Raw genomic sequence first — 72,089 nt, 5'->3', positions numbered from 1 at the left:
TACAACATGAAAAATTAAATGGTGTCAACATACTTTATATACAACCAGAGATGAAAAATTGTGCTGTATACATATGATAAGAACTGTAATACATTCCACTATTATTTATTTTTTTAAAAAATCAATAAATAAAATATTGAATGCTCACAAAGCCAATAAAAAAGTTCAAGCACATCATCTATAAATGGACAATAAATATAAAAAGCTGTTTATGCTATGGTATATAAAGATGCCAAATTAAAATAGTTACTATGCTACAGCAAGTGTCAGGAACCAGAGCCTATTTTCTGCTCTTTGGAGTTTAATTGTTGCATCTTTTTCTTCAGACAAATCCCTACTTGAAGAATGTTCTCATCTATATTGTAAAATATCAAGTGCCAAGGATAATATATATTATTTGTTTTCCTTCAGAAAATTGTCACAAGTGGTTACATCTAAAGAGAGGAATGGAGGATCTAAATAAAGAGGGAGATTTCTTTCTTACCACACATCTTAAGTATTTCCTTTTCTTACCATGAATGTGTAGCACTGTTTAAAATTTGTTCAAAAACTTACATGTTAAACCCAATTTTTAAACATTTCAATGTGAAGGATTTATCTGAGATGTGCCCAGAAGTTTCAGTTCATAAACCTTCCCTGCAGGGTTATTTCTAATAACACAAAATTGAAAACAAATATGCAACAATTTGGAACAAATGAGGAAAAAATAGGGTTGATATTAAAGATCATATTGTAGAATAGTTTATAACAAGAAAATATATTCAAAGGCAGTAAGTGAAGAAATTATTATGAAACTTATGTTTACATATCCAATTGTGTACAAATAATATATTTGTACTCATAAATATCTACAAACCACCCCATGTATATGAAGTAAAAACTCAGCATATTTTTATGCCTTAGTGTTGGACTTATGATGCTCTTCAATTTATCTTTGTGCTATTTTTATGTTTTCCCAACTTCTTACTATATCACTATGTTTTGAATTAGAATAAATATCAAGTTCAAGTACTAAATGACTGACTAGATCCCAGTTCAGGATACTATTGCCTCTACAGCCATTCCAAACCCGCCCTCTGCTTAACTGGTTAGCTCCTTCTGATCCTCGAGATCTCAATCTGAAAGTTAAGCCGTGAAGAATCTAAATTAAGTTGGATCTGCGAGGCATGTATTCACTTTTCTTACATCAAATATCTTACATTATAATTACAAATATAGGCTTTTCTCGGTTTCACATTTCTAGGTGTACAGTTACTGTGCACTTGGAATGCCATGTGAAAGCTGAAGCTGCACTTCCCATCTGGCTCCTATGTCCAGCCCTGACCCTCAGATGAGAGTTGTGCCCACTCCATCACCAGCAGCTCAGTGACCAGCAGCAGCCTCACCATCTGCAGCTGGCTTACCTGCTGCAGTTTTAAATAACTGTTTTAAATAACTTTTAACACAGTATATTGTTTTAATTGTTGTTTTGTTATCAGTTATTACTGCTGACAGTGTAGTTAATTTCTTACTATACCTAATTTGCAATCTAAGCTTTAGGCCAATCCCCTATAAGGAGGCTGCCCTCTCTTCCCCAAGTCTATGGTCCTGCCTTCAAATTACTGACTTTTCCCAGTTTCCTCAGAATTATGCACCTGGCTGCACCCTGGTAGCCAGGTCTGATGGCCCAGATGGTAATGACTGCAGTTTATGGGGCTGTGAACTTTGCTGTCAGGCACAAACTGAGTCATGCCATCTCAGGGGACTTTCGTAGAGGCAGTAATGCTGAGCACTCAAAGTCTGACATCACTTGCCAGGAACCTCAGCAACCCCAGCCAACATAGCAGAAGCAGTTTGGTGGCCCTTGCTTTTAGAAGATAAAACATGCCTAAACCAAGATCTCATTAAGCTCTATGAGGGTTTCAATGAGATGCTGAAACAGCATGGACTTGCAAATAGACTAATCTAATCAAGAAGTTCAAATTAAAGAAATGAAAAATCACTCTGATGACCAAGTTAGTTTAGCACAAAAACGTAATGGATAGTGAAAATATAAAGTAAAACCATCAGTTAAACCTCTCTTATTATTTAAAGCTTCATTGCTTTCGAATGGCAAAGGAAGTGTGTTCTGACTGTATACAGTTTCATTTGAGAAGGTATACAAGTTGGGTTTGGGCAAATATTCATGCATCCTCCTTACATAAGCTGTTGTAATATTACTGTTTGTGAGCTAATTAGAATAAAGTTATTGTTCCCAAAAGTTAGAAATATATCTGCCTTTTCGGTAAACAAATATTTATTGAGGCATACTCTGTACTGAGCAATGTGGTTGGCACTAAGGATTAGATGGAAAATTACTGTTCATGTGTAACTTGCATTCAAACAACTGTAAATGGCTACAGAAAGAGACATACAATGATGATCTGAAAACCCCAAGTTTGCCACAAAAGAGGTGGAATAATTGTCCACCTAGGATAGGAAGATTTAGGAAGAGGAATTAACTAGGCCAGAAAGAGAATCTTTACTAAAGGAACCACATGTTTGAGAAGAACAGTAGACCCCCACCCCAAATCCAGTTTAATTTTCTGTTGTTTCACTTTCCCGAGGTCAATAATGGTCTGAAAATATTACATGGAAAGTTCCAGAAATAAACAATTCATAAGTTTTAAATAACTTTTATCACAGTGTATTGTTGAAATTGTTGTTTTGTTATCAGTTATTACTGCTAACAGTGTAGTTAATTTCTTACAATACCTAATTTGCAATCTAAGCTTTATTTTAGGTATGTATAGAAAAAAATATAGTATATATAGGATTTGCTACAAATCCTATGGTCCAGGCATCTGCCGGAGGTCTTGGAACAGTATCAGCAAGGGTAAGGAGGATACTATTCTACAAAGCAAGGAGGCTGTAGCAGATCCAAGGACAGTGTGCACACTGGTACTTGTGAACGTTAAAAACATTGGTCTTCACTCCTGAAACCTACTCAGGTGGTTGAGGCAGGTGGGTCCCAAGTTGGAGACCAGCCTCATACCAAACCAAACAAAAAAGGCTGTTCCCCCAAAACAATAAGATTGTTAAGCATAAGGGCAGAGATAGGGTCAATCTTGATTGATACTGACTTTCCCATAGACTTGAAAGTTTATGCAACTTCTCATCCTGTTGCATTCCAGAAACCCAGAACACTGCACTTAGTAGGTGCTTGGCAGAATAACAGACTGAATGAACCCAGGGAAGTCTATGGCTATGCCATCTGAACACACCTAATCCTTTCTAAAGGAATATGGGGCTTCCATAGCCAGCTGGTCACACAGGGTCACATCTTCCACTGGCAGCCCATACTCACAGTCCCATTTCCCACCTCCTGGAGGTTCTGGGAAACATAAAAGTAGCTTTTTACTTGCATGCATGATGCCACCTTCCTGGGATGCATAACAGAAGCCTCCTCACCTGGCACTCACCTCTGGCAGCTGGAGGCACATCACCCCTTCCAGCACAGTGCTGGGCCTTCACTTCCTTTCCTTTAGGATGCCAGAGCTTCTTGGTTATCCTCTCCTTTTCCCTGGGTCAATCCCCTATAAGGAGGCTGCCTTCTCTCTCCCAAGTCTATGGTCCTGCCTTCAACCTTTGGATGGGGTGGAGGAAGCTCAGGTCAACCTGGATGAGCTCTAACGTTTGGGGATTCTCCTATTTGACTGCACTCAAACTGGCTCTGCCCATTGGATTGGATCACATTTCACTGAGGATCAAACATGGTAACTGTACCATGAAGTTGGACACAAGAGTAATGAGGAATCTATATTAAAAGTCCAATCACAATAATGAAGAGCTGAATCAAGACAATACTTTTTATAACTCCTTGCTGTCAATGTCTCTCACAAGCTATTCTCAAACAGGAAACAGCTATAAATATATAAATATAAATATAAATATGTATACACACACACACAAGCACATAACACATGAATCACACACATTTACTCTGCCTTCTAGATGGTACCTCTCTGGAAATTAATTTTTAAGTATCCTTAATTTTCTATTATACATAGTTAGCATCAAGACTGCTCCAAGCTTGCCAATGTTTATTCTGCCACAGTACCCTTGGCTTGACAAAGATGTTCTGAGATACAAAAAAGGTATTCTGAGAACACTATAAGGTATTCTGAGATGCACCTTCCTACCAAGAACACTGCCACTTCAATAAGAAAATGAAGTTCTAGAAAGATAACACATATCTGAGTTCTCACAGGGATGTAGAATGCTTTCCACCCACCTTTGTGCTATGACATTGGCATCTATCTCTGTCCCCACTACAATAATTTCATCACCGAGAGCCTTAACATCTCTTAGGACTCTGCAAATCCTTCCAGTTCAATTTCTATATAGACCAATAGTAATAGACTTTGATGAAGCTGGACTTTAAATTCTATAATTCAGTTCAAATTCAATGAGGCAATAAAAATACAAAAGGGGGCTATAGGCAGAACTTGACCTCACTCATTGTTCTGGATACAACCCAGATCTCTTCTGGGGGAATTCTTCTGAACAGAGCTTCAGTGCAGGGGTTGTTGCCTTCTGGCTTCCAAGGGAGAGCAAGGAATGTTCTTGGAGGCTCAGGAGCCAAACGATGTTCTCAGTTGTAGTGGAGCCTAGCCATTAGTTAGGGTCTTTAGGATATCTAAAGAAAGTTGTTAGAGGATAATTAAGCCATGCTAGTCTATAGGACAACTTAAAGTTTATACCTGTAATAGCTACATCTTAATGGTTTTCTATTTTTATCTCCTTGTGTGGATTCTCTGGTGATATATTTATTATACCTGAAACTTTTCCACATTACTTCCATGAAGTTGTTTCCCAGATAAGTGACAGTAAATCAAGGGTGTTAAACAATAAATTTAGGCATATTAAAATAGTAGGGCTGGGATGTAGCTCACTGGCAAAGCTTCTACCTTGCATTTGCAAAGCCCTGAGTTCGACCCCAGTTCCCCCCCCCCAAAAAAAAAGACAAAATTGTAAAGAGTATTTGAGCAGTCAGTGATTCACAAATTAGATAGCATCAAGCCACAACAAATTCATTATACCACCAAAGTGGCAAGAAAAGACAACTTTTACAAGATGTTCAAGGAAGTACGACAAAATATCTGATTGCTTAAAATGGAAAGTCCCTAGTTAAAGGTTAGTCAGAGGTTTCTGATTGTTTAAATGTCAGTTCCATTTCACTTTTCACATTCAGTTGGGATTGGCTTGCTTAACAGAAACCCAAGGTGCTGAAGTCATCTCAGCCCAATGGCCTTTTAAGTTATTTTATCTTGCGGGCCAAAGATGTATTTTGTTATAAGGAGACCACTCAGAAAACATTCAAAGACCAAATTTGAAACAAATTAGAGAGCTTTATTACATGGCCAGGGACTGTTTCCCCTAGAGCCTGAAGCTCTGTGGAAGAACAGCAATTTCCTGGCTTGTGTCTTGGGAATTTAAGGACAAAAACTACAGCTCAGGGACTTTTCTTAGTGTCATATAAGCAAGCCAATCATAGAAGCTGAAATAGCAGTTAGCAGAGCAACTTAGACAACCGCATCTTGGGTTTAAGCAGGTGTTAGACAACCATATACTGGGTTCAAGCGGGAGTAAGTATCTAGTTCAAAGTCTTGGGTCACCAAGACCACCATATCCTGGGTTGAGTACATTTTGTGGGGAACAAAGTACTGAGAACAATATATTTTTTTGAATTTAGCAGAAAATAGCTTTAATTTTATTTTCTCAGAAATGGGTCCTGAAGCTGTCTCCATGGCTTAAATCCAGTCTTACAGTTTTTTATTTCTGTTATCATCTTACTTATCAAAATCTTTATTCCTACAGTCTATAATCTATAATTTATTGATTGTATTGATTTGTTCACACCACAACAACTTAACTACAAAGAGGCAGCAGGAAGGAGTTTTATTGAGATGACAGAACTGTTTTGAATCTTGATTGTGAGGGTGGTGATGGTTACATGAGTATGCAATTGTTCGGACTCATATCTATACAACCAAGAAGAGTGAATTTTATTGTATGTAAATTTAAAATGAATCAAAAGAGTTTACATTCCTATAAAAAGAATATGTCAGCCCAGTGTTGCAGTGACAGTCAGCTTTCTCTTGCTGTAATAAGAAAAGCAACTTAAAGAAAAAAAAAGATTTATTTCAGCTCATGGTTTTCTAAGTTATGGGCCATGGTCAGTTGGCTCCACTGTTATGCTTCTGTGGTGAAGCAGTGCATCATGGCTGATGAGCAAAGCTGCTCACCTCATGGGAAGGGATCTGGGGTTACAAAACATATCCTTCAAACTGAAAGCCACCCCAGTGACCTTCTTCCTCCAAATAGGTCCCAACTCCTAAAGGTTTCACCATCTCCTAATGCTTTGGGCTGGCACAAAGCCTTTATTTACCATGTGGCCTTTATGGAACATTCCCGTTACAAATGATAACTCATAGGAAATGTCAAAATTACTAGAAACCCCACAACACTCAAATGTTTGTAAATACTTTCTCAAACAGCATACTCGTATGCTGTCTAGTAATTTGCTCTTTCAGCCAACCCGATATGGACACTGTTATCATGTCGATAGTGATTCTTTGAATAGTTTTCAATGGCTCTACAGTATCCCACGGAATTTTTTAAAACTCTGTGCAATCATCCATTGATGAACAGTTTATTTCCTATTTATTCTTATATAAACCGTATATAAAACTGCAACAAGGAGCCTCATAACGACAGTTATGAACACAATTTCATCACCTGGGAATGAATTCGTCACTGGGAAGGAAGTCCCTGGAACTCCTCAGGGAGAACGTGTCTAGAGTTTCATTAATACACTACAACCACGGTGTCACCCAGAAAAGCCCACCGCTACTTCAACCACAACAGAGCACAGACCGTTCAAAACTGGGTTTGCCAACACCTCAACCTACGCAAGTTCCACGGAAAGACAACACTGATTCTGTGGGACCGTCACCGACTCTAAACCTCGGTCCAGCGCCGGCCACCTACAGACACACCGGAGTTCACAGCTCAGGCGGCAGAGGACACCCGGGGAAAGCAAACTCCATAAAGATAACCCACAAACGTTTTCTTAAAACAAACTAAACCGAGATGAAGCAGACGAGGCGAACACCACGGTGCTCGAGCCTGCCTCTCTCCGGAACTGGGCCCCACGGCGCCCCCTCCGGGCGGACTCCACTGAGGTGCACGCGAGGCGGAAGTGTGTCGTGCGCGAGCGCAGCTACGTGAGAATTACGTTTGCGTGCGGCGCTAGGTGGACGGAAGTGCGTCACACACACCCCGCCCCGGTCACCTAGGCGTCAGTGATTTTGAACTTACTGCCCAGGAGGCATCCTGTTCGCTTCCTCGTGCTGCACACGCTTTTCTCTCTCTCTCCCTGGGAGCTTCACGACCAAGATGGTTCTCCGGTTGGATGGGGAAGGAAATGGGCCGCCACCACCCAGGACGTACAGTGCTGGAATTCATTATAATATAGCCTTCACCAGGCCCAGGGGGTCGCGGTCATTTGCTGAATGACTCCTTACCGGTGTCTCTAAATTCCGTCCACTCTGCGGTTTCTTGCTGCCAACGCTTGACTCAATGTCCTTTGAAGATGACCCTTGTCACCGTGAGCCATGATTTTTCTTCTGCAAGAGGAGCCACATCCTACCATTCTCGTTTGACTCCCTGCACTGTCACCTCAAGATTTGCCACTAGCCTTGGAATCCATATTGACTTTCAGGGATCCTTAGAACCTTACAGTCGCTCCCCTTTGATTGCTTTTATAAAGAAAATGCCGGAAGCCCAGGGCCTGTGCTATCCCATGCTTAGTCTAAGACAAAGCTCTAAAGTGTTGGTCCCTGTGTCTTTCTGGGTTCTCAAGAGAGCCTTTCGGGGAACAGGTTTCTTGGAGTGTCAAATCCAAAAGACCAGATCAAGTCATACATAGCCCATAGAGTTCAAGGTCCTGTCTCCTTTAAATAGAAAAGGGCCTACAGCTATGCATTTTCCCCATGTCCTTTGGGTGATTATGACACCCATCAGTGTTTGAGAACAGTGAAGAAAGTGGATTAAGGAACTGAAATCCCCCAAACCCAGACAATTTTCCTTGGTTACCTCAAAAAATGTATTTTATGGATATTTTATTTCTAATTCTGTACCAAGTAAGATCCTCATACTGTATTTGGTTGATAGGCCTCTTAAGTCTATTAGCAATGAAAAAAAATTTCTCTTTTTAATGCTTTTTGTCTTTTTAAGACACTATCCTATTTGTTTTTTAAACATTTTTGTTTGTTCTTTTTAGTTACACATGACAATATGTATTTTGACATACATACATACATGGAGAACAATTTCCCATTCTTCTGATTGTACATGAGGTGGAATTACATTGGTCATGTATTCATAGATGAATATGGGAAAGTAATGTCTGATTCATTCTATCTTTCCTATTCCCATTCCCACTCCCTTCCCTTCATTCCTCTTTCTCTAATCCAAAGTACTCTATTCATCCCTACCCCTATTGTAGTTAGCATCCATACATCAGAATATTCAGCCTTTGGTTTGGGGGGATTGGCTTATTTCACTTGCATAACAGTCTCCAGTTCCATCCATTTACTGGCAAATGCCATAATTTCATTTCTCTTTATGGCTGAGTAATATTCCATTGTGTATATATACCACATTTTCCTTATCCATTCATTTGTTGAAGGCCACCTGGGGTGGTCTCACATTTTAGCTATTGTGAATTGAGCTGCTATAAACATTGATGTGGCAGCATCACTATAGCATGCTAATTTTAAGTCCTTTGGGTATATACTTAGGAGTGGGATAGCTGGGTCAAATTATGATTCCATCTCGATACTGATTTCTAGAGTTCCACCAATTTGCAGTCTTACCAGCAATGAATACCTTTTCCCCCACATCCTCACCAACATTTATTATTACTTGTATTCTTGCTAATTGCCATTCTGACTGGACTGAGATGAAATTTCGGTGCGGCATTCATTTGCATTCCTGTACATCAGTGATGAACCAATTGAAAGAGAAATTAGGAAAACTACCCCATTCAAAATCGCTATAAAAAGAATATTTGGGAGTCAATCTAACAAAAGAGGTGGAAGACCTCTACAATGAAAAAACTACAGAACACTAATGAAAGAAATTGAAGAAGACATTAAAAGATGGAAAGATATCCCATGTTCTTGGATAGGCAGAAGTAATATTGTCAAAATATTGTCCAAAAGATAGCCTCTTCAACAAATGCAACAAATGGTGCCATGCCGCCTTTCCATATTACCAAAAATGCTATACAGATTTAATTAAATTCCTATTAAAATTTTAATGATGTTCTTCATAGAAATAGAAAAACAGTCATGAAATTCATTCAGAAAAATAAGAGACCCAGAATAGCCAAAGAAATTCTTAGCAAGAAAAGTGAAGTAGGAGGTGTCACAATACCAGTCCTTAAATTATACTACAGAGCAGGGTGGGGATATAGCTTAGTTGGTAGAGTGCTTGCCTTGCAGAAACAAGGTCTTGGGTTCAAACCCCAGCACCACAAAAAGAAAAAAAATATACTACAGAGCTATAGTAACAAAAACAGCATTGTATTGGCACCAAAACAGACACGTAGATCAATGGTACAGAACAGAAGACACAGAGACAAACCCACACAAACCCACAGTTATCTCATATTAGACAAAGGCACCAAAAACACACATTGGAGAAAAGATAGCCTCTTCAACAAATGGTGCTGGGAAAACTGAAAATCCATATGCAGCAAAATGAAATTAAACCCATATCTCTCACCCTGTACAAAACTCAAAGTGATCAAGGACTTAGGCATTAGACCAGAGACCCTGAACCTAATAGAAGAAAAAGTAGACCCAAATCCCCACCAGATTGACTTAAGAACTGACCATCTTAATAAGACTCCTGAAGCACAAGAAGTAAAATCAACAATCAACAAATGGGATGATATCAAATTAAAAAGCTTCTTCACAGCAAAGATATAATCAAGAATGTGAAGAAAAAGCCTACAGAATGGGAGAAAATCTTTGCCACCTGCACCTCAGATACAGCATTATTTCCAGAATATATAAAGAACTCAAAAAATTATCACCAAAGAAACAATCAAATCAATAAATAGGCAAAGGAACTGAACAGGCACTTCACAGAAGGAATACAATTGGTCAACAATTATATGAAAAAATGTTCAACATCTCTCACAGTTAGAAAATGTCCTATTTTTCCATCAGGATCTCCCCATTCTGCATTTGACTGTGGTGCCTTCTGACATATGCCTATGCCAACACCCCATGTTTGATCTGAAGACTTGATTTCGTTCATGTCCAATTCTGGGGACTCTTCTCAAAGGCTCTTTGCATACTCTTCCTTAACATTTTCATTCTCCTTTTCCTATTTTTTTGAGATTCAGTAAGTTCAATCTTCCTCTTCACTAAACATTTTGGGGAAAAAACATCTTGATAATGGGTAATCACAGGCAAAAAACTTGAATGTGGGATGGAAAGCCATATATTTTGTTTTTAATGATAAAAGTATATAACATCCAATGTTAAAGCCCTCAAACATTTGCAGAGGGCTCTGTCCATTAAAAATCTTTAATATTTTTTTATTATCCAATGTATATTTATTTAACAAAATTTTATTGAGGGCTTACTATGTGCTAGCTGCTATTATGGGAAAATAGCAGTGAATATAATAGACAAATATTTTCTTTTATGGGAATAGTGTTATATGATAATTCATTTTTCTTCCATTAACCCTGCTGTCAATAAAGAGAATGAAATGGAAAAAAACATTTTCACTGGCATTTACTAGTTTTGTAATTATTTTGTTTACTGGTTTTTGCATATATAAAGTAAAATTATTTCATTGTGAAAGAAACAGGTTTTTATCTACCACGTGATAACTCAGCCACCATCTAAGATGTTATTCCAATGGGAAGTAGCACTCTGAATCGCAAAAATTAATTTCCAAATTAACTTTGAATGATAATTGTAAATTTTATAAAATTATGGAAATTTCTTTAAAATTAAGGGGTTTTTACAGCCAAATAAATTATAAAGTTAAAGTCTTAAGTGTAGAAAATGAAATCAAACAATAGAATTCTTTTCACTTTCTGTTATTTATACTCTAAAAACCTCTACTAAAAAGAGTTAAAAACCTTAGACCAGGCTCTTCAGCACTGGAAAAAGCCAAAACATACTAGAATAGAAATTAACCAAATTATTTTCTTCTGACCCCAGATTGATTATTTGAGGTAATTTATCATCAGGGTTTTGCTTATCCACAGAAAACATCCTTTCCATATATTATCCTGAATACAATGAAAATGTGCTAAAGGATTTTAATAATACCTATGAACATCTCTCATATTCAATATTCCAAGCCAGTTTTAAAGCAGCATCCAGCTTTCAACACAGGAAAATGTCTGATTTCTCAACCTGTTCAGTAGGGTCGAATGATAATTTTACAGAAAGAACTTGTGGCTATTTAGAATATATCTTCCTGCAAAAAGTTGAAGCCTCATTATGATAAATTCCACCAATGGGTTGTTTTTAAATAGGGAGGAGAAACAATTTAACACAGTTCCTGGTTTTTAAAGGAACGTGAAATTATGACTTTCTATTTAGTTCCATATCATAGTGATCAGATCGTCATCTGTCTGCTTATTTCCAAAATCTAGAATCTAGTCAATATCAAATGCAAAGAAGAGCCTTTGGTCAATTCACCCACAGAGATTTTATTGCATACCTTTGTCCTCAAGTTTCAGACCAAAGAAAGGGCCACTCTGAGTTTTAGTTCTGTGTTCTCATCTTCAGATGTTAGTTTTTTCTTTCAGATTTTCAAGATTTTTATTTTGTTCATCCATATTTCATTTTCATTCTCCCGTCTTGTAGAAATTCTCATCACCTACAGATTTGGGTACAGGAAATAAACCACAAACTGCAAGTTTGGCTCCACATCCATTCTGGAAGTACATGTGCAGCTGGCACAGACAGAGGTGGGTTTGGGTTCTGGTGACATGTTATCTAAAGATGGTGTTTCTACCACTGTTCTCATCCCTTTTTTTCTCCCTGCATAAAGCTCTTCAACTCCATGAGCATATTATGTCTTTGTTCATGTTCTCCAGAAAATTGATTTAGATTTTTCAACATGGTATTTCAATCCCTGTTTTCCCCCAAGCCCGTTATACTGAAGTAGTAAGTAATTGCCATGTTTTATTTTAACTTTATTTCATTTTCTTTGATGAGATTCTGAAACAGTTTTCTTCTATTTGAGGCTCTTTGTTCATTCCTGAGGTCCCCCCACCTGCATCTTCTCAGTGAGTAGATCCAAAGTTTGTGACTTGCAATCTGATGTCCAACTCCATCTTAAACATTTGATTTGGGTCTTTTCCAATGTAACCTGAATTTCTTTTTGCATACACAGATTCTTTAATAATGCCAGTTGATATGGCCTCATATTAGAATTATCAGTTGTCCCTAAGGAAAGCTTCTGGGATAACTGTTGTCATTGTTGGATCAGATCATATCTGGCATCAAGGGTGGAGGTATATGTGAGTGGAAGGGACTGATAATCTTCAACCACTTGATGAGCTTGATCTTGTTCTGATTAAATAGCACCCCTGAATCAAAACTATGTTTACATAGCAAAACAGTGACATCTAGTGTCTGCTGGATAAATCTGATACTCTGCAGTTTATCTAAAAATGAAGAACAGGGTCTTAGTACCTCTTCCTCTCAGGATCCTCACTTCAACTTCCTGCAGAGCCAAGAAATTTTTTTCCAATTTTTAATCTGCCTTTTAATTTTCATAATAATTGCTCTTTTGTGTTTACATTATTACGATAAAAATTAACATGCAATAAATGGGTCCCCCCTTTTTTTTAGAATGTACAATCTGATGAGTTTTGAAGATGAGAGAACAAAATAGACCAAAACCCTTTCCTCATAGAGCTTTCGTCCTTAATAGTCAAATTATGTCTCACCGCTACTCTCAACAGCAGGGGAATTTGAAGGGCAGGTTTTTCACTTTCCAGCTTTCAAAGGAGGAAGATGATGGAAAAGGGCGATGTGTGAACCAACAACATACTGGGAGTTCCTGCCACAAGGGCATGAGGAGCAGACTCACAATGCATAAATGTTCATGTACAACAGTTAGTTTTAAAACATGTTACAGAAGAATTAACATGCTTGTTCTTCAAACCAACCCTAATTTTTTATTTATTAAAGCACTATAGTTATACATAATAGTGGGATTCATTTTGACAAATTCATAAATGCATATAATATAGTTTTCTCTGTTTCTATCCTCAGTACTTCCCCTTTCCCTCTACTACGCCTTCCCTCAGATCCCCTTCCTCTGTTTGTCTTCCTATTTTAAAAATTATCGTTATTGCTATTATTATTCATTTAGATGTCTTCTTATTTAATGGCATGTAAGTAGATCCCCAAGTGCAAGACCTTGAAGCACAGAACACCTCCATCCAATAGTAGATTTTATCTTGGTCCCAGTAATGTACACTTTGTGGTCTTTTATCTTGGCTTAGATCTTTCGTTAGCTTGAGTTCCTTGTTCACACTAAAAGTGCTCTATAAACTACAGGCTTACAGGTTTTACTAACCTCTCAAATTCTTCACAGTATGTTTGACAAAGTCTCCTGGATAGAAAGGAACAGTTGCTTATGAGATAGGATGAGTGGAACTGTTTATCTGGCTCAGAATATTTCCATGCTCATGAACTAATAATATTAAATTACAGTTTGTAAAACCCTACTCCAAAATTCCTGGGACTTTCATACCAGAATATGCTTCCCAAAGGAAAGACCAACTGAGCACTGGTTCACAAACCTGGCTGTAACCAGGAAACTTTTCAAAACTGATGACTGGATCTCATCCAGATCATAGTGACTTTCAACTGGGTGATTTGCCCCTCACCTGAGGGAAGCCCTTGGCAATATTTTCTGGTTAGTACAACTGTGGGAAGATGTTACCGGCATCTAGAGGCCAAGGATGCTGCAGAACATGTTATAGCACACAGGACATCACTCAGAGAGCAAAGAATTATCTAGTCCCAAATATCAATAGTGCCAAGCTAAAGATCCCTGTCCAAAGCTTCAACTCTCTAGATGTGAGTGCAGCCCAGGCACAGGATTTTTAAAACTTCCCCAGGTGATTCCAAAATGCAGCAACATTTAAGAACCACTGTTAGAGATCTAATGCTAGAAAATACTCAAATATGTGGCTAACTTCCTTCTTACCGTGTGCTGTTCCGTTTTAAGCCAGAAATTTTCCTCTGTGTCTCTGGGGGTTGAGGATGGTTGGAGTGAAGAAGAATCGGTTGTTTAGTGAGAAAAAGCCTAGGTTTCCATGATGTGCTAGAATGGATATTCCCACAAATATAAATTTTACTGCTTAGTATTCACCCTGAGTTAGCTTCCCTGGTAAAGCTCTCTGCTGAGCTGAGACTTCATCTGCCCAGATACTTGTGGTCCTCTCACCTTCTTCCAGGGTGACACCAAAATGTCTTGCCCAGACCACTGGTGCTGAAGCCTACCTGTGAGAATCAGAGCCCAATGTCCCTCCTGGTTATCCTGCCTAACCAAAACATCGGTAAGGAAAGGCAACTATGTCCAAGGGGCTCCCAATAAGCACTCAAATTTCATCATAGAGGTTTGAATTCTTAGTGTTTATAAAAGAAAACAGAGGAGGCCTAATTTAGCAGGTAGGAGAGAATAATGGTTCTGTTGAAGCTTCAGTATGTACAGACTCTCAAGCCATTCCCCCCACTCGAGGGAAATTTTGATTTTTTTTTTTAATTTGAGTTTTGTGTTTCTAGAATGGAGAACTGTCCCCTCAGTCAAATATACCTGAAGTCCCAGGGACATAGAAAGGTACTGGAGGACACAGGGCAATTTGGGCAAGATCTTCACAGCGTCTGAAGCTCAGGGTCATGGTATGCAAACTTTTTGTTGTTATTATTCTTACTTTTAGGTAACCTAAAATAGTTTTGTAAAGACCAGGTATTTATGACCAGCAAGCACCTGAAAAAATGTTGAGTGTCAGTAGTCAATAAGGAAATGCAAGTCATAATTACAATGAGATATACTGTTAGTCATAATTTTTTAATGGTAAATAAGAATTGCAGAAAATGTGGAGGAAATTAGAACTCTTACACATTGCTGGTGAAAATATAAAATAGTATGGTTACTGTGGAAAACCTTAGCATTTCCTCAAAAAAGTAAACAGAATTATCAGCAATTCTACTGCTAGAAATATTCCTCAAAGAATTGAAAACAGCTATTCAAACACATATTTATATATGAATGTTGACAATACCACTAGACACAATATAGTTTAGTATGAACAACCCAACTGTCCATCAACTGATGATGAATGAATAAATACAACATGGTATATTCATAATCATATAATTGAATATTATTCAGCCACAAAAGGGATGAAGTACTGATACATGCTACAACATGGATGAACTCTGAAGACACTCTGAGAGAAGCCATACACACAAGCCTTGCATTTTGTATTTCACATGATTTAAACTGTACAAAGCATTTAGAATAAGTAAATCTACAGAGACCTCTACCCCAGGTGCCTCTGTTTCACACAGTATTTTATCATCAGAGGCACCTGGGTAGAGGAGAATGCAGAGTGAGGACTTAATGGGTATAGAGTTTCCTTTTGAGGTAATGAAAATATCTTGGAAATAAAGAGGCAATAGTTGCACAACATTGTGCATGTACTAGATGCCACCAAATTGTACGCCTTGAAATTATTAATGGTTAATTTTATGTTGTGTGAATTTTACTCAATAAAAAATTCATAAAAGAAAAACATCTAGACAGCTTTTAATATGTTTTTATCATTTAACATTTTTAATATTTAACATTTTGGACATATAATAATATGTCATTATTATATTATTAATAATTTTAAAGGATTTAATTTAAGAAAAAAAACATTTAAATTAAACTGTTATGTCATTCTTTTAAATACATCCATATAATCTTAATGCCCTAATCATTGGATGTTCAATCACTTTTTTTTTTTTTTTGATACTGAGGATTTAACCCAGGGGTGCATTTGTAACCACTGAGCAACATCCCCAGAACTTTTTATTTTTTATTTTGAGACAGGGTCTCACTAAGGTGCAGAGGGCCTCACTAAATTGTTGAAGCTGGTCTGGAACTTGCCATCCTCCTGCCTCAGCCTCCTGAGTCACTGGGATAACAGGTATGTGCCACTGGGCCCAGCTCACTTATTTAAAAGAAAAAAAAAAAATCATGAGTAACCTCTTCTTTAACTTTCAGATATTTTATACCATTCCTTTATCTCTTTGAAATTTTATTTCCATTATACTTCCTCACACATTTTTATCCTTTGGGAATGTTTTAGGTTTGAAAGTCTTCTCCCAATTATCTTATCACATACAAAATATGTAATGCATATAATTTGAACTTTAAAAAGTTGTCCTGATACCAAAGGCTCCAAATATTTAAAACTTCTGAATCTGGTTATTATAACTGGTATCAGTATACACCTGATTAAAACAACATAAATTTTGATAAAATAACACAAGCAATTATTAAACACAAAAAGAAAAAAGTGTTAAAAATACATATCTATTAGGAGATGGGCTTTTCTTTTTCATGTTTCTTTATGTATTCCTACATAAATATCACCTCTTGATAGAATGAAAAAAGTTCAACATATCTTTTTTTTTAAAGACAGAGAGAGAATTTTAATATTTATTTTTTAGTTTTCGGCGGACACAACATCTTTGTTTGTATGTGGTGCTGAGGATCGAACCCGGGCCGCACACATGCCAGTCGTGCGTGCCACCGCTTGAGCCACATCCCCAGCCCAGTTCAACATATCTTGATTTTCTTTCTAGAATAATAAACATTGTTTATATAAGCAAATCAATGGGAATCAATGTCAGGTGCTCCATCCTCTCAACTTCATAGTCAAAATCACACAGTATTTTATCATTAAAAAATGCTATATTTAGTGATCTACCAGCTGGTGGCTAGATAAGGTACTTCTTTAATGCATCGATTTATTTTTTAGATTTTTTCTATATTTATATTGGAAATGTCAAGTCTATACAAACATAGATGAATGAAATGAATCTAGCTGTGCCCACCACCAGCTTTAACAACATGGTCAATCTTGTTTCATCTCAACCCTTCTCCACAGTCTATTATCCACATTTTATCACCAATGGATTATTTTGAAGCAAATTGCAGGTATCAGACCACTTCATCTGTAAAGATCTTTGTATATGTCTCTAAAAAGTGAAGATGCTTTTTTTTAAGCATAACTATAAACCAGCATATACCTTTAAAATGCAAGTCATGCGATATCCAGCTGGTGTGAAAATTCTCTCTGATTGTCTCATACATATTTTTGTTAGGGTTTGATTTGGATTTCAGTGGGGTTTCTTTTCCACTGAAAATCTTAACAATGTCCACAAGTTCTATTTGCCTGATATTTCTTCTACATCTCTTTTATCCTTTCAATTCTTCCCCTGTTTTTCTTTACCCTCACAATTGATCGGATGAAAACTGGGTCATTTGTCCTATAGAGTTTTCCAAATTCTGAATTCTGCTAATGGCAGCTGCTTGGACCACGTTAACATGTTCCTCTGATCCCTGTATTTCCTAAAGATTGATGGTTTGAGCTTAAGGCTTGGTCGAATTCATATTTGATATTGGGGCAAGAATCCTTTGTAGTGGAATAGGTAATTCCTACTTCACTGGAAGTACATAGAGTCTGAGCATCTCTGTTTTTGTGACGGGATTGATCATTAGCAGGTTCAGTGTTATCTGCTAAAATCACTCATTATCTAGTTCCCCATCAGCTTTTCATCTAATGGAGCTAGCAGGTATTTTTGACACTGTCTAAATCCATCATTTTATTACAAGTTTCTCCTTTAATTTTGATGAAAACCAATAATTAGAAAGATTCAAAAGAATGTGTTGTCTACTTATTGGAGCAATTCACTTACTTAATTCCTGGAATCTAGTACACTCAAAAAAACTTCAAGAATTATCATACTAAATAATTATTCACTTAAATAACAATGTTATTATTTTATATAATGGATACCTTGTTTAATCTGATATACTCAAAATACTAGGAAGGCAAAATATTAATTCCAAACACAATCACCAATTCAATACTTTTTCAATAATTTTTATCTCATCTCATCTCATGTTTTAAATGCACTTTTACTAAAAGTCTTGGTGACTGAATGTACAGACTACAATGGTCTATCTCAAATATGTAGGGGAAAAGACATTTTGAGGGGCTGGGGTTGTGGCTCAGTGGTAGTATGCTCAACTAGCATGCATGAGGCACTGGGTTCGATCCTCAGCACCACATAAAAATAAAAGAAAATAAAGTCCATCAACAATTTAAATAAATTTTTTAAAAAAAGAGATTTTGAGATTTTATGTCTATGAAAGCAAATCACAAGATTCTAGCTAGGAGCAAAGAGCTGGAAGAGGTGAAATCACTTCTGCTCCTCTATCCTGTTCAACAATCCCCAATTCAGAATATCCATTCACAGGCCAATTCCTCCCAAAAGGAAAATGTGCAAGACAATGAAAGACAAATGGTAGACAATGTTTTTTTTTCTTCCCCTTTTGATTATTCATTTTTTAACCTATTGAGGCAATTCAGAGCAGGTTACGAGTATATACTCTTTTTGCAAAACAAGAGGGGGCAGATGTCAAAAGGGGGTTGGGGCAAGAATAACTGGCATGAGCAATCAGGCCCACTCCCAGAAGACCACACGTGAAGCTGACAATCTGGAACTGGATTCCCTCAGAACGGTCCATCCCAGCATGGAAGATACTGAACTCCAGCTTTGAGAATACTTCCTCAGGCTGTGAAAAGGCAGATGTGGCCAACCCAATCACTGACATACTTGACATACTTTGCAACCCCCAAAACATTCTTTTTTCTTTTTTTGTACCAGGGATTGAATCCAGAGGCACTTAATCACTGAGCCACAGCCCCAGTCCTTTTTTTATTTTATTTTATTTTTTTATTTTGAGACAGGATCTAACTAGTTGCTTATGGACTTGCTAAGTGGCTGAGACTGGCTTTGAACTTGCAATCCTCCTGCCTCAGCCTCCGAGCCACTGGGATTACAGGCATGTGCCACCACACCTGTGTGGCCCCCAAGAACATTCCTCAGTCTTGTTCTGATGTGGCAAGTAGAACCAGTACCTAGTTTCCTGTTTCTTTCTCATGGTATTTTGAGAATCAAGTATGAGGAATAGTTGATATTATTTAGGTTTTGAATAATACCTTTAACTTTCTGAAAACTTTGTTGTCTGCATTTTGTTTCCCTCCCAACTGTCCCTGTGTGGCAGATATAAGTCACAGAGACCCAGGCCAAGAAAGACTTGCCAAAGATCACACAACAAACAAGTGACCTGGTTGGGAATAGCCCCTACATTTATCAGCTTCCTCAAAAATGTGTCATCATGGAAGATTATCAATGAAACTGCAAAAGCAGAACCCCAAAGAAATCACCAATTAAATCAGGCACCGGCAAATAAACAGAAATAAATTTACCAGTATGTGTCAGGTATATAGTATATAGTATATCTGAGTTTATAGTATATACAGATTTTTAAAAAATAATTTTTCATAAAGTAACAGAGGCCAATTAAAATTCTTAGTCCATTCCATCAAGCTATGACTCAGGTATATGAAGGGGAAGAAAACAAAGGCAGTCTGCATCCTAAACTGCACATTCATGCTTCACTGTCACGTGATATGTGACGTGCTTCCTACTTCTGTATTCACTCTGCAAGATGGGCCTCCCCTAAAGGAGATCCTCCAGCCAAACAAGGAAGTTCTTAGAAATAACTACACCAGGAACAATTTGGGGGTTGGTTGGTTTGGTTGGTTTTGCTTCACTTGTGACAAAGTTTTAATTTAACTTTTTACTAGTTATACAGAACCTGTTGCAAAAGAGTTGAGTTTCCCTCCTTTGCCTTTTCTCCTGCTACCTACCCTGGAGGTACTCAACCAGAAAGAATTTAAACATGAAATGAGTTGTAATCCTGTACCTGCCACAGTGTGAAACACACCACGGGGCTAATCCCTAGACCAGGAAGTGCCTGGCTATTGAAGGGGATTTGCTCTGTGAGATTTAGTACAGAAAGTTGGGGGAGAGGTCTACTCAAAGAAGAAAGTAAAAGCTGACACGTCACTTAAGCATAAAAGAGGACGGGGGTCAGGAATGAAATAATGAGACTAGAAGTACAAAGTCATAACTGGGAATCATGTGCGCTTGAGACAGGGGTACAAGTTTTCTGACGTTCATTGAGAATGTTTTCTTTGATATGAGGATGCTGATATGACGACGAGCCTTGGCCTTTCACCCTTCACCTCCCTCTCCTTTGCCCTATCTAAAGTTCCTTCATTCCTCCCATACCCCCCCCCCCAACACACACACGGATAGCAGTGACAAAGATGAAGAGCTTTATTGCAAACTGCTGGTAGCTTATATAGAAAGTGAAAGTCAGTTATCTTAGACCAGGGAGCTCCCGGGGCCAATCATAGTAAAGGTCAGGTCATTATCTTATGCACGCACCTCCGCCCTGCATAAGATTTATGGAGATCACGAACTGTTCAAGTGCACGGAAGATGGGAGGACCAAATCGTGAATTTTCAAAACAACTTGTTATCCGCCCACTGGCAACTTGCCCGCTGCCATATTGCATTAGGGGCTTCTTATCTGAAAGGCCCGGGGAGTTCTCAGGGAGACTCCCAACAAAGGGAGAGGTCACAGGGTAGCAGGGGTAGGAAAGATGGGGAAATGAGTTAGACATCATTACCCTAAGTGCATGTATGAAGACACGAATGGTGTGAATATGCTTTATATACAGCCAGAGATATGAAAAATCGTGCTCTATATGTGTAATATGAATTGTAATGCATTCTGCTGTCATATATAACAAAGTAGAATAAAAAATAAATTAAAAAAAAGATCAGAATAAATTCAAGTAGCCCAAAACAGTCAAGAACAAGCATGGAGACAGGCCCCAGGGCTGCCTCTTTTTCTGAGTTGAGTCTGGAAACTGATTAGTGATCTTGAGCCCTAATGTTCACCCTCCAAAACTTGTACCTTGCCTAAACTGCTTTAAGAGTTGAGAATATCCAAAATTATACAGCTGGGGGGGAAAACTATATATTATCTAATATATCTATTCTCAAGCATTTTTGATCTCAGGGCTCCTCAATACTCTGAAAGAATTAAAACCCCTGAGGAGTTTTTGTATATATGGGCTTCTATGTATCAATATTTACCATATTAGAAATTAAAACTGATAATTTAAAATTTGTATTTATTTTATTTAAAGATAACAATAATAAACACATTACACATTAACATAATTAACATGCTTTTTATAAAAAATAACTATATTTTCCAAAACCAAAAAATTAAAATATTGGTATTATTATTTTTGAAAATCTCTTTTAACATTGGCTTAATAGAAGACAGCTGGGTTCTTTTTCTGCTTCTACATTCAAGGTGTTTGATATCATATTTCATGAATTGCTCAAGAATAAGGGACACAGTGAATCTCACTATTGTGTACATCCACTGTTGGGAAAAGTATAAACGGCAGCCATACCCCAGAGAAAAAACCCCAACATGGCGCCTAAGCACCTCTTCTTCCTACCTTCTTCTTTTCTGCAGTGGCGCGAAAAGTTCCCGCCTGTGTGAACTCTCCCGAGGGCGCCAATTTCAAATCTCGCTGGCGGGGAACCTTAGCCCCAATGAGAACTAATTCCTGGGCTCCGGAGCTGATATCTGAAAGAACTTGCCAATAAACGGGTTGCCTGCCGTTTATCTAAACCCTACCCCTTAGTTCTATATAAGCACACTGCTTTTTGCAATAAAATTGGAATTCTCCCGGCGAAGTGTCTTTGCGTGGGGAATTCTTTCATCCACAAGACTGGGGCACTAATTAGAATAAGATGTATTCCATGCGTGTGTAATTTTATCAAAATAGAATCTACTGTCATGTATAAGTAAAAACAACCAATTTTTTTTTTTTTAAAAAAAGAGTAGGGAAGATAAAACAAATACAGAGAGCTGAAGACAAAACAGAATTGTCAAGAATGATAGAAATGGGGGCGTCACATTCATGCATTTATTCAACAAACTTTCCAGTTGGCTCCTACTGCCAGGAGCAACCTGGCAGTTGAAGGGGGCCCCAGGCTCTGCTTCCCCAGGACACACCCGCAGGACTCAACCCCAAGCCAGGGGGCCTTGGCTTTGTCTGCAGAAGCAGCTGCAGGAGCTGGCCTGCTGAGGCCCACTTCCTCCTCGCCTGCTAACTAAACCGTGCTCAAGTTCATCAATCCTCACGGAGGGCGGATTACACTGCACGCCTGTCTGATTACAAATATGAGAAGGAAGTTCACCGAGTAAAAAGAAAACACCCCCGGGGCTCAGAGCTAGACTCCCCCTCCTGCCCCACCACCCGCAGCTCTGCCTGGCTCGGGGAGGCGGTGGGTGGAGGAGGATGTGGCAAGGAAGGCTGATCTCTGAGGAAGAAAACAACGTTCCTGCGTGGTGGAAACGTGAGAAAACAGGACAAAAAGGTGTACAGGAGCGAGCTTCCAGTTGGAACAGACGGGAGGCCGTGCTCTGCGGTCGTAAAGGAAGCTGCCCGCATCTCCGCAGTAGAGATGCCTCAAAGAGCCTTTTAAATGAATACCATAAAGGGGCCACACGGCATTGCCTTGATTGCCACTGGAGGGCTGTGAAACCAAATACTTTAAGAAGGAGTAATCTAATTTAATTGTTTTTAGGTATTGCACCTTATATTTTGCTCTGATTTCTTAAAGAATTTAGAATTTCAGTCTTTGCCCTTAGATCTTCTCCCCTTGGCTTGGACACTAACTGAGAGCCTACTAGATGCTAGACCTTATGTTGGATGCTGGGGATACAAAAGGAACTACAGGACAGACATGAAATGCATGTGCATAACTAACTTTGTATAACAAGAGAATGGCTATTTACATGGTGGGGTTAGGTGTGGAGTAGGGAGGAGACCACTAATCATCAGGATAAGGGAAGGCTGCACAGAAAAAAGGTTTAGAAGGCTGAATGGAGTTTGTCAGGTGGAATGGGAGCGTGGCAGGATGAATGTTCTAGAGGAAACAGCAGGTAGAGAGGCATGGATTGTGAAAGGATGGGCTTCTGTTATTAACATGACATATAGAATTATCCTTCTTGACGCTAAGCTTCTGTTGAATAAAAGGAAACACTGACACCAACATAGCAATTAGTATCCAGTTATAGGGCTGTGAAATACTTCAAGGGCAGATGACACCCTCACACCCAAAAGGTAAATGTTCCCAGAACTCAGGGAGCTCTGTTCTTGGGAAGGGAACTCAGAGCAGGTGATTCGCATGTTGATTCTAGTTTTGGCTTCAAGGAGCCTCATTTTTGTCACTTCCAAGCTGTGCCCCTGGCTACAATTAGGTTTCCACACAACTGGATCAACAGGAGCCAGGGGAGAGTTTTAAAAGCACAACAAAGGAAAATGAGATCAACCCAATGTAGTCCAGATAAAAAGAAGAAAAAAGTCTGATAGCTAGGAACAGTGGCTCAAGCCTATAATCCCAGTGGCTCAGGAAGCTGAGGCCAGAGTTCAAAGTTCAGAGTTCAGAGTTCAAAGCCAGCCTCAGCAACATGGCAAGACCTTGATCAACTCAGTGAAACCCTTGTCTCTAAATAAAATATAAAAAAACGGGCTGGGACATGGTTTGGTGGCTAAGCACCCAGGGTTCAATTCCTTGACAGCAAAACAAAAACAAACACCTGATAGAATTGTGGCAAAATACTCAGTTTTAATTTGCTTTGGATATTTCTGGTTATATTTGGTACTCATGATATCATTTATGTATTTTATGAGAATTACTGAATAGTAAAATAATTTTTTAAATTGAAAAAAATAATAATAATAATTCATGGACTCCCAGTGGGCAACAGGCTAAATGGTTATAAGGAAGAGAACAACAAACATTTGACCTCAAAATAATTCCTTGGTCTTTTGTATTCTGACATAAATCTAGACTTTAATGAAATATTATTTTTAAATAAATGGCCCATTGCCTGCATAATAGTATTTTGATATTAAATGATTTGATGTGATTATTAAACATGTTTCTACAAAAATCATCTCACAGCATACTGCTGGAACCTAGCAGCTAGAGTGACCTGTGCTTCATACATTTAGGTCATTGCCTTCCTTAAAAGTTGCATTCTCTGCTCAGCAAGAGCTAATGTTAAAATGCCCTCATATCATACTCCAGGATTTCCATAGCTGGGCTCCACTCTACCTTCCACCCATAGACTTTTTTTAATGTTTGATCTGCAGGAAACTCTCATCCTGGTCAAAACTAGTTTGCTCAGTGTCCCCAAAACAGTCCATGTCGTGTGATCTTTGACAAGGATGATAGCCTCATCTTCCCACCTGCACACTGACTAAGCTAGTAGATACACCTTTGCTCCCAGTAGGCAGACCCCCCAGTACAAATTTTCTTTTTTATATTAATGCAAATAATTTCTTTCAGAAATACAAGTTTCTTCACATTATTTAGGAAATATCAGTAGTTAAAATGGTCTAGTAGTGTTTACTGAAGATAATAGTAAGGATATTTAGACTGAGTCATATCCACTTATTTACACTGTACCCTACAAAAGGTATTATGGGATTTAGATTATCTTTAAACTGATCTATACAATATAATAAAATGTAAAAGCAAGTGCCCAGTGTTTAAGAAGTGACTGTTGTACTGGAGGTATAAAAGTGCTTTAATCTGTGATGAGAGTTTATTTTATGTGGGAGCTTCATGTAGTTTATTGAACTGGATTTTCCGTGGGTAGATCATTTTGATTTCATTGTTTAAATATAGGAAATTTGCACCTGTTGTGCACAAAGCAGTGAGTTCCTTAAACAAAGGCTCATTCACTCATTCCTTTCACAGGCTTTCACTGAACAATCCCTATGTGGCAGGCACTAGGTTGGGTGCTGGATATATGCAGATAAAAGGTGGCTCTTTCCCAAATTAGTTGGGGAGACAAGGCTAAGATTTGTCTACCTTGCCCTTTAGTGTTCCATGTTTAGAGTCATGGCCGAGGGATTATGTCAGTCATCTGATGCTACAATAATCCTGAATAACAACCAGCCACATAATTTCAGTGATACACAACAATAGCTGTCAATTTCTCATGCATTGGGGTGGTCACCCATAGGGTTCTGCTGATTTGGGTGGGTTCGTTCAAGTATTCAGGGCTAAACTGCTCTTGGCAGAGTTTGGATGGCCTTGGCTAGGACAAACATGGCGATCTGGGTCTGTTTCATGTGCATCTCATCAAGCAGGCACTTTATCATTGTTGTTACTTTACACTCAAGAGCAAGAGCACACCCAACTGCACAGTGATTTTTAAGCCTCTGTTTAAAAATATCCCAACGATTAAAATAAGTTGCACTGCCAAGACTACAGACAGAGTTACACAGCACAGGAAATAGAGAACAGAAGAATCAGAGTCATCCCTGCAACTTAAAACACACAAACCAGGGGCACCTAACTCAGCCTAGGGAGATAATGAATGGTCTCCCAGAAAAGGTGATACTAACTTGGGTTGAATCTTGAAAGAAAAGACAGAAGTTAGGTTGGCCATAAAGAAGGGAAGCTGTTTTAAACAGAGCAAACACACAAGAGCTAAGAACTTTGGAGGCTTAAGTGCATGCACCTCTTTGCTTATACCATGCATATCCTCTCCACCTATTAACTGTTCCCCTACTTCCTCTCTGAAACATGGATGTTAGTCCTAGATGTTCTGCAGCATTTTTATGGCCGTGACACAATAAATGAGGTTGAAAAGTCTACCGAAAGATCACACCCAAGGGCATCATTGAGCTGCCATATCAGCCCAAATTGTGACTGTACAACGTCGTGTCAGATAGGTCAGCACTCAGGAACTCCTGTGAAGTCTCCCGGAGTCTACCTTGCCCTTTAGTGTTCCACGCTGCTCCGTCACTTCCCTTCCTGCCTTCGACCAGACTCCCATTCCCCCAGGCAAGCTGACTCAAAACACTCTGCACCATTACAGTGGTGACACTGTTCATATTCAGTGTGCGGGGTCTCCATTTCTAGAGTTTCAACAACACTCCTTCCCTGGCCTTCGCATCACCAGTGATGAGAACAAAGAGTAAAGAGCCAGCTCTCTGGATGCTCTCCCCAACACTCAGCTGGGCCACTTCTGCCTGAGGTGAGACCATTATTTCTCTTATCATTATTCTCTTTCTCCTGATTTATGCTGGAAATTCAAAAAGACCAGGATCCCATGTTGCTCCATGTCCCATCCCAAATGGCTCTGTATAGCCCATCTTTTGACCTCATTTTCCACTCTCTCCATCTCCTAAAATCTTCATGAGTTCATTGCTGGGAACAACAAAATCCCTCTTAGAGTCTGTACTTTTCCTTCTCCTTGTTTCTCTAACAGAAATTGGGTCTTATTTGAGGTCACTCCTTCCCCGGAAGCCCTCTCTAGGGACAGCTATTCTCTGTTCCCGCAGTGGAACAGAGTCCACTTGCTCTCCTCATTGAGGCTTCCAGATCATTCTGCCTCTTCCTTTCCTACAGTTTCCCACATTTGACACAACTTTATATCACTGTGACCAAAATATCCAACAAGACCAACTTAGATGAAGAAAAGTTGATTTTGGTCTCATGGTTTTAGAGGTTTAGTCCAGGGTTGGCCATCCCCATTGCTCTGGGCCCAAGGTAAGGCCGACCATCATGGCAGAAGGGTGTGATGGAAGAGCACTGCTTTTCTCATGGCAGCCAGGAAGCAGAGAGGGAGGGAAGGGGCCACGAGAAGACGAACCCTTCCAGGGCAAGCCCCCAGGACTGTAATCCTTTCAAATTATTGATCCATCAACTAGATTAACCCCCTGATTAGGTTCTGATTCTCATAATTTAATCATTGCAACTCTGAACATTCCTACATTAACATGAGCTTTTAGGGGACATCTCATAGCCAAATCACAACAGAAGTTAGCCAGGCTAAACGACCCTCATAGCAGTCATATGGTTATGTGCCAACACTGCTCCTAGGATGCTGCTACATAATCTCAATGCTCTTATATATGATCCTTCCAAAACTGTCATGCCTGAAATCCTGATCCCTTGGCTTCCAAAAAGCTTGTCCTCCACATTAGCTCAGCTATGCCATTTGTGCCCTTGTTTCTCCTCTAATCCAGCTTAGATTCCATGGTTATTATAATCACACCTTTTAATGTTCCCCTGGTTTCACCTGCTCTATTATCAGTTCCAGGATCCTGATTCCACATAAGGCAACCATTATCCAGCAATGTTCAGCAATGTCAAGCTCCTGATCCACCAAAGACATAAAGGATGCCTGATCTCTACCAGGAACTCCCTATTTTCCTATCCTCTATGCCCTATTAAGAGGCCTCAAAAAACAACAACCAACAAGAAACTTAAAAAACTACATTTTTCCTTTTCCCTGATTCTGACCTCCCCTAATCTAGCTTGTTCTACCATTATTGAAACAAATATTTCTAACACAGCGATAAAGACCATCCTATTGCCATGGGGCACCTACACAGGTGTCCACCCCCAGGATGCAACTCAAAGAAGCAAGTTCTATTTAAAACAACTGTCAATTTGATAAAAAGATTTATAGCACCCAAGATTTTCTTCCTGGTTTGCAGACATTTCTTCAGAAGGTGCTGGATCACTATGATGCTAAGGTCAAACATGTAGAAGTTTAGCCAAAACACAAAGGTCTAGTCCCCCTAAATCCATTCTCTAAATCCAGCCACTTAGCCAATACACAGTCCCTGCCAGACACCAGACTTTGGTAAGTAATGTAGGGTTGGTGACAAAGATAGAGAGTTTCATATCACTCAAAAGTTTCAAGTCTTCACATCCACATTGTAGGCTGATGTACACAGTAAAATGAGGAATGTTGGAGCCCCCACATGAAAAGAAACTCAAGAAAAACCTCATTGACCTTTCAGTGCCATTGTGAGCAGGAAAGACCTGTACCCAAGTCGAGCCATAAAGGAACTCCAGTCTCAGTACACGAGGAACAATGGCCTAGATAAAAGCAGTAGCACTAGATGATACAACCAGCAGAAACTGACACAAAGTAATCAGAGACTAGATGAGTGTCTGACCCAGGGTCTCGTCACCATTCAGGTGGAGCCCACACTGTAAAGGTGGTGAAGATCCAAGGGCAGGGATAGAGAATCCAGTTCTCTGGAATGGTGCTTCCAGGAAGACAACAGTCTTCACACCATGTTTTGAGAGTGCATGAAGTATACAGAGCCTATTGTAGGGATCTCTGAGATTCCCTGAAATAAAACACAATTTGTGTATCTGATATATGAGAGCGCTTGCTGAGCATGTGTGAGGCACTGGGTTCGATCCTGATATCACATTAAAAAAAAATAAACAAAATAAAGGTACTGTGTCCATCTACAACCAAAATATATAAAAGGTCACCTATTCATCACAGTGTTGCATGTAATAGGAAAAAATCAGAAACAATATGAACTAATTTTGTCTTGAGAGTGGAGCACTGGAATATTATAAATCCTGTCAAAATAACATCTGCCAAATATATTAGTTGACATGGGTAAATAGCATGAAGTAAAAAACTCAAAGCCCAACATGGACTGTGTCCCAGCATCCCCAAGAGACACTGCAGTAGACATGTGTGCCAGGGTACATGTCAAGAACGTTCAGTCACGCCAGGTGCAGTGGTGCACTGTAATCCCAGCGACTCAGCAGACTGAGGCAGGAAGATCACAAGTTTGAGTCTGGCTTGGGCAACATAGCAAGTCCCTATCTCAAAAAAAAAATTAACAAGGTAGCTCATTGGTAGAGCACCCCAGGGTTCAGTTCTCAGTACCAAAAAAAAAAAAAAAGTCAATCACAACTATAAACAATCCCAATGCCCATTAACAAGATACATCATAAGAGGTGGTATAAGGAACATTACATAGAAATTTTTTTAAAAGATAACTATATGAAATGGTGTGATGATTCTTAAAGGATAAGGTTGAAAGGAAAGCTCAAAAGAATGTCTGCCGGTATGATTCCACTGATATTGCCTGCATGGTAAGCCATACACAGAAGCAAGGATCTGCTTACTGTGAAAGCAGCACCCTGAGTGCTGAGCTGGGAAGGTCTGTGAGGGAAGGGAGGTGGCTTTGGCACTGTTCTGATTTTGGTTTATTTTTGTTATTTAAGTGGTAGTTCCTTTGTTAAATTTACCCCCTTTTTAATATGTATTTTTTAGTTGTAGTTGGACACAATACCTTTATTTTATTTATTTATTTTTATGTGGTGCTGAGGATCGAACCCAGGGTCTCACATGTGTGAGGCAAGTGCTCTACTGCTGAGCCACAACCCTAGCCCTGTTAAATTTACCTTTATGACCTATTTGCATTTCATAATTTAAACTATCTTTAAATAGAGCAAAAAATAAAAGAAAAGCATGTATAAAATTGTCTTTTCTACATGAACAGGAAAATTATCAATGGCAATTTTCTCTGGGCAGCAATTTACAAAGGTATTTCTATTTCCTTCCTTATAAATAGTGTATTTTCAAACTTTTTATACTTAACAAGTATTAGTTTTAAAAGAAGAATAAAAACGGAACTACTGCTACCTACTCTGGCTCTTCAACTTACATCTCTGCACAGAACAGGGAGGAAGAGAAATTTCTCTTCTCTCTGCCAGAAAGAAACAGGAAGAGAAGAAGAGATACACAGCTGAAATCAATACATGGCAACCTCACAGGTTCTTGTCCTTTGTGCAGTGATAAGGCCTTAGGGGACTCAGCTGATGGAAATCATCCAAACCCTAGAGTCCCAGAACTCACACAATGCTTGCCTACTCTCTCAGAGCCTGGAAATTGAGCCAGCAGCCCAGGAATAAACAAGAGGTATATTATTATTATTCAATAATAGCTACTGCTTTAAAACTTTTATTATTGTCATAATACTGTGTAGGGACTTTGTGTGTATTAATCCCAACGTTCACAACAATACTATCAGGTGGATGTTATCACCCTTATTTTACACTGATATTCTAGGACTCAAAAGAGATGCAGTAACTTGCCCAGATCTCTGAAAATCTGTGGTTTCTATGCTGCATCACAGTTTCCATTTCTGCACATGCATCTTCTGTTTTAGACTCTTAACAACCATGTAAAGTAGCTCAGAGTGGGTATGTGTTTTGCTCAAGGCACACAGCTAGTAAGACATTATTATCCTTAATAATGACTCTTTTCTCTTTTTTTTAAAGGGAAATTTTTTGTCCCCTTTACTCCAACCAAATGCCAGTACATCTGTGTCCTTCCAGAACATATTTATTATCTCTTACGAGAAGGGTAAAGATGTTGGATGTGACACAAAGGATAAGACATTTTACCTCTGTAGGGTGGAGGGAGCAAAGAAGTTCAAGGCATAAACAATCTTCACATTTTCTCCTTAGAAATTAAAAAAAAAAAAAAAAGATATGAGTAAGGTATAAGACCTTCTGAGCAATTCTGCCTATAATGAGCAATGTCCCTGGGAACTCATCTGCTAAGTCTCCAGGAGTCTCTTTTCTGCTTCTACCTTGCGATGAGAGCTGACCTTTGAGCAGTCAACATTCCAGGCAACATCCCAGGCGGGGGAGAGAATGCTTCCTCCTTTGCTTTGTCCACATGCTCCAGAGTCTCCCCACCCCTTGAGTCTCACTGGTGTTAAAGTTATAAATGTCACAGCTTCCTGGGAGCCAGTGGTTTGTCAAGCCTCTTGCAAGGTGGATCTTTTTTATGAGGAGGAGAAGGAGGAGGAAGAGGAGGAGGAGGAGGAGGAGGAAGCCAGAAGGGATCTGGTGAGTCAGTGAACAGTGATCAGCTCCGCTAGCAGTGAGCCTCTCAAAAGCAGTGAGAAGCCTAAGCCATTAATAAGGTAAGAAGAGAATTATCCCAGGGCTGTGGGATCAGAGTATCAGATAACTTCTGGCAGCAAAGCTTGGGATCCGGATGGCTGGCTAGAGGGGCTGGTGGGAGGGAGGGTGAATCTGTATCCGAATCACCAGGGGCATCTTCTGAGTAGAAAGCAACCTCGGACTATTAGCTCTTCCACCAAGCCTGACCCCATCCCTAAAGTGCCTAGAATTGGGCAGGGCTGTTTTGATGTACATTTGTAAACTGCCCCTGGTACATCTGATCTGTTCAGATCCTGCTTTGGAGCTCAAGGTTCTGTGATTCCCACAGTTTCTCTCCTGCTCTCTGCTGGGGATGGGAGGGGCATAGAGAGCTGAAGGGTTTTTGGAGCTTAGGTGCAGTGTAGTGTGATCACTGAAAACTCTCAGACCTGAGACCCAAAACATGGGCATTGTGAGCCAGGCAGAGCTATTCTAGCTGGTGAGTCAATCAATCAAAAGTTCAGTTTACAAATAAACTGAATAAATTCTGAAAAATAAGAAAGTGGCTCATCACTCCAAAATTTCTAATTGGGTTATTTTCATGACTAACCCTCAAAGGGCTTTGAAAATCATGAAACACCATGCAGACATAAAATATGATTAAGTTAGAGAGCCAGCATGTCAGCTAAGGTAGAAGGACCTCTATCTTGAATGGTCTTGAGCAAGTCTGGAACTTTTAATTGGAATTTGAATGCTTTATATGTGTAAAATAAAAACAATACCTTGGGCTGGCTGGGGATATAGCTCTGTTGGTAGAGCCTCACATGCACAAGGCCCTGGGTTCAATCCCCAGCATCACAAAAAAAAAAAAAAAAAAAAGAATAAAGAGTTGACCTTTTTAAAAAGTAATAATAATAATAATACCTTGTCCAACCTTCCTTGTTGGGTCAGTGAGGGCACCTCAAACAGTAAAACAACCTCTACAAATGTTTTTTCACTCAGTCATTCCTTGATAGATGTTTCTTAAGCATGTACTACATGCCAGGCATTGCCTTTGGCACTATGGACACAGCACTGGCAAAGACAAAAGTTCAGTCCCCTGGCACTCTCAATCTAGTGAAAAAATTGATGTATGGATACCCTTTGCCCTGGAACTTAGTTCTACAGATTTCCCAGTCTACAGGCTCTTTTTAAAGGTGGGTGTCCCCAGCACAACTCCATTCCCTCAGCTGTACAGGCATCTTCTGTCATCCCTGATATCTGGGCGCAGGGATAGAATATCACTGGAGAATCTAAATTAGCAACATGCTAAGTGGTTGGAATCCAGGCTGCTACTGCTTCTTCTTCTTCTTCTTCTTCTTTTTTTTTTTTTTTTTAGTTGTAGATGGTCACAATACCTTTATTTTATTTATTTATTTTTATGTGGTGCTGGGGATCAAACCCAGTGCCTCACACATGCCAGGCAAGTGTTCTACTACTGAGCTACAACTCAGCCCCTGGGATTCAGGCTTCTTAAACTGCTATCTATTTTTTTTTTCACAGAATTTCTCATTTTGTTCCTGAAAGTCTTTACAGTATGATTATGGGGATATTCAAACTTCAGCCCTCTTTAATCAGACTGTTCAGTGAGGCTCATTGTTCTGGTGTTTTCATGGTCACTGTACCTTATCGCCACCCCTTTGGTGATATTTTTCAAAATCCTAACAAAATCCTTACTACTCTTCAACTAGAGGCTGTCCACTGTGTTTCAGTTTGATGCCAATCACCCATCACTGGAGCAATACGGGTTCAAATTATTTCTGAGGTGATGGGATGTGCTGAGTTTGGGGGTTTTGTTGTTTGTTTTGCCTTGTCTACCTAGTAACTGAACTGATTAGAACAAGGCAGCCTGTCACCTGAATGGGGCTTTTATTTCGTTTTAATAAAAATTTCTAAAAATAATTTAATGTTGTTTTTCCTCTTAGTTTTAACTACTACAGGATCAGTGTAGGAAAATATTTTTAGTGTGCCATCTCATATCAAAACTATGCACCTGATTTTATTAATACCACACCTGAGAAAGTACTGGTTATGTGCTTTAGTACTCAATGTAGTCATTGATACTAAAGATTTCTGTATGCATTCTATAAAATGATAAGTTTCAGTTTCGAGAAGGAGCTTGTTGGGTTATTTGCTTCTAACACTGATGATATCTCCTCCCACACTCAACTACTTACTGATTTCTTACTACTTACTTCTTCATTCATTTGAAAAGTGTTTAAGGAATCCTCATCACTCGCCAAATTGTTATGGACCTGTAAGAAAAACCAGACAGACGTTCCCTTAAAGTATTGCAGTTCAGTGGGAAGAGACATTCACATACAGCTAATTCCTCTAGAGTGGGATGGATGCTAGAGGGACATTTGGAAAGAGGAGGAAAAACTTTCTTAAAGGAAGAAGGTCGGCTGACTCTGGAAGAGTTGTAGTTGAAGGTCTCGGGACTCCTAAATAATAGGGAAGTTTTGGAAGAATTTAAAGTTGAGTCTGGATTCTAAGGTACCAAAAAGAAGGGGAGTGGCAGGAAATCAAAGATCAGGCCATGAAGGACCCAGAGTGAGAGATTTGGGGATTTTGATTTAGCCCTATATATGTTGAAAAGTTATTGAGGATTTTTCAGCAGGGAGTGATACACTTGTGTTTTAGAAATATAATTTAGCTCAGCAGTGGATGATGGGAGAGAGCTGAGAGATAGAAGAGGAAGGGTACTGTCCAAGGCCCTGCTTGAGATGAGCAAGCTGGGAATTCTGGCAATGAGAGTGCAATTCAAGGATCAACTGAAGAGTCTCCTTTTCTCCACTGAGCCCCCCTAAGCACACTGGTGACCCACAGCCCCTCACCTCTGCCAGGGCTCCAAAGCATCCACCTCCACTGCTGATTACAGTCTCTGCAGATGAGCTTTGCCAGAATACCCTAGAGTGTTTCCTGGTGGCCTGGGCAGCCCCACCATGTGTTGTCCAAAGTGGGACTCACTTCACAAAAGCATGTTCTTTCTGGCCAGGGAAAGTGCTCATGGAGAGTAAAATCAAAGAAAGAAGTTAGAGGATTTCTGTAGGAATTCTTGAGAACTATGGACAACTTCTAACAGAGTTAGAAGGTCAAGCTCCAGCTTGCAGAGGGAATGGGCTTGGGGCCAGGAGCAGAGCTGGCAGGCAAAGAAGGCACAAGGCCATTTCCATTGAGCCCCACAGGACAAAATTAGCCTACAGCTGGGATGGAGGGAGGGAGGACTTACTTTGAAAGGTGTCTGCTCTCCTAATTGCCAAGAAATATCAGCTTTTTTCCTAAAGTCATTATAGGCCCTGTGTATAAAATTCTACCAACAGTCTCCTTATAATTGCATACATGTCAAGTTCTTCTCTCCTTAGGTTCCTCTCTCTTTTGCTCCATGGTTTCCTTTCTTTGTTCTAAACTGTTTCTCTTGCTCATGTTACCCTAAGCAGAAGCTCTTTGTTCAAGTTGCATCTGTCTTGGGTGGAGGATGGAGAGGGCATCCTTTGACCATTATCAGTAACATTCTAGTTTCTAATCATTTCCTCTTGAACTCAAGTTTAAGAACTAGGAGCCTACTTAGTTGGCCTTCTTCTAATCCACAGGGCCAAGTCTACAAGGCAGGAATTACCATCCATTGGCATTTCCCAGGCAGAGAGCAACATGGTTATTTTAGGAGGGGGATTTGTCTAGTTTTGTTTTTGTTTTGGCCACAAAAGAAAGAAGATCCTCCCTGGATCCTTCTGGCACATCCTGAGGAAGAGCACTGTTGTGATGGATGGAAGAAAAGGGGATTTTCTGCCACGGCCACACAAGGCCTGGCATGGATCATTACCCATTTCCCAGAAGGTCCAGGGGATTTCCAAGGGAAGCCCATGAGCTGGCAAAGTAAGCTCTACCTCTTCAGGAAACAAGCTATAAATTCTAAGAGTCACATCTTCCTCCTCTAAAAGCCATTCTCAAATATCTCTGGAGCTCTGGACATAGAGAATGGTTTACGAGCAGTATGAAGGCTGCCTGGGCAATAGACACCAAAACTTAGCATGCACATACTCTTTGACTTGCCAATTCCACTTCAGGGTACACACGTGTGCAATGGTGTGTGAACATAAAGGTCATTACTGAGGCACTGAAATGTAAAAGACTGCAAAGCAAGCCAAAACCCATCAATAAGAAAATGAGTTAAATAAGTCATTGTATATCCATATAATAGAATCTGTGTAGTAAAAAAGAATGAGGAAATGCCTTATATACTACCAGGGAAAGCTTCCCACAAGACATGTTCACAAGTTAAAAAAAAAAAAAGTGCATCACAGTGGGAATAACTTACTATTTTTTGTGTTTTTTAACCAATTTTTATATTTATTTTTTAGTTGTAGTTGGACACAATACTTTTATTTTATTTATTTATATGTGGTGCTGTAGATCGAATCCAGGGCCTCATACCTGATAGGCGAGCACTCTACCGCTGAGCCACAATCCCAGCCCCATATTTTTTGTGTTTTAAAGAGGGAAAAAAATAAGAAAATATATACATTTGAACTTTTGGGGGAATGCATAAAGCAAATGAAATTACACATAAAAAAATAAACCCAATTGCTATGTTAGGGACAAGTTGAGAAATGGGCAGATGGGGGACAGATTTTTGGAGGTAGATTTTTCACCATATCCTACAAGCTATATAAATACTAGCTGTTAGTAAATAGAGAAGAGGTTACCAGTTCAGCAACTAGTAAATTCTTGTTCTTTTTCCCTTGGGGGGGGGGGGAAGCTGTGACCCTTTAAAAGATATATCATTATCCCTATTTACAGTAGGTCTAGAGGCTTTCTAAAATGTGACTACAGACTTCCCTTACAGACACAACTCCTTGTCAAAAAAATTTTCCCTCCTCTGTCATGTGTGTTAAAGACTGGGTGTGACGGACCAGGCTGCGGACTGGTAAGCACTCCCTATCTTTTCTTCTGCATGCAGAATCTTAGGAATGCCCTGTTTTAAATTCTGAGTCTATGGAATATCCATGAGAATGATACTTTTTGAAACAATTTGAACCAAGTGAGAATTACCTATCAAAAACCTTTTTTTAGCTGGATGCAGTGGTGCTCACCTGTAATCCCAGTGGCTCGGGCTGAGGCAGGAGGATTGTGAGTTCAAAGCCAGCCTCAGCAATTTAGCAAGGTACTAAGAAACTCAGTGAGGCTCTGTCTCTAAATAAAATACAATAGCTTGTGTACACACATGTGCAATGGTGTGTAAACATAAAGGTCATTACTGAGGCATCTGAAATGGTAAAAGACTGCAAAAGACTGGCTCAGTGATCGAGTACCCTTGAGTTCAATCCCTAGTACCCCAAAAAACAAAAACAAAATCAAACACTTTTTTTAAAAAACTTGGTGATAAAACTCATCACCAGGAAAATTGTAAACTCTACATCTAACTCCAGTTACTATCCAGAAATAGTTTCTCTTCTATATAAAAACTAAAAGGGAGAATTTCTTGGGTATATAGGGTTATGCTAATTAGCAACTTGCTGCTAATAATATTTGTACTATATATAATAGCTATTTTATCTCTAAATTGTTATTTATGTCAAGAAGTTGCCCCAAATGATCTATAGTCATGTGGGAAAGAGTTAAAATCTCCAAAGGAAAAAAATCTGGCACAGTCTTTTCATATGAAGCAACCCTTGAATGTCACAAGAATATGTTCAAGATTGCTCCCAGTCTATATGAACCTTGGTGCAAAATGGAAATCCTTTCTTTAAATATTTTATATCTAGCAACTGGAAAACTATCCTATAATATTTACCTTGTTGGACCAAGATACTTTAAGATCACCTACAGAACTTTTTATAATAAGTTTCTAAATCCTTGATGAGATGGCATGCCCTAGGGTCGTGCAATGCACTATCTGCCCAACCATACTGAGCAGCCCTGAATAGGTTGTGTTGAGTGGCCAAGCATTCCACAAGCAGCAGCACAGTGACAAAATGGCCATAAGGATCACTATTACAGCTGAGGGTTGTTTGGCACACTTTCAGAGTCAGCTGGTAAGGAGACCAACAATGCAACTGAAATAGATAGATTGTTCATTACCTATACAGACCCAAGGTCATCATTGGATCAGTTCCCCCATGTCCTTATCCCATAAGATGAGACGAAATCAGAGAGAACCGGATGACAGGTATCATGGGCATTTGGTTCTGCTGCTGAGGATACAATTCTAAAGCCAAGCAGTTTTATAACCTGCAGCTCAATTTTTCAGGGAACTGAAGTGGAAAGTCCTGTGCTTAATGAAAAATGGGGGAGGAGATGACAAAAGAGCTTGAGGCAATCTCCCTCAAGTTGGGGGTGTCGGCTGAGAAATGTCCTCAGGGTGTTCCTTGCTGGGTGGCTCCTCTCCTTAAGCTTCAGGAGAATCTCAAGGTATCCAACCAAGACTTGGGTTAGACTGAGATTAAGCTTTGCCTCTGTGGCCTATGTGAAGGCATACAGCCACCAGGGTACCCGCTGCAGTCATTCTCCTATGTTGATTAAACTTGGCTGAGTTCAGGAATTCTTGGTAACCCAAGAAAGACCAGGGGGAGGAAATAAAGACCCCAAAATATATAAAACTTATCGACACACTAACTGCAAGGAACAGGAACTGGTCAGGACAGGAATTTGTGCAACTGGTTGCACAAATGTTCTAGCTTTCCACATTGCTCCTTGGAAGGTGTCAGGGAGAAGGTGGCTTTGACTAGAAAGAGAATGGAAGGCAGGCACCAAAACAGCAGCCTGACTCAATCCCTTCTGCTTGTTCCTTAAGGGTCATCCTCTTCAGCACAATGATATTGCTCAAAAAAATGAGGCTCCTGCTGTTCCTGGTTTCCCAGGTGGCTGTCTTTGCTCTCTTCTTCCACATGTATAACCACAGCGCCCTGTTTAGAAAGGAGGAGCCCAAGCCTGTGCATGTGCTGATCCTGTCTTCCTGGCGCTCTGGCTCTTCTTTTGTGGGGCAGGTTTTTGGGCAGCACCCAGATGTCTTCTACCTAATGGAGCCAGCCTGGCACGTGTGGATGACCTTCACCGAGAGCACTGCCTGGAGTCTGCACATGGCCGTGCGGGATCTACTGCGTTCTGTCTTTCTGTGTGACATGAGTGTCTTTGATGCCTACATGAAACCTGGTCCCCTCAAACAGTCCAGTCTCTTCCAGTGGGAGCACAGCCGGGCACTGTGTTCCCCACCTGCCTGCAACTTCTTCCCCAGGGAGGAGATCACCTTCCACGCTCACTGCAAGATCCTGTGCAACAAACAGCCCTTCACCGTGGTGGAGAAGGCCTGCCGCTCCTACAGCCACGTAGTACTCAAGGAGGTGCGCTTCCTCAACCTGCAGCCCCTCTACCAGCTGCTGATAGACCCTTCCCTCAACCTGCACATCGTGCACCTGGTCCGGGACCCGCGGGCTGTGTTCCGTTCCCGAGAACACACCACAGCAGAACTCATGATTGACAGTCATATTGTGATGGGGCAGAATTGGCAGAAACTCAAAAAGGAAGATTATCCATACTACACGATGCAAATCATCTGCAAAAGCCAGATGGACATATACAAGGCCATCCAGTCCTTGCCCAAAGCTCTGCAGAAGCGCTACTTGCTCATCCGCTATGAAGACCTAGTCCGGGCTCCACTGGCTCAGACTTCCCGGATGTATGAATATGTGGGGTTGAAATTCTTGCCCCATCTCCAGAACTGGGTGTATAACATCACCCGGGGCAAGGGCATGGGAGAGCATGCCTTCCACACCAATGCCAGGAATGCCCTCAACGTTTCCCAGGCTTGGCGCTGGTCCTTGCCTTATGAAAAGGTTTCTCGACTTCAGGAAGTCTGTGGTGATACTATGGATGTGCTGGGCTACCTCCAGGTCAGATCCAAACAAGAGCAGAGCAACCTCTCCCTGGATCTTCTGTCTACCTGGAAACCCTCTGAGCGAGTCTACCAGGGGGGAGAAGGCTCTGTCCCCACTTGGTTCTAACCTCAGCCACATTCTCTGAATGCTTCTGAGCCTTAACTGTGTCTGCAGTTGTGCACATTGGTGTGAGTTGTGCCCACATGTGCTCCAGCAGAGGAATTGTGCTATTTTCCTGTCCAGAAAAGAGACTCAGGGACCTGGTGTGAGCAGCATATCCCATCAATTACATGGGGGATTGCCTCTCTTCTTGATCTTCCTATCTGTGAATACCTCAGAGACTTGGTGGCCTGGAGGCCCATTAGACACCAAACAATATCAGTGGAGTAAGTCCATAAACATCCCTGTTCTCATTTTACCCACTGGGAAGGGGAGAGAAAGTAAAAGCCAGGGAAGTGGGTCTTTCACTGAAGAGTTCAGAAGCACATTCCACAGAGAGACAGTTCCCAGCGGATTCAAAGAGGGAATCAGAAACAGGGTTGGGTGCTTACCTATGTATGGGTTTGGCCAGAACAACTAGCAGCCATCACAAACCCTAAACAGACTCTGTACAACAGGGCAAGTTCTGAAGTGCAGTGGATAGCTGGGCTCTGTTTGGATGTCATTTTCCCACAGCATTTCCTATCACATGAAGACTTTGATCCAAGAAACTGCCATCCATTAATACTAAAATTCTAAAATAAGATTCTGTTTGGAATTTTCCCTTTCTACCTGTAGTAAATGTTCATCCTTACAGGAGCCTAACCTAAGAACATAATCATCTTTATAGATTTTTATGTTTGTTATTATCTATCAACCATATATATAAAAAATTGCCACAATAATATTTGGTGTCAGATGATGAACTAAGCCTACATCCTCTTCAGCCACTTAGCCCTTTCCTGTGTAAGGCATAAGTTATAATAAAGCCAAATGCATCACCCTAGGATCTGAGCAAATAATTCTTTTACTCTGATCCTTCAGCCAGAAGTCCTCAGTATCAATATATGCCTCACCTGACTTTTTTAATGTCTTAATTGTCCAAATCTGAGAGACCTTTTCATTTCATCTTTCTTTTTGTTTCTAACGTCTTCTTTTTGAACACTGGGGAATTGAACCTCGGTGATCTACCATTGCTACCACTGAACTACACTCCCAGCCCTTTAAAAATATTTTTCGAGAGAGGGTCTTGCTAAGTTGTCCAGGCTGGCCTGAAACTTGCAATCCCTCTGCCTCAGCCTCCCAAGTACCTGGGATTATAGGTGTGAACCACCACACCCAACTTATTTCCACCTTTTGATGTGTTTCTCACTACATAAGTTTCCTTAATGTCAGAACTGAATTTCCCCATTCCCTTGAGCTGAGTGGTGCCTGTGTGGCTCCATCATCTAAGATACTCGAGCAATTATCTTTGTCAGTTGGATTGGCTGAAGTCAGTATATATGTGACTTTAAAGGAGTGAATTTATTCTATTGTCCAAACCCAAGCCACTCTAGGGACTCCTCAAGAGTGTAGGAGCTCCCATGAAAAGGCTTGCCTCTGTAAACTTCCAAAACAGTGTCAATCTTCCAAGACAGCAGATGTGCACAGAAGGATGTGGGCCAGTGAGGGAACAGGCTGTGAGAGACCCACCATTTCTGATTTTCCCTCTGAAAGTCCAGTCCCTGCCTAACTGTTTTAAAGTTAATAACTTCCTTGGAAACCATTTCTATGTGATGCTAAAGTACAGAGCTGTCTGCTGTCCCTCTCCAAAAGGATCCCCCCATCCTGAGACAAGGAAAGATACTAGCCATGTGGAAGCCTAAGGGTCTTATTCAAGATCCACTTTAACACAGCTTTAAATTTCCTATATACCAAGTAGTAGACGTCCTTTAAGGCTCAGACATCTAGGCACAGATGTAGATCATTTCAATCACTGCAAAAGTTCTCCTGGACAGCTCTGTCTAAATTCATTTTTTGTGTGTAGCATTCTATCCCACCTCCAAAAGTTTAAACAATATATAATAATACTATCATGGCATTTTATATACCATAAAACTGTGTGCAATATAAAATCATGCTCTATGACCTCTTTAAAACCTCACCCAGTGTTGAAAGAGACTTTTGGAGAGCAAAGGGACAGTTTCCCATGATGTCTTCAGGTGGTGGCACTAGGAATCAGAGGTTAGGGAGGTAGTGTGCTCCCTGTGGGGCGTGGGGTACGTATGGACTGAACACTGGTGATGAGTATAGCGGATAATATCCTCCAGGTGCATCCTTTCTAACTCGGAGGTCTCTGTACCATCCCAAACCCCAACGGTGGAGAGGCTTTTCTTTGCCTTCTTAGACTATTCACCTGTACAGGATCTAAAGATGAGTTTAAACCTAGATGAGGATGAACCAGATCTAAATTTTTCAGGCCCAATTGTCAGGGTTTAGGGAATGAGCTCTCTCAAATCTGAGAGAAATGCCTAACTGCAGGATGGCAATCTACATCTTTGTAAAAGGGAAACTGAGCAAGCTCTCCCGAGTCCTACAGTTTCAGGGGTAGAATGGAGAATGGGGTCCCAAAACTTCAAAGTAATTTTGTGGAGAGTGAGAAAGTCATAGTTTTGAGACACAGAGGCTTTGACTCTCTGTATTTCCCTTTTTTTTTGGGGGGGGGGAGGGGTTGGTACACCATTCCTAGAAGAGCTGCAAAAGCAGGTCATAATGTGTCTGCATTCCTACCTGTAATTACTATGTGGCTTCTTTTTCAATATAATGAGAGCAATTGTTAAATTCTTAGTACACGTTAATTAAAATTATATTCTTTTCAACATATGAATAATAGTCTTAGAGCTATACAGAGAGGTATAACTGACTAATTTTTGTAAAAAAAAAATATAGCCTTGTATTATCTGTTAATTTTTCTCTAAAATAGTTTAGAATTACTACATGATTTATATACAAGCCTAAAAAATTAATTCCACTATCTATATTATCATGACTCTATTGAATTACTATAGACCCATGAAGCAAAATTTTAAAAATGGACATATGAGAGTGCCACAGCCAGTTAACAATAAATCTCTGATAGTCATTAATCTGGGATCCCCAAGATGCCAGCCCTTCTGTTGACCCTCCTGTCTGGCCCCAATATTATGCTCCTCTTCTGCACAAATTTCCCTGGTCATTCAGAGGAGAGTTATCTTTTTATAAGAATACTGAGGAAAAGTGGTAACCAATAACCAGAGTATGAATGTAGCGTTCAGCTAACGTGTATTTTCATTCATTCACATGCTTAATGGACATCTGTTCTATGTCAAGGATTGTTCTAGATGTTGTGGTTATAGCAGTGAACACAGCAGGCAAAGCCCCTCCTTTCATTTTTTTTCCCGATTTTTAAAATTTGTTCCAATCAGTCACATATGGCAGCAGAATGCATCTCAACACATTGTACACAGATGGAGCATAACTTCCCATTCCTCTGGCTGTACACAGTGCAGAGTCACACCAGTAGTGCAACCATACATACATAGATAGGGTAAAAATGGCCTTCTCACTCCACTATCCTTCCCATCCCCACCGCCCGACCCCTCCCCTCATTCCCCTCTCCAAAATACAAAGTTCCTTCATTCCTCCCTCCCTTCTCCACCCTGTCCCACTATGGATCAGCATCCACTTATCAGAGAAAACATTAATCATTTGTTTTTGGGGGGATTGGTTTATTTCACTTAGCACAATATTCTCTAGTTCCATCCATTTACCTACAAATGCCATGATTTCATTCTTCTTTAAGGCTGAGTAATATTCCATTGTTTATATGGACCATAATTTCTATATCCTTCCATCTGTTGAAGGGAATCTAGGTTGGTTTCAAAGGTTAGCTATTGTGAATTGAGCTACTATAAACACTGATGTGGCTGTGTCCCTGTAGTATGCTGTTTTTAAGTTCCTTGGGTATAAACTGAGGGGTGGGATAGCTAGGTTAAAATGGTGGTTCCATTCCAAGTTTTCTGAGGTATCTCCAAACTGCTTTCCATATTGGCTGCACCAATTTGCAGTCCCAACACAATGTATGAGTGTACCTTTCCCCCCACAGCCTCACCAACACTTATTATTGCTTGTATTCTTGATAATTGCCATTCCAACTGGAGTGAGATGAACTCTTAGAGTAGTTTTTATTTGTATTTCTCTAATTGATAGAAATGATGAACATTTTTCATATATTTGTGGATCAATTATATTTCTTCTTCTGTGAAGTGTTTGTTTAGTTCCTTAGACCATTTATTGATTGGATTATTTGTTTTTTGTATCTTAAGTTTTTTGAGTTCTTTATATATGCTGGAGATTAGTGCTCTATCTGAGGTGCATGTGGTAAAGATTTTTTCCCATTCTGTAGGCTCTCATCACATTACTGATTGTTTTCTTTGCTGAGAAGAAGCTTTTTAGTTTGAGTCCATCCCATTTATTTATTCTTTATTTTACTTCTTGAACTTTAGGAGTCTTGTTAAGAAAGTCAGGTCCTAAGCCAACATGATGAAGATTTGGACCTACATTTTATTCTGTTAGGTGCAGGGTCTTTGTTCCAGTGCCTAAGTCTTTGACCTACTTTGAGTTGATTTTTGGGCAGGGTGAGACATAGAGGTTTAATTTCATTTTGCAACATATGAATTTCCAGTTTTCTTTTTTTTTTTGAGAATTTTAATATTTTTTTTTTTTTTTAGTTTTCGGCAGACAACATCTTTGTTTGTATGTGGTGCTGAGGCTTGAACCCCGGCCGCACGCATGCCAGGCGAGCACACTACCGCTTGAGCCACATCCCCAGCCCCCGAATTTCCAGTTTTCCTAGTACCATTTGTTAAATAGGTTATCTTTTCTCCAATGTATGTTTCTGGCGCCTTTGTCTAGTATAAGATAACCGTATTTATATGGATTTGTCTCTGCATCTTCTATTTTGTATCAGTGGTGTACATGTCTATTATGGTACCAATACCCATGCCATTTTTTTTTTTAAAGAGAGAGGGGAGGGGGGGAGGGAGGGAGGGAGAGAGAATCTTTTTTTTTGGTAGATGGACACAACACAATGCCTTTATTTATTTATTTTTTTATGTGATGCTGAGAATCAAACCCGGGTCCCACCCGTGCTAGTCTAGTGCTCAACCGCTGAGCCAAATCCCAGCCGAACCATGCCATTTTTGATCCGATTGCTCAGTAGTATAGTTTAAGGTCTAGTATTGTGATACCTCCTGCTTCACTCTTCTTGCTTAGGACTGCCTTGGCTATTTTGAGTCTCTTATTTTTCCAAATGAATTTCATGATTGCTTTTTCTAGTTCTATGAAGAATGTCACTAGGATTTAATAGGAATTGCATTAAATCTGTATAATAGTTTTGGTAGAATAAAGCCCCTCCTTTCATTCAAGAGATATTTTAGTCTGTTGAAGAGCAAGGGAACAAACAATAAGTACTAAGAGGAGGCTAAGTACTGTGCTAAGTACTCTTGGGATGGCTAAAACGGGGTAAAGGGCTAGAAAATGAAGGAGAGTGCTGTTTTATAGACACATAAGAGACGTTATCACCAAGGGAAGAATGGTTGAACAGGGACCCTCTGGAAACAGGGGTGTGTGCCCCAGTAAATGCCAATGTCAAAACAGACAAAAGCCAATTGGTTGTCATGACAAGCTATTATGTGCTCAGTACCGTGCTGGTCTGTGAAGGATAAAGTACGGACTTTACAGGAAAGACAGCAGGACAGAGATATCATGCACTCATGAATGCTTGAGCACTAACTCTGCCACCTGGGTGACTCTGCTGTTACCAGCCAGGTGACCTCAGGCAGGTCCCCATGTCTCAGTTCCTCAGCTGTAGGGTGGGTAGAATAAAATGGCACTGATTATCTAGAGTTGTTGGGAAGACTAATAGTTAACATGTGGAACATCCTCAGCAAGTTCTCACCCAGTGATTGTTGTGAATGTTGTGGTCACAATACTTTCATCCACCATTTCTGATAATACTGTGTTCTCATCAAGGCCATGCTTAACAACAAACCTCAAACCCTTTGTGGCAAAATTTCTGATCAGACCAATATGATGAAGAGACTGATACTTTATGACCATCTGGGTTCTCCACATCAGTGGCTCTCAACCAGAGGGGACTTTGTCCCCCAGGGGACATTTGGCTCTGTCTTTTAGTATCTTATTTTAACTGGTGTAAATAATCGTACTTATTTACCTAAAGGCATTTTTGGGTTATCATAACTTGGTGAGGGTGGGGTCTGCTGTAATCTAGTGAGTAGGGGACTGGGATGCTGAGAAAGGACAGGACAGTTTCCACAACATCAACAACAACAACAACAAAATGTGATCCAAATGATAGCGTAGCTGCTGGGAAACCTAACTCCACATTAACCATGAATAAAGACAAAGATCTGATGATTCAAGTGAATCTCTCTTCCATCACATTCACTCTTGTTCAAATGGATGAGCCCCTGTGCCCAAGTGTCGTGACTGGAAAGATGCCATAACCAAGGCTTTTTTGGTACCCACTCTTTTGGCAGCCACTTCAAAAGTAAAGTGGTAGAGCAGGCATCCAGAAATACAGAGCTGCATCTCAGGAGATGGAGAAGAGCCTGAGGAGAGAACGTGATGCGCAGCCAGGCTTCCAGGGACCAGTCACTCACGGGCTGCTCTCTGCCCTACCTGGCTGTGGCTCACATCCACCCTAATTCAGGCACTGTGTTCAAAGGATGAAAGGGGCTTTAAACATGGTTATTTAGGGCCTCAGTGAGCAGGACCAGTGCAGCCAGCTGCAGATGTGCAAAGACAAATTTGTCTAACATGTCTGAGAACAGAGGAATCGGTCATGAATGTCAAAAAGTTCTCTAGGCACCAGAGGATGTCGTCAGTGTTTCTCCACCTTTTTTTTATTATTGACTCAGTGAGCATTTTAGATATTTTTTCTTAATCATCACCCCCAATGAAATTTTAATAATCACAGGTATATCTTTCCATCTGTTCATGTACTAGAGCCCATTGAAGGATTATAAGCCATTATAATATCTAAGTTTATCCCCCCCAGAGCCATTTTTCATTCCTTGGCAATAATATCACTTTCAATGAGAATACATGGCTTAAGGGCTAAGGACGTAGCTCAGTGGCAGAGTGTTTGCCTATCACACACATGACCCTGATTTAATCCCCAGCATTGAGAGGCAGGCAGAGAATGGCTCACTCCACCACCCACCAATACTTTTTAGCTCCTTCCCCAGGCCCTCACTTTCTTTTTTAACATGTCTTTTCATTGTCATCCCCCCAATCTATATACCTTGTTCAACAATAATTGTCATTAAGTCAACATGCATATAAGTAATTTTTAAACTGTAAAGATCTATAAAAATGTTGGACATTACTAATAGTAAAAAAAAAAAAAAAACAATTAACTGATTGCTGCCCCATCCAAACCCAGCCCTGCCAACTCTAACCCTCACCATTGGGGATAGCCTTTGGCCCCATCTTCCTGGACAGTTTTCAAGTTGACTTCTTCTGCAACTGGAAGAACCAATAGGAAGCTATTTAATTTTTTGTTTTTTAAATATTTTGACAGGAGTTGATAAGTGCAATAGGCACATGGAGCTACCATTCATTAAATGAGGTACGTTTCAGAAAGTTAGTATTGTTCCACCCAAAACCAATACTGACTTAAGTGGATAACTGCAGAGAATGTAATGTTGAACAAGAAGGAATAAACGTTTCTGTTCTTCTATGTCAGGCTGAGCTGCAGGAAGAGAAGTCCATTATTTGATTCATCATTAACCAAACTATGACCTTAGCATTCTGCATGCAAATAGCTCAAGTTAATTAAATTTAATTGAAGTTTCTCTATCAAAGACCCTCAGAACCTCAGACTCAAGGTCCAAATTGCATTCAAGATTTTCCCCTCCTCCACCCCACACTATTCTGCATCCTTCTGGTTCTCTTTTCCACTTTCAACATGCTGCCAAATCAAAAACCTAGATTTTATCCTTAACTTCTTCCACCGATCATCCATCAACTATTTTATCTAGTTAGCTTTTTACCTTTTCAGTACTAAACTAAGGGGCACTTCACCTCTGAGATACATCCTCAGACCTTTTTTAAAACTTTTGAGACAAGGTCTCACTGAGTTGCTGAGGCTGGTCTTGAACTTGCAATCCTCCTGCCTCAGCCTCCTGAGTCACTGGAATTATAGGCGTGCACGACAGCATCCAGCCCTGGTTAGCATTTTTTAAGTTCATCATTGAAACCAAATTTGGTTTTTGAAAAGATCAACAAAATTGACAAAGCTTTACCTAGATTGATCAACAAAATAAGAGACAAGACTAGGTACTGAATGAAAGAGGGACATTAATCTTGAACTTAAAAAAATAAAGAGGGTTATAAGAGATCATTACAAACAAACATGTCAAAAAATGAGATAATTTAGATTAAATGGACAAATTTCTAGAAAGACCCAAACTACCAAACCCAACTCAAGAAGAAACTGAAAACTCCTATGATAGTAAAGATATTGAATTAGTAATTTACACTTTCTCATTAAGAAAATCCCCCAAAACATATGGCTTCACAGATAAATTCTACCAAACATTTAAACAATTATTATTAATTCTCTCAACTTCTCTCCAAATATAGGAAAAGATAAAACACTTCCTAATACATTCCATAAGATCAATATTACCCTGATAGAAAAACCAGACAAACCAATCACCCCCACACAAAAAACTATATATTACCCAGGTGTGGTGGCATGATCCTGTAATTCCAGCACTCAGAAGGCCAAGGAGGTAGCATTAATTGAGTCTAGGAATTTTAGACCCCTCCGGGCAACATAGCAAGATCTGTCTCAAAAATAACTGTATATTAATATCTCTTATGAATGTCAATGCAAAAAGCCTAACAAAACTAGCCAACTGACTCATATAACATATCAAAAGGTCTATATATCACAACCAAGTGGGAATTATTCCAGGAATGTAAAGTTGGTCTTACATTGGAAAATTTATTAGTATAATATGCCATGTTAAGAGAATAAAGAAAATAAAGGATAAAAATCGTTTGATTATCTCAGTAGATGCAGAAAACACAACAAAATTCAACAACTTTTCTTGATTAAAAAAATCCACACTTATTGCTACTTGTACTCTTGATAATTGTTATTCTGACTGGAGTGAGATGAAATCTTACAGTAGTTTTGATTTGCATTTCTCTAATTGTCAGAGATGATGGATTGTATTTCTTCTTCTGTGAAGTGCCTGTTCAGTTCCTTAACCCATTTATAGATTGGGTGATTTATTTTCTGGTGTTAAGTTTTTGTGTTTTTTTAAATTTTTGTTGTTGGTTGTTCAAAACATTACATAGTTCTTGATATATCATATTTCACACTTTGATTCAAGTGGGTTATGAACTCCCATTTTTACCCCATATACAGATTGCAGAATCACATCAGTTACACATCCATTGATTTATATATTGCCATACTAGTGTCTGTTGTATTCTGCTGCCTTTCCTATCCTCTACTATCCCCCCTCCCCTCCCCTCCCCTCCCCTCTTCTCTCTCTACCCCTTCTACTGTAATTCATTTCTCCCCCTTGTATTTTTTTTCTCTTTCCCCTCACTTCCTCTTGTATGTAATTTTGTATAACCCTGAGGGTCTCCTTCCATTTCCATGCAATTTCCCTTCTCTCTCCCTTTCCCTCCCACCTCTCATCCCTGTTTAATGTTAATCTTCTTCTCATGCTCTTCATCCCTACTCTGTTCTTAGTTACTCTCCTTATATCAAAGAAGACATTTGGCATTTGTTTTTTAGGGATTGGCTAGCTTTACTTAGCATAATCTGCTCTAATGCCATCCATTTCCCTGCAAATTCTATGCAATAGAATCTCTGAGCATGAAGATTACAAGTAGTTAATTTTTATTTACTTATTGAGTTAGTTTTATAGTTGTTACATTTTTCTTTTCTAATTGGACCAAAATTCACATAATATTAACTATTTCAGAATGTACTATTCAATGGCATTTAGCACAAACATTTCTTTCTATTTTCAAAGCATTTTCATCACCCTAGAAGAATATTCTGCACCTATTAAGTACCCACTTATTATTCCCTCTCCCTGCCCAGTCCCTGGCAATCACTAGTTATCTTTCTGTCTCTATGGATTTTCCTATTCTGGATATTCCACAGAGAAGAAATCATACAATATGTGACCTCTGGTTTCTTAGACTATTTTAGAGACTCATCCAAAGCTGAAGCATGTATCAGTACTTCATTTCTTTATTATGACTGAATATTCCATGATATGTATATATCATAATTTGTTTAAATCTATTAATTTACATTTAGGTTGCTTCTACCTTTTGACCAGTGTAAATAGTGTTTATATGAACATTCAGATGAAAGTTTTATTTGGACACCTGCCTTCAATTATTTGGGGTATAAACCTACAAATGGAATTGTTGAGTCATATGGTTATTCTATATTTACTTTTTTGAGGAATCAACAAACTATTTTCCAATTTACATTACAACCAAAAATTAATCAAGGTTTCTTCTTCTCCACATTCTTGCCAGTAATAAATAACAGTAATGTTATTTTCTGACTTGTTTTTTTATTATAGCCTACTTAAAGGGTATGAGGTGGTATCTCATTGAGGCTTTGATTTACATTTATCTAATGACCAATGATGTCAAACATCCTTTTAATATGCTTGTCAATCACTTGTATATTTCCTTTGATGAAATGTTAACTCAAGTGTGTGTTATTTTAAATTATGTAATTGATAATATATTTTATTTTTTTAATATTTATTTTTTAATTGTACACAATATCTTTATTTTGTTTATTTGTTTTTATGTGGTGCTGAGGATCAAACCCAGGGCCTTGCATGTGCTAGGCAGGTGCTCTACTGCTAAGCCACAACGTCAGCCCGATAATGTATTTTAAAACAGAGGAACAAAATATTATATCACTGTTTATACATATAATTTTCTTATTCCTAACAAAAAATAAAATTTAATAATGGTGCTGGGTGCGGTGGTATATGCCTGTAATCCCTAAGGCTCAGAAGGCTGAGGCAGGAGGATTTCGAGTTCAAGGCCAGCCTCAGCAATTTAGCAAGGCATTAAGCAACTCAGTGAGACCCTGTCTCTAAATACAATACAAAAAAGGGCTGGGATGTGGCTCAGTGCTTAAGTGCCCCTGGGTTCAATTCCCACTACAAAAAAAAAAAAAAAATGATATCTGTTTTATTAGTTAAAGTAATGGTTCTGTTTTTAAAAATTCCCAAATGTGTGATGGCTAAAACACAACTAAATTTTCTCTTTTGCTGAAATAAACAACATAGTCAGTAAATGGCTCTTCTCTAGGCTCCTCCCATTATGTGGCTCTGCCACCTCCAATTCACAACTTCCTAGAAAGCACTGTCCAGTACTTGATAATGTATTTTCAAAACAATGCCCATTTGCCTTTTTTTTAAGTATAAAAATGAAGAGCCATCAGGATTACGTTAACCCCAGGTAGAGCTTCGTACAGTGAACACTGTAGGAAGCAAAGAAAGAATGTGAGTGGAATACTGCACCATGGAATGTCCACTGGAAAGGAAAAGAAGTTTTAACAACACAGGGGCACTAATGGACTTCAGAGGAAATATATAAAGAGATTAGAGGGCTTAAAGTGCAAAGTGTAAGGTTGCAAGAAAGCTGAAGGATAAACAGATTATGATCAGCAAATTATATATCAGGATTTAATATTGTGAAAATATTGCAGTCTAGTTTGGATGATGATGAAGAGCAAAGGTATGGCTTTGGGAGTAGAATTCATAGCTCCTCAGGTTCAGAATAGGCAAGAGGCTGCAAAGTTAGGGTGTTGGCCAGATTATTCACAGAGATGTTGAAATTTCCCACATGTCAAGGGCCAAAGTAAACAAAGGATAGGGCCCAGAAAGGATATAAAGTAATGTAGCTGTGTTTTAAAGGAGGAGAATTATAGCATGAGTTCATGGGTGTCAACATCCTAACAGTCCAATAGAGTCAGGACCATGTGAAAACAGCAATTTCATATTAAACCTAAGCCATGTTAAATTTAGATGAAATGATGGATTAAAAAGAAATCGTCCTTGCTCTGGCCTCTGGAGAGAAAAATTAAAACTCTCTTATGAGATTTACAAACATTCCATCTCATGGCTTTGACATTGAATGTATTCTTCCTAAATGGTCTGGGAAACCCCAAATTGAGAAAATCACATGAAAAGTGATCCTGGCCAGTTAGATCAGCAGTTTTTAATACTGGAAAAGAAGAGAGAAGGGTACTGGGGAATATCTAGCAGTCTGTCACATCAGTCCATATTTCTGTTGCAAAGAAAGATAATCAGTAAAATACTTTCAAAGACTAAAACAAACTACATCAACATCAACTAGGGAGCATTAAAATAAAGATACAACATCATAAAAGGAAGACATAAAGTTTCCAGTATCTCCCCTGTTGAAAATGCAAGCTCTAGAGCTAAAATCTATTTAATGGAAGTATGGAGCTAGAGGAACACGTTAAATGACACCACACAGAAGCAAACACACACATCCAGAATATGGGAAATTTTATAGGCCACTCATTTCTGCACCAAGTCAGAGGTATGAGAAGAAAAGAATAAGAAATAAGAGAAGGTTCTTTAGATCAACAAAGACTTAGAGACACAAAACTAAAAAAGGAATGTCTGAACTTTGGATTCTGATTCAAATGAAACCATTAAAAGACATTTTGAAGGCAAGCAGAGATACCTAAATATCTGATGCAATGTGGCATCATGGTTAAGAAATTGGGTTTTAGAGATGTGAACTGCAGTGTGTGGAGGAAATGAATTGATGCTATTTATAATTTTTCAGTAAAGGAAACAAGAGAGGGGCTGGGGTTGTGGCTCAGTGGCAGAGTGCTTACCTAGCATGTGTGAGGCACTGGGTTCAATCCTCAGCACCACATAAAAGATAAATAAATAAAGGTATTGTGTCCAACTACAACTAAATATAAATATTAAAAAAAGAGAGAGAAACAATTTCAGATATAAAATATGGTACAGAGAGGGACTAGAGTTGTGGCTCAGTGGGAGAGCACTTGCCTAGCACGTGTGAGGCATTGGGTTCGATTCTCAGCACCATATAAAAGATAAATAAAATAAAATAAAGGTATTGAGTCCATCTACAACTAAAAAAATATTTAAAAAAGAAAACAAGAAAAGTGAGGAAAGAACAAACATGGCAAAATCCTGATAATCATTAAATCTGGGTGAGGAATATATCAGCGTCAACTATACTCTTATTTTTGTTTTTTTTTTTTGTTTTAGAATTTCATAGTCAAGAATTCAAAACTTTAGGAAACACATGAACAACTAGTCAGGTACACACGATCACTCTGCTATTTACAGAACTATCTCAGTTGTTTTTTTAGAAATATGTTATTCTTCCCAGTGCAGAAGCCCAAATGACACTTTGCCCTGCTTCCATTATGAAACACCAATCAGGAAAAATAAGCACTTTGTACCCTCAAATGAACCAACAATGACAAGGTCACCCCATCTAGCTCTAATTCACAAACTTAAGTACTTCCTGTAAATGTGGACTCCATAATAATATCCCCAACTTTCAAAATGTTAAACCCTGAAATAATGTTGATCTTTTGGATAAAACACAAGAAAAAGTTATGTTTCCCACTGTGAAGAAATGAATGCACACTAATAAGATTGCAGGATTTTTTTCTTTAAAAATTTTTGAGAGACTGGGGATGTAGTTCAGTGGTAGAACACTGGCTGGCATAGCCTAGGCCCTCAGTTTGATCCCTAGTACCACCAAAAAAAAAAAAAAAATTAAATTCCTTTAAATGCTAAACCCATATTTCGGCTGGTCTTCTTTTTCTAACATTATGATTAATTTAACAAACATTTAAAGTATTTATATAAACTTTATAAATTGGCAAGATCAATATGATTTAGAAATGCACACATAGAGTCTGCGAGAGCAAAGCAGCAATGTGCTCGCCTGGATGGCAAGCTGTCTGCTTCTTGAGGGGTGATCTTAGTGAATACCCTGTGGCCTCACGCTGGGCCTTCTGCTTCCAGCATAGACATTCCATTATCCTTTCATCTGATTAGTTCCACAGTATCATAGGTCCTCGCAGTGGCCGTGGAAACCGCTGAGAGAGGGGCTCCAGGTCCTAAGCCACCCCGGCTGCAGGCAGCCGCATTATGTCCTCGTCATAATCTCCAGCCACCGCTGCCTCAGTACCTCTGCTATTTCATTTGCAGAAGCCCAGGTCCAAGTACCTCCTGTTGTTCCTGCAACTCCTTCACCCACAGCAGTACCTGAGGTGGCTTCTGGAAGAACTACAGATATAATCCACGCTGTTGCAGAACAGAGCTTCGCTGAACTGGGACTAGGGTCATACACCCCAGTGGGATTGACCCAGAACCTCCTGGAATTTATGCATGTTAACCTGGGCCTTCCTTGGTGGGGGGCCATTGCAGCATGTACAGTCCTTGCCCGCTGCCTCGTTTTTCCTCTCATCGTGAAGGGCCAGCGAGAGGCAGCCAAGATTCACAACTACTTGCCAGAGATCCAGAAGTTTTCCACTAGAATCAGAGAGGCCAAGTTGGCAGGAGACAATGCTGAGTTTTACAGGGCCTCCAAGGAGATGACACTTTACCAGAAAAAGCAAGATATTAAATTCTTTAAACCCCTCATTCTGGCTCTGACTCAGGCACTAGTCTTCATCTCCTTCTTCATTGCCTTGAGAGAGATGGCCAACCTTCCTGTGCTCAGTATGCAGACAGGTGGCCTCTGGTGGTTCCAGGATCTCACTGTATCTGATCCCATCTACATGTTATGGATAGTAGTCACTGCTACAATGTGGGGTGTCCTAGAGCTAGGTGCTGACACAGGTGTGCAAAGTTCTGACCTTCAGTGGATGAGAAATGTTATCAGAGTGAGCCCCTGGCAGTCTTGCCCATGCCATCCACTTCCCCTCGGCAGTGTTCATGTACTGGCTCTCCTCCAATATGTTTTCCCTGGGCCAAGTAGCCTGCCTCCGGCTACTGTACGCACTGTACTTAAAATACCCCAGCATGTTGTGCATGACCCTGACAAATTACCTCCCCGGGAAGGCTTCATAAAGAGCTTCAAACAAGGCTAGAAGAATGCTGAAATTGCACATCAGCTCCATAAGCGTGAACGACGCATGCAGAACCACTTGGAGCTAGCAGCCAGGGGTCCCTTACAGCAGACCTTTACCCACAACCCTCTACTACAACATGAAAAGAATCACCCTCCCAAAACCCCCAGCAGCAGCAACACCAACAACAGCAACAAACCAAAGTCAAAGCAGCCCTGGCGTGACACACTTGGCTGACTTGTGTTCTCTGCTCATTCTGTCAGGAACTCTGTCTCCTCAAAGAACCATCCTAAAGACAGACTTGAGGCTTTGTCCTTGTATCAGGCCTAGGAACTGTAGGATATGGAAATGTTCATTTTAAAAACTGATTCCACTACAAACTCTTATTCCTGCATATAAAAGTACAGGGGAGCCAAGCAATCTTCCTTTCCATAGGATTAGGAAACCTCTGTACTACATGCTGCTTCCTGATACTTTATTAAACAGAGAAATGGATTGTGTACTTCAGAGAAATGAATAGGTTGGGTCAAGATTGCTTTTGATAGCCCATGCTCTTGGGAAGTATCTGACCGTTTTTACCTGGCATTAAGACCTTACACTTCTACCCTGTGTGTGTGTTCCAGCCACATTTGCATTGTGGTCATAGAGAAATGACTGATAAGATTGTATTTGAGAATTATAACCACATTTCTTGATAACCTATACAATTTCCATTTCCATCAAGAAATAGATTACTCAGATTTTTAGTGAAAATTAAGAATGAAAGGTGATGTTTTTATGCAAAAACTTAAAAGGAAAAAAAAAGAAATGCACACATAGACATTTATTGGGACTTTATACTTGATTAACTTTGGGTAAATGTTCAATTTTTAAATAATGGGCATTCCATTTTGGTTATAGGATTTCATATATACATATAAATACAATACACATACATATATATAATACATATATGTACCACATATAACATATATTGTTAGTTTGCAAGATCTGTGAAGCTGAGAGAGATTTATGTTTAAAAAAAGATTTCCATGATGACTGCATATTGTCAGTTCTTCATTGTAATTCTTTCTTTTTTCTTTGTATTTTTCCAGCTATATGTTAGTTGCATACTTGTTTGTAATTATACTATTTCCTACAGGATTCTTCTTTGTGATATAATAAGAGTCAAATTTTTGTCCTTATTAATGTTACTCAATAAATAATACTTGACAATTAATAGTTCCAAAAAGTTGTTTGATTTATAATTCGTGTAGTATGTCTTTTTCTTTTTTTTTATTTTCTATACTTTAGTTGTTTAGTTTTAAATATTTTAGTAGCTTTAGTCTTAATTGTCTTAGGAATAATAGTATGGCTTGTTAATGAGGTATGTAGCTCACATGTCCTCTCTGTTGGGCTATCTCTTCTCACTGTCTGGATGTGACCTTCAATAAACTTTCTGTGTTTCTGGCATCTCTAAGATCTTGGGATCTTCAATGCAGCTCCAGTTTCACTTTCACAGCTTCATAATTGCCCTCTCAGGGGCCACTCACAGGCATTCCCACCCTGCTCACACATTGCCTGGCCTCCCAGGCCTTCCTTTGAAATCTCAGTGGAAGCCTCCTTGGTCCCCTAACTCCAACATTTTGCATTCCTCTGAAACCAGCACCAATGTGGATGAAGCCAAGGTCCACCACCAACTGGAACAGTAGCAGGCCTGCTTGGACTCTGGCTGTAGTGGTCTCTGAGTGCCTGGATGACTGAGCACAGTGAACCAAATCCTGGGGAAATATCTTTCTAGGTGGCCCTGTGGCAGCAGGGTGCTCCTACAGTCTCTTCTTAAAGCAAAGTTTTTCAAATGAGTCTTCATTTTTACACCTTTGAGCCTGTGAATAATGGGATCTTACTGATTCCTCAGGTGCCCTCAAGGCAACTTTCCTATTATCTCTGTGCAAAGAACTTGGTTTCTCTTTAATGGCTCTAATATGTTTAGCAACCACAGTTTTATATGTACTTTTCTGATTAAACTACAAATATTTTAAATCTTTCTGCTCTGCTTTTTTATCCTAATTCTCACAGTACACCTAGCCAAAAGCTACCAGCAATACTCATGCCACTCCTCAAATGCTATGCTGCCTTGAAATTTCCTCCACCCAATTAATTATCCCATGACTTTAAATTCATCCTCATTGAAATACCCAGGACATGCACAAAATGTACCCAAGTCCTTTGCCAGAATGTAACATGAATGACCTGTAGTCCAGTTTCCAATAGAGTCCTCACAATTCCATCTGAAACCTCATGAGCTGGGCAAAGTGGCACACACTTGTAATCCCAATGACTCAGGAGACTGAGACAAGAGGATCACAAATTCAAGGCCAGTCTCAGAAACTTAGCAAGACCTTGTCGGAAAATAAAATTAAAAGGGCTGGGGACATAGCTCAGTGGTAAAACCCCAGGTTCAATCCCCAGCAATAAAAACAAAAAGTCTGAAACCTATGCACACAATCTTTACCATCCTGTTGGCATTCCGGTCCTTTGAGCTTCCACCGTAATTGCCCACTAAATTCTGCCTACAACATTTTAAGGCCTCTCTAGTCTGCACCTCCAGACTTTTCCAAACTTCTCTCACAAACCAGTTCCAAACACTTCTGAAACACATGGTCAGGTATAGTCACAGCAAAGCCCCCACTTCTGGTACCAAAATCTGTATTAGGTAGGGTTCTCTAGAGGAATGGAACTAATAGGAAATGTATGTGTACCATTACAAAACAGGATTTATTAGGGTGTCTTACATCATCAGAAGCTGGACAGTTACTCAATGACTATCTGCACACTAGAGAACCAGAAGAACCAGTAGCTGCTCAGTCCAAGAAGCTAGAGCCTCGGAATGAGAGGGACCAATGGTGCGGCCTCATCCAAGATTAGAGGAATGGAAACTCCCTCAGGAATAGCTTTACAATGGAAAAGTGAAGAAGCTGGGTCTGACATCCACACACAATGGTATCAGCAATAGACACACCTGCTTAAGAATAACAGAGCTTGAATCTTCTACGACTTCCTCTGTTCACTTTGCTGCTTCTGGGTTTCCTAGCTACAGGACAGTGCTGCCCACATTCAGAGCAAATCTACCCTTCAGTTTACTGTCCCACATGCCAATGTCTCTGGAAACACCCATTAATCTCTTAATCCTAGGTTTATCTCAATCCAATCAAGTTAATAATGCAGATTAACCATCACAGATATATTAACAATACTCTCTTCCAGTCCTCTAGCATAAGCTATTTCTTTGTCTTCTTCAGTTTCTTTCACCAACATTTCATAGTTTTCATTATATTAGTCTTTCATTTTCTTAATTAGATTGATTTATAATTTTTACTGTTTTGATGCTACTATTAACTGTTTTCTTAATTTCATTTGGGGTTGTTATTGTTAGTGTATAAAAATATAACTGATGATATTGCTATGATATCCTTCAACTCTGCTGAATTTAGTTATTTTAACAATTTTTGTGGAATATTTAGGATTTTCTACATACAAGACAATGTCATCTATGAGCAGAAACTATTTCTTCTTTTCTAATTTAGAGAATTTTATTTCTTTTTCTGTCTAATTGCTCTGGTTAGGACTTCCAATACTATACTGAATAGAAGTGTTGAGAGCAGGGATTCTTGCCTTTTCCCTGATATTAGAGGAAAAACTTTCAGTCTTTTCTCATTTAATATGTTAGCTGTGGGCCTTTTGTAGGTAGCCCTTATTCTGTGGACATAATGTCTTCTATTCTTAATCATTCAGTGAAAAGATATTGCATCCTGTCAACTGCTCTTTCTGCATCTGTTGAGATGATTTTATGTGTTTTGTCCTTCATTCCCTTAATGTAGTATATTATACTGAGTGATTTTTATATGTTAAACCATCCTTGCATCCTAGAAATAAAGATCACTTGGTTAGAATGCATACTCATTTTAATGTGCTGTTGAATTTGGTTTGATGAATATTGCTATGATATCCTTTAGTATTAGTACCATACTAATCTTTTTATTGTTCTAAGTTTAGACACTATCAAAGGAACACATTTATGGCTTTATTTTTAAATGCAGCATAACATGAAAATGCTTTGAATATTAATTATCAGGTTACTGTCTCGAGGAATGAGAATTCAATTCTGTGCTTGAAATATTGACAAATATTAAGATAGCCATGTTCTAGTTCTACAGATTGTTTTATTTGAGGAATTGAACATTACCTCCTACATAATATGCTTCAATGTGAATGTCAAACAACAACAAAAAAAAGCTTATTGGGAAGGTACCAAGAAACAGTTTGGCCAATAGCATTGGATTTTCATGTTTATGACATATGAAATGTGTCTATAAACATACAATAAATAAAGAGTATGAGTAAGATGTTCCAGGAACTCCATTCTTCTCCAACGAATACAATAATTCAAACTCTAGGGTAATTAAAATACAGCCCTTTGTATATAGTAATGTGTGAGTACATAGTGTGACAAAGAATCTCTCCTTGATCAAATTCCAGCCAGGTTCTTCTGAGTCCTTTCTCAACTAACCTCCAGGGATTTGAACAAAACACTAATGCAATTTCTAACAGCTCTGTACCACAGCCCCAGGATGACCGAGTGTGTTAGTAGGTGTTCCACTGCTGTGACAAAATTAGTTGAGAAAATCAACTTACAGAAGGAAAGATTCATTTTGGCTCAGAGTTTTGAGGTTTCAGTCCATGGTCAGTTGGTTCCAAGGCAAAAACATCATGGCAGAAGGGCATGGTGAAGGAAAAATCATTACCTCAAGCATCTGAAAAGGAGAGAGGGAGAGACCTTAGAAACAGAGAGGAGGAGGAAGGGGCTAAGAACAAGATATAACCATCCAGGGCATGCCCCAGTGACCTACTTCCTGCAATGAGTCCTCACCTCCTACAGTTTCCATACCTACCCGAATAATACAATCAGATTATTAATCCATCCATGGATTTATCCAAATGAGATCAGAGCCATCATGATCCAATCACTTCCCAAGAGTCCCACTTCTGAGCAAAGCTAAATTGGAGACCAAGCCTTCAACACATTAGTCTTTGGGAGAATTCCAGAGCCAAACTATAACACCCAGGACCTGCTTAAAACATCCGCCTGAGAAATCTCAAGGCTGTCAAAAGAGTTTATTATTTATTCCAGCCACCACCTGAGATTGTGTCCCTGTCTCTCAGCCTCTCTGGGAAGATGGGAGCCAAACTTCCTTAATCTCCATTTAACAGTGAACCTAGATGGATTGCACACGGACCAACCCCTTCCTTCTTATTTTGTAACTTTTCATTGCCCCAATGCTGAACCTCCCAGTTCCCATTCCTTCACTACCACTCCATTCCCCTATTCCTTTACTATCACCTCGGTTCAACCTGAAGTTCAGTTCAGTTCATGCTGGAATCCTCCCTATTATAACAGCATACTACCGATTAAAACCTGTCTTCACTTTAACTAGTGGCTTTATCTTTGACAAGACCAAAAAGGTGGATTTCTTTTTCCCCTCAGAGGCAGAGGCTTCTTTAGAAAAGTAGGCACATATTCAAGGAAGAATGCACGCCATCTCCAGAGGGAGGACAGGCCGGATTCTTTGTTCTGAGTAGAGGTCTTACCATATGGCAGGCACTGGGGACCATGAGAGACGCGATTCTTTAGAGTTAAGTTCCAAAGGTCTTTTACTTTTGGAAACTGACACCAGGTAAATGGAATTCCTACTCGGCTTCTCAATTCATTGGATTTGCAGGGACTGGCCCGAGATTGGAAATAGATTAACAGGTGTGTACAACGCTCAGGGATGATTTGTCAAATTCCTGGAAACCTTCTGCCAGACGAGACCCAAACTGGGAGCACAGGAAGAAGAGAATCTCGCAACAGAACTTAGGACACGAGGAAGCCAAAGGAGGAAACAAAACTGTACCCTCTACCCAAGAAAACCAGGAGCTGCTCAGAGCCAGAAAACCTCACCGCCCGAGGGGATCTGCGCCTGCGCACTGGAGGGCACCCGCCACAACACACGCGCGGTCCCTGGCGACCGCGCATGCGCCATAGCACCGCAGCCCCCCCCTGACGCGCAGCGGTAGTATCTACAACAGGCGTCGAGGGTTGCTAGGGAGAGGAGTGGAACACTTTGTGCTAGCTGTTCTGCGGTTTTCGAAGTGAGTCATCTGATAGGCGGTGTTCGGGCACAGGTGAATTCACAGCAGAGTCCTTGTCTCCGATCTTGTAATGTGTTCTTAGTGTTATCTCATGACACTCAGATGCTAGTATCCGGAAAGCCACTGAAAGTTAAATATCAAAGTTTGTTTGGAAACAGCTCCTGCCTGGGAGGAGGGAGAGTGTTTTTATCTGAAGACACCCACGAAGTGATGAACACTTCAATATGTCATCCCTCCTTCGACCTCCGTAGGGCTCAGAATTCTAAAGCTGAGTGATAGTTGGTTGGAAAAAAGGAAATGGACACACGGAGACCCTTACATATGCCCAGAATATTCTTGGTTATGAACCGGCGACTGATGAGTGTATTCATTCCTTCAAGGGGTGGGAGAATTGGATGGCTAGAGGATGGGATGGAAAAGAAAGAGGGTTTGTTTGTATTGTATGAAATTTGTCCAGTGTGCATGTACTACTTTTTAAATGTTTGAATGTTCACTTGACACATTTATCAAAATGTAGACACCAAGGACATTCAGGAATTTAAGAGGACTGAGCAGAATTCTTTTAGTAATGCGGGATAGAATTATCTATACATGCGAAGCTAAAATGTCTTATGTAAAGCACAGAGTCTTCCTGTTTATTTCTGGACAGAGATCTATGGGGGGTTGGTAGCAGGAGACAGGAAAAGAGGAGCCAGGCATTTTTTGAAAATGTTTGGCAATGCTATCATACAGGAAACTGACATCTTTATCATTTCAATCATTGTGTATTCATTTTGGATCTGCTGAAGAGCATTGAAAGACAAATGTTTGTGTGAACTCCCTGAACTCAAACATGGATCGGAAGGGGAATTTAATCTTTATTTTTGTAAAGGTAATTAATCAGATGTGACTATTAGGGTTAAGGCCCAAAGTTCCTCTTCTAGTTAAGAAAACTTCCTTTGGTGAGAAATGTCCACATTGGTTAAGGTGTAGTCCCATCCCCAACCAACCTTGCAAGATAATTTTGGGCTTCCCTTCTCTAAGGGAAGTGTCAAAAGAAAAAATTAAACAGGCAACTGTACCTAAGAGGATTTGCAGACAAAATGTTCATGCAAATCTGAACACCTCTCATTTGCTAGTCAAGCTGAACTTTGTGTCCCAAAATAATACTGGGTCTAGGCAAGGGTACCAGAGGATGGGAATCCAAAAAATTTGAAAGTATGAAGTTCAAGGATAGAGGTTATAATTTGTTACTTTTGGGTTTCCCTTGTTTATAAGTAGAAAGCCAGAAGTTGAGCTCCCAAATAAAATATTCTAGGAGTTATGTTTCTTAAGTAACTCCAAAAATTAGTACATCTATGAAGAAATAAATCCTACAAAGAAATAAGCCAACTGGCTAATACATCAACAGACAGAGTAGGGCCTGGAGATTCCTCTACAGAGGAGGAAAAACACATCACAGAGAAGCATACTTGATACAATTTATTTTAAAAAAGAAGAAAAATAATTTATGTCCTTGGCAAAATAAAAGATCTAGTAATACAAATATTTCTTAGAAAACATGAAAAGATAATATAACAAATATTAATAAATCAATATTAACATCATAGCAAAAGTGATAATGATTCTGTAACAATGACAAGTGAGGATATTTTTGGCCCATACACAGCAGTATTTCTTGAAGGTCCTCTGATTTCTCTTTTCTCTTAAAACAAGATGTGGTCTCATTTTAAGAAAGCCTGATGCATGTAAAACTAAATTTAGGAAACTGATCAATTAAAGGTATTTATCTGCATCACAAAATAATTCTTTACCAAAATAATCCATGAAAATGTTTCTTTAAATGATCCTTCAAATAGCAAATTTCCAAATGTGTTTAGAATAAAACCAGCCAGATAACTGTTTCTCTGTGGCAAAAGTGAGGTATACCTGAAATGAGGCAGTAACAGAGTTGGGCGTCAGACCTGTCTGGACAGTGTCCTTACTTAGACCATAAGGAAATAGTTGGGGGCACCTGTTCTCACAGTCTTTTGTTTCTCCCATCTTGAAATCTTACTTTTATAGGCTTAACTGCTTTCTGGTAAACTTTGTTCACCTGGTATTCTCAGGAAAAAAAGGAGGAAGCCACATGAGAGGGGGACAAATTAAATAACTAGTGAGTCACTCCAGCCAAGCAGAGCGAGAGGAGAATCTGGGGTTCAGAGTGTGCATGTGGATGTGAACGGGGGAAAGTAGGAACAATCCTGAATCCCTGACATGGTGCTTTTGAGGCTCCTCTCCCTGTGGGGGTGTCTGACTCACTGAGGAGCAGCAGAGCCCAGTCCAACCCTCCTCAGAAGGGACACATCTTCAGGAGAATAGAGGAGGGTCTATTTGTCACACTCCTCCTGGCTCCCTTCAGTACAATGATAGTGCTGTTCACAGAACTCCTGGATCCGGCTACAAGCCTCCAGCATCATCACCTCAGGGACAGTAATTACCACCCGGAAGAAATTCGGGTACTCGAAGCACTGCAAAAATAAGAACCTGTTATTTTCAGAGCAATTAAATCTGGCACTGGACCACCCTAAAACAGCAGGTCTCTCACCAGCAAGAAGTGCTGGCGTTTCACCTGGGGTATCCATCCACCCCGTCCCCATCACTAGGGTGCTGAGTCAGTAACTGAGTTAATTCATCTTGAAATGGACTGTGGGACAAGCTTGAATGTGTCTCGTCTAGCATGTTTGTTATAAACATGGGTTATCTCACCCATTATGGATGAGATAATGACGGGGAGAAACAAACTTTAAATTGAAGTCATGAGACATATAAGTGTGAATCATGACAAATGAGAATATACTTTGTTGGAGGGGAAAAGGTCAGGCTAGCACCTAGCTCAGGGAGAGCTGGGGGGGTGGGGCTCTAGAAACTGTTGAGAGTGCATAAGCACTCACCGTTGCTGGGAGGCAGTGGACAGACTGTTCAGCAACTAACCGCTCTGTGAACTCCACATCGTTTTCAAATTCTGGGAAGTGTTCCATCTCAATTCCAACCTGTACCAATAATAAAAGGGAGAGGACAACTTATCAGAAGGAGGGAAAACAGGCCAATTTCCTATGCCAGAAATTAGGGTAGGAACTGCTTTAAAAGATATCTTGGAACTCTGCTACTGATAACTAAGCGTTCTGGCACTTGTAAATGTGTGGAATTTATCACAGGGAAGAACGGATATATTTATATTCATATTTTAGTTTGTTACAGAGTTCCTTCTTGGGTGTTGATAAATGAAAGGAAACAGAATGCCAGTGTTTCTCAACAGAGGTACGATTAACATTAGCGTCAGGTCCTTCTTTATTGCATGGGACTGTTTCACCCATTGTAAGATCTTTGGAATTCCTGGCCCACAAAATGGCAATAGCACCCTTAAGTCATCCTGAAAACAAACAAAATTCCCATACAGTTCCAAATACCCCTAGAGGACCAGAATCATTCCCAGTTATGAGCTATAAAGTAGCTTGTTTGCATCTTATAACTTCCCTGTACTACATATAAAATGATTATCAGTACCACGTTTTGAGAACTTTGAGATTAAATCTTATAAGTGGAACAATTCAGAACAAGGCAATTCTCAACTGTCTTGTTCAGGGGCCTAGCCTTTGTGAATGCAGCATGCCCTGCACAACCCCATAAGCAGCCCTGCCTACCACCTTCCCATGCTTTACAACATGCATGGACCTACTGCCTCTCCCCGCCCACACACCTACTTACCATGAGATACATGGCCCCAGAAGGGCGCACGGGCTGAAGCCCAGGGATGGCAGCCAATGCCCCATAGCAAAGATCAGCATTGGACTAAAAGAGGAGGTAGAGAGAACATCAAGGATCAAATTTTAAGTAAAAGAAAAACCACATCATTAAAAGACTCCTCAGTGAAAGCTGGAAACTTGGGTTTGATCTTCTGGCATAAGGAGTCAACAAGAAAAACTCTATCACTCAGAGTTCCTGGCCAAGAGCAGAGTGACTTACCAGAAGTGAGAGTATGGGTAAATTCTTACATGATGCCATTTCCTGATATTGAAGTTCCATATTAGAATGGTGCTCCAGAAATGGGATCAATCATTCCTAATTCCACTGCTGGTATTCTCCGACTCCCAAACTCCCCAAGTAGAAGTCCATAGGCTGCCCTTACCTTGAGGAAGCTTAGTGTGTTGTGGTAGAACTCTTGAGGGGTACGGCGCAGGATGCTTTTCAGAGCTCCCTGGACAATGGTACAGGGTCCCAAGATCCGCTGACTCAGCTTCACCAGCCCATCTCGAATCTAGAAGTCCCCCCAAGAAATGCATTATTCATCTTACTTACGCATCCCTGTTTGGGGGATTCTTATTCTGACCTATCAGGTTTTTAATGCTAGGAAGTAATGTGGCCTAATGACATCTTAGATCAGGTCACTAGGTCTATAGCATAGCTCTGTCATACACCTGCTGGATGACTAGGCAAATAATGTAACTTCTCTGTACCTTTCTCAACTGTAAAATGGAGTGAATACTAATACTAGCCTCATAAGGTTGTTGTGAGAATTAAATTAAAACTGTTCATAAAGCATAGGTACATGGTTCACCCTCCAGCACTATTAGCTGTCATTACTGTCATTGTTTCCCTTTCCTGTAGTCCTAAAACTGGAGGTGGATGGAACTTCTTCACAAAGCCAGATATGTGAAAACTGAACTTGGGAGAGCTATAACTATTCCCATCTTTATCTAGTGTTTCCAGACACCATGAACTATAAGGCCAAGAAGAAAGGGGAAGGGTCCTACCTTCTCATTACTATGCATATATATCCTAAATCACACATCCTATTGCACCACATTGCCCTCACCTCATTGCCAAAAATGTCTCTTCTGTCATGGATAAGGATCCAGCCCAGCCTCCAGCCAGGAACCAGCCAGCGCTTAGCCAGCCCTCCACAGGACAGGATGGGGACATTGGTGCTGAGGGTGGCCAATGGCTCATATTTGCAATCTGAAAACACCTAAGGAGAAGAGATCTTCTTGTTTACTTCTCTCTGTACCCCATACCTCCACCCTTTTCCTTCTATCTAGAGGAACAGGGATTCAGATTTACAGGTTCATTTCTACCCTAAAGCATGATCAGATTTCCAAGAGGCTTCAAAGGGAATTATTTAAAACATTTAATTCCAGGTCTAGTCTGGATGAAAGGAAGCCTAAAGTGGGGAAACGGACTCTATCCCAGTAGTGCGTACAACTTCATGAAGCCAGCCTTATGGAATTAGTGACTATTAGAGTTCTAGATTTAAAAATAAAACATGGGTCCATAATCCCTTATCTAAAATTCCTGGGCCCAGATGTGTTGCAGAATGCAGAACTGTCTGGATTTTGAAAAGACTATACAACACGTGTACCACACATTATGAAACATGCCCACAGCAGTCTAGGATAATTAAGAATATTAATATTTCTGCCACTTTCCCTGCACTCTTAACAAATATATATCCACACATGGGATAAATAAAAAATCTACAGATATATCAGGTCAGCTCAGAATTTGCAACCAAATAAATTTCAAGTATCTTTGGATTTTCAAGGCTTATGGATAAAAAAAAAAAAACTGACCAAGGAGTCATGGATCTATACATTTGTTAAGTTTCCAAGGATGCTGAATTGCTACAGGGAAATGACTAGGAGTTGCTTCTGATTGTTTCACTTGCCAATTTAAGAATTCCCATGAAACAATTTGGGATAGAGATTATTGTAGTTTTATATCCTGACCCAGACTCACCATGTCTCCATAGATCTCATCAGCGAGGATGGGGACACACTGCCTTGCGGCCACTGAAAATAAGAAAATCATGCTGAAATCATTTTTAAAGCAAATTTCCCTCTCATTTAATATTCACCTACTCTTATTATTGCTAATTTCATGTCTCTTTGTGCGGTCTTCCTCTTCAAGAACTGTAAATCTTTCTGATACTCTTCCAGGCTGTGGGGCCTAAATTTGCCATTTAATTAACTAGATATTTCAAACTCTCACTTCCACATGATGGGATTGGTGATGAAGTGAGTACAGGTAAAGTACCTGTCCAAGATTTTCAGGACCAGAAGTGTTTCAGATTTTGTATTTTTAAAATTTTGAATATTTACATAGATTTTTCCAGTTCAACTTTCCTAATCCAAAATCTGACTAATCCAAAGTGCTCCAGGGATTTGGGGATGAGTGATGCTCAACCCATAAGTATTTCCTTTTTATCCTCCTTTCGGCAGGTCCTACCATTCCAATGCCACACAATGGACTAGAGACATCAATGGAGTCCTCTACCTTCATCACAGGCTTGGAATATAGGAAAGAATATTAATATTCTTTTTCATCATTCCAGGAAACTGCTAAATGACCCCATTCCTACCTCCTCCTCTGGACTTACCTGCCAGAATCTTCTGAAGATGACTCTTACTGAACACTGACCCACAGGGATTTGACGGGTTGTTAACAATGACACAAGCTGTCTTTTCATCAATCAGAGATTCCAGTTGTTTCAGGTCAATTTCCCAAGACTTCTCTGGCTGGGGAGAAAGAAAGAGGGAGACCAAGATGATTGCAGGGGGAATACTCAACCCAAGGGTGCAGTGTAAATAACAAAATTTGTCTTTGGCCTCAACCACCCACTGCCAGAACCTTTTCTTTTCTTCTTTTTTTAAGAGCTTTATTGTTATACATAATAGTCGGGTTCATTCTGACAAACTCACACGTGCATGGAAATTGATTTTATTCATGGTCCCTTCTTTTCTCCTCCCCCTTTTCTCTCCTGTTCTCCCTGCCCTCTCCCATTCTCCTTCCTCTACTCTATTAGACTTCCTTTCACCTATTAATTTAAATCCAATTGGTTCTTTATGTTATCCTTTCCTTCCATCCCCCTTTCCTTTATTTTACGCTAGCTTCCACATATGAGAGAAAACATTTTTTCACCTTTGTGTTTGAGTTTGGCTTATTCCACTTAGCATGATATTCTCCATTTCCATTTACCAACAAATGCCATTATTTCATTCATTTTATGGCTGAGTAGAACTCCAGTGTATGTATATACCACAATTTCTTAATTCATTCATCTATTGACAGGCATCTGGTTTGATTTCATAATTTAGCTATTGTGAATTGGGCTGCTATAAACATTGAGATGGACGTGTCTCTGTAGAATGCTGATTTTAGATCTTTGGGGGAAATACCAAGGAATGGGATAGCTGGGTCATATGGTGGTTCTATCCCTAGTTTTTTGAGGAGCCTCCATACTGTTTTCCAGAATGGCCGTGCTAGTCTGCAGTCCCACCAACCATTTAGAAGTGTCCCTTTTCCCCCCACAGCCTCACCAGCATTTTTGTTGTTCACATTCTTGATCATTCCATTCTGCCAGACTCTTGTCTTTGAGGTAAAAGTCATAATTTTATAGGGTAGTAATTGAGCACTTGAATCTAAAATTAAAAAGTCACTTACCAATAGATTATATAGTTTGACCTCAATTCCCATAGATTCAGCCAAAGTCTTGTAGAGAGAAAAACCGGGTCTTGGAATGAGGATGTTTTGTCCTGGATTGGCCAACACAGCTAAACAAAGTTCAATAGCCTGACTGCAGCCACTTGTCAGAATGACATCCTGTGAAGATAAAAAAAAAAAAGGTTTAGTTCTCTTAGGGGTTCCAACAATCACAGAAGAAAAGACCTTGTGAGATGGATATGGGTGAGTTAGGAGCAGTAATGAACCAAAAAGTTTTATGTAAAATAGTAAGAACTATACTAAGCCAAAACCAAACATGTGTCCATACCTAAATGTTGTTGAAAATGTTGGCCACTTGAAAGAAATAAACAAATCATTCTTATAAGGATAAGTTGTGGGGGGAGGATAAGTTGGCTATGACTCAGCCAACTTCCATAAGAGACCTTGGGCTGACCTGGGCATTTTTAGCCTGGCTATTTACTTAATTGTGGCCAGAGACTTGAAATCTGGCTCTTCTCTGAAGCACAGATGAAGGACACCTCTTATGTTAGGAAATGTCTACCCCACACCGCAGACAATAGAGGGAAGGGCGGCATCTAAACTTGGCACTGCCATCAATTTGTATGCTGTTGGAATATCTCTCTTTCTGAATGCCCTAGGTGAATGAAGAAAGCTACAAATTAACATGATCCTATTGGCAAATTTTTTAATTTAATTATTTGGTGTTTGTGAGTTGTGTTTCAAATGGTCTTTTGCATAACATCAAATCTAGGGTGACCTCTGGGTCCTTTGAGACTCCTTGTGATAGACACCCCAGATATTATAAGAGACATCCATATCATACTATGATGACATTAAATATAAGCACTGATTAGTGGTCCCAATTAATAAAAAGTCCTCAAATTGCTAAAGGGAAATTATCCTCAGTGTCCCCCACCCAGACAATTACTCCTATAAAACATAAACAAGGAAAGGGGGTACAGTTTGCCCTAAATTGCTTCCAAGCTGGTACTTTGACTAAGGCTCACCTTAGCTTCCAATGGTGCCTCAGGACAGTGGAAATAAGAAGCAACCTCCTCCCGGCTAGACAGGTATCCTGAAAGAAGAGCAGGGAGAGGAAGCTGGCGATTTCTCCTCCAACTGACAACTGTGCCCTAGAGTGTCAACATGGGCTTCAAGCTGCCTCCTGTCCCTGCTCAAAGCAATCTGTTCAGCTTAGCTCTCAGCCATTGTAGATCAAGGTGATTAACTGATATTTTATATCTTACAATTTTATTATATTCATTGTCAATAAAAGAAACAGATCCCCAAATTATAAAATATTTTATGTAATCTTGATTACTGTGATTATGTTTTGGTCTCTAAAAGATAAAAGATTTAAATTATTCCTAAGTCCATTATAGGAACTACAGTTTTTGAAAAGTTGTCATCAATGCATTGAGTAAGTGTGGTCCATTTTATATTTTTTTATATTATATGTTTATAAGTTTTTGTACAAATTTTTTCTTTGAAACTATATTCTTGTACAATATTTCCACCTTTGGCTTATAAGCCTGAAGTTTTGACAGTTTCATGCCCATTATAATATTTTGTAAAGCTTCTATCCAAAAAGGCAAGTTATCAAGGCCAGGGGCAACATTTCATGTTTCTTCATTTAATAGAAACAATGGATCCCTTGAAATTATATAAATCAGCTCTCCATTATGAGTGAGGAGAAGCAAATTCCTAGTTATACGTTATTGTCTGTATTTCCTTTGGCATGAGATGTTCAGATCCTCCAACTGTTTGTCAAAGGAGATTTGGTTTTGGTTTCTGGGTTGGATTAGTTCCCTAATACTTTGGATATTAAAGTCAGAAACTTAATTACATAACTTTTGTGTTGATTTTTGCTGTATTAAATTGTCTAATGTGGGACTGGAGTTTTGGCTCAGCAGTAGAGCCCTTGTCTAGCATCTGCGAGGCCCTGGGTTCAATCCTCAGCACCACATGAAAATAAATAAATAAAATAAAAGGTATTGTGCCCAACTACAACTAAAAAATAATTTTTTTAAAAAAAATTATCTAATGTGTAAGTAACCCAACTAAAAACACAGTCCTGACACCTGTTTGAAGCACTTTGTTTTGTTTTTGTGGTACTAGATACTTAATTCACACGTGTTAGGCAAGTGTTCTAAAAGTGAGCTGCTACATCCCCAGCCCCTTTTTAAAAAATGTTATTTTGAGACAGTGTGTTGGTAAGTTGCAAAGGCTGACCTCAAACTTGAGATCCTCCTGCCTCAGCCTCCCAAGTATCTGGGATTAAAAGGTGTGCACTAATATACCCAGTGTGAAGCAATTTTAAAATCTGATCTTAACATTTAACTGGATTTTTATTCTATACTAAGAATACGTTCCTATGTACACATAAACACAGGGAAGAAAATGTGCAACACTGACAGTAATCACTTATTTTACCAAAATATTTTGGGCAGAAATTTTTGACAAATGGAGAATGTTAAACCTAAATAGAAAAACTTTCTAACAGAAAAACCTTCTATCCTTCAGTATGGCTGCCTGTTCTGCCATGTGTGTGTGTGTGTGTGTGTGTGTGTGTTGTTTTGACCTTTCTACCTTAAATAGTTACAATTGCATTTCAATGTGATCAGAACCACAATGAAAATAAGCCTTTAATATAAAGAGAAGGAGAAATAAAATGAAGGAACTATTTACATAGGGCGGTAAGTAAATTAATGTAGGATCTAGAGGACTCAGCAAACAAGCAGTTCCAGCCAGACTCAAGGCCTTTCTATTAGAATTAGTAATGATGGGTTGAGAGCATTATTTGAGAAGTAAGTCTGTTTGAGAGTCTAGAGGGGAGGGGCCAGCATGCCAAAGGGAGCCCGGAAAGAAGTTAGACCTTCAACACATTGAAGCATCTGGGGCAAGACTCTTTCCCCCCAAACCAAAGGGCTATTTAATCTAGAGTTGGTAGGAACGATCTCCTGTTAAAAGAGCTAAACATTTGAAAGCCACCAGGTATATTCTCAACAGGAGCCTACCTATGGATGGGGCATAACCATTGTATTTCCCAGAGTCCAGGGCATCTTTCATTGCTTGTGTAACTTCAGGATCGGTAGGTAGGTTTCCAAACACAGTTGGGTCTCCTATTCATAGGAGGGGAAAAAAGCCAAAAAGAGCCCAGAATTACTCTTCCATGTTCAGTACTCAGATTCATTTCTACCACCATCTTCTCCAACCAGCCCATGAGGATTGGAGAGACAATACTACCCCTCCATCAAGTGTCCCCAACTCACCAATGGACAGAGAAATCATGGCTTTGTTTGGATTAGGCTTCACCTTCATGCTGTCCACAATGGCCCGGATGGGATTAAAAGTTTTGTCAGACATGTCAGAGGGCTTCACAGACCACCTGGCCTTCCTGCCTTTCATTTTTCCCAGTCCAGAGCTTTTCCCATTGATATTGACGTGCACATCCAGAACCGGGGAGAGGTTGCCATCGCCATTGGTGTGAATCATGTAGGGGTCCATCACTAGAGAAGCCTATGAGGAAAGAAGGTCTTGTGAGGCAGAGCAGGGGTGGGCAGCTATGTTTGGATCTAAACATCAGGGTGACATCACTGGATGTCTCTTTTCCAAACATTTTTGCTGCCTTCTCTTATAAAGTAGCTTTATTATAAATAATGAAAGTTTTAAGGCTTTTTGCTGAGATGGAAAACAAAACAACCTATTCTACAACATCAACAGGTCACATTTGGTTGAATATTTATCTACTATTCAGTAGGATTTGCTGGGTACAAACATAATCGCGCAAAGGCAGAAGGATTCTCTAAGGAAAACCAAGGGAAAACGATACAAAGAAAAAGTGCTGCCCCATTTCTATGAAAAACCAATTTGAGAAAGAATCTTCTTTAATTCTTCAACACTCTGTGTCTGGCCCTGGGTGGAAAAAGAAGTTAGCACATGGGAGAGAAAAGTGTGAGCGCTCCACTCACCACCACCATATCACCGAGGTTTGAGATTTACCTTCCACATGGGGGAGATGCAACCTCCAAGCAGCCAAAGCTGAAAGCTCACCAGTCCTCTGACAAGTTACCCGTGGCAATGAACTCAGGTACAAATTCCGACTCCTAAAATAGTCTCCACTAATGGGCGTTGGACCTGAAACCTTTATGCTATTGGTTAGGGGTAAGAGCTAAGTTCTCGCCTGGACCTCTCTTCTCCCCTTGACTGTTTCTCACCTGCTGCCACCCTCCAATCATGAATGTGTCCTCACTTCAAACATCTGGAATTCTCTGTTAATCCTTTCCAGGCA

The 72,089-nt window shown here is 39.7% G+C and overlaps 2 protein-coding genes, 1 long non-coding RNA gene and 1 pseudogene across 3 annotated transcripts; 2 read left to right on the top strand and 2 right to left on the bottom strand.

Moving 5' to 3' along the window:
- Positions 1–33,283: 33,283 nt before the first annotated feature.
- On the bottom strand, positions 33,284–60,129 carry LOC139702709 (uncharacterized). The gene is made up of 3 exons (XR_011705279.1): positions 59,777–60,129; positions 58,823–58,941; positions 33,284–33,345 (listed from the first exon to the last, which is right to left on the bottom strand). It is a non-coding gene; the product is annotated as an uncharacterized lncRNA (long non-coding RNA).
- Chst4 (carbohydrate sulfotransferase 4) lies at positions 37,903–39,090 on the top strand. Its single transcript, XM_027933300.2, has one exon. It carries the CDS (start codon positions 37,903–37,905, stop codon positions 39,088–39,090), a length of 1,188 nt encoding a protein of 395 aa, XP_027789101.2.
- On the top strand, positions 50,775–54,472 carry LOC114090955 (mitochondrial inner membrane protein OXA1L pseudogene; annotated as a pseudogene).
- A 2,538-nt stretch (positions 60,130–62,667) lies between the features above and the next one.
- Positions 62,668–71,305, bottom strand: Tat (tyrosine aminotransferase). Its single transcript, XM_027933267.2, has 11 exons — positions 71,071–71,305; positions 70,816–70,920; positions 68,806–68,873; positions 67,778–67,936; positions 66,714–66,852; positions 66,074–66,126; positions 65,154–65,306; positions 64,467–64,595; positions 64,046–64,129; positions 63,232–63,330; positions 62,668–62,808 (listed from the first exon to the last, which is right to left on the bottom strand). Exons 1-11 carry the CDS (start codon positions 71,303–71,305, stop codon positions 62,668–62,670), a joined length of 1,365 nt encoding a protein of 454 aa, XP_027789068.2.
- Between the last annotated feature and the right edge of the window lie 784 nt (positions 71,306–72,089).

Source organism: Marmota flaviventris, chromosome 18, assembly GCF_047511675.1.
Source record: "Marmota flaviventris isolate mMarFla1 chromosome 18, mMarFla1.hap1, whole genome shotgun sequence".
Taxonomy (NCBI): domain Eukaryota; kingdom Metazoa; phylum Chordata; class Mammalia; order Rodentia; family Sciuridae; genus Marmota; species Marmota flaviventris.
The sequence above is the reverse complement of the archived record's forward strand: the minus strand, read 5'-3'. Positions and strand labels throughout refer to the sequence as shown.

Bases quoted from the DNA above. Each gene is read 5' to 3' on its own strand.
- Chst4 (XM_027933300.2), top strand. From the start codon at position 37,903: ATGATATTGCTCAAAAAAATGAGGCTCCTGCTGTTCCTGGTTTCCCAG.
- Tat (XM_027933267.2), bottom strand. From the start codon at position 71,305: ATGGACCCCTACATGATTCACACCAATGGCGATGGCAACCTCTCCCCG. The intron at 66,853-67,777 runs GTAAGTGACTTT...CTTTCTCCCCAG, and splicing joins TCAAACTATATAATCTATTG to CCAGAGAAGTCTTGGGAAAT. The intron at 65,307-66,073 runs GTGAGTCTGGGT...TCTTCTCCTTAG, and splicing joins ATGAGATCTATGGAGACATG to GTGTTTTCAGATTGCAAATA.